Here is a 70,645-nt window from a genome sequence, read left to right on the forward strand (position 1 = left end):
CAGCAGTTTAGCGCCGCCTTCAGCCCAGGGTGTGATCCTGGAGACCGGGGATGGAGTCCCACTTCAGGCTCCCTACATAGAGCCTGCTTCTCCCTCTGCCTGTGTCTCTGCCTCTCTCTCTCTCTCTCTCTGTGTGTGTGTGTGTGTGTGTGTCTGTCATGAATAAATAAATAAAATCTTTAAAAAAAAAATAAAAGATCTTGCTCTTTCATGGAGGTCCTAGGAAGTGCTCCTTCCAGGCACTGTTACGTTAATGCTATGTTAATGCAGAGAAAAATAAAATGGGTTGGTTCTGGAGAGGAGTTCTGAGGTTTTCCCAAAACAAAGAGCAGAGAATGGTTCAAGTCAAAAGAATGTAGATACTTTGTTCAATCAGAAGATGGGTAGCAGGGATCAAAAAGAGTATACCCTAGTGAGATTAAACTGGATAAGCTAGAAAATATGCTCCTTTAGCATGGCTCCCACATGAGAGTTAACTTGTTTCAAGACCCAGTGACCCTGAGGGCATTAGCTGTCATTCCTATTAAGTGTCATATCACTGTTAATGTAGAGCTATCCTTTTTATATTGATTAGCCAGCATACTTACAAGTGGAAAGACCCTAACTTCCCCCAGGTTTCAAGGGAGAGATCAAACTTCCAAGCATAACAATCTTGGAGGGTAACTCAAGCTATGGACACTTGAGCCTGGCTTGACATTATGGCATTTTTAACATAATTTACTGAGTGGTTGATGAATCACTGAATGCGGTGCCATTTTTTGCCTGCTCTCTCCTCCCTTTTATTCCCTGACTACTTACATTCTTTCTGCCACATCATTTCTGCCTAATTATCTACGTTCTTTCCAAATTGTGTTTCCTAAATATCTATGTTTCAGGGAGGAAGCAGAGATAGTTCAGTCAGAGATGAAAGGATCACATTTTACACAAAAAGGAAAAGAAAACCTTAGTTCTCTAAGGTGAGAGAGAGAGAGAACATAATTTTAGATAATGAGTTTCAAATTTTTCTCATCTATTTTATTAATCATCCTTATTTTTAAAAACACTCAATGTTTCTATATAATCACCTTATGACTTGATAATAATTTTAGGTCACTTTAGACTTAAATATATATATATATATATATTTAAGAAGCATTATATATATATAATATATATTTCTCAAATATATATATATTTGAGAAGCATTTCACATAATTGCTGAGTAAGAAGATTATCATACATCTGTATCTAAGTCAAGGAGCAGACGCCCTATGTCTGCTCCTTGAATTTATGATCGACTATTAGTAACAAAAATCTGAAAAATTCACAAAATATATTTCTCTCATGTAAAAGACATCTAAACGCAGATGATTTACAGTTGTTGGTTTATTTCATGGGGTCCTTGGGGATCCAGGTTCTCACATTTTCCCCATCTTCTGCATACATCTTCTCTTCCCATTGCTGCTGAAGCACCACCCATCAATTCTGCATTCCAGGCAGCAGGAAGGGCAAAAAAGGGATTCTGCCAGCTAACAGCATCTTCCATGGAACCTTCCAAGAACACACACATTTCCTCTTACATTTAATTAGCCAGAATTGAGTTACATGACCACACTTGGCTGCTAGAGTAGGTAGGAAAAAGGGCCTGGGTGGCTCAGTCAGTTAAGTGTCTGCTTTTGGCTCAAGTCATGATCATGAGCCCCAAGATGGAGCCCCTACTCCAGCCCCATGTTGGGCTCCCTGCTCAGCCTAAGTCTGCTTCTCCCTCTCCTTCTGCTCCTCTCCCTACTCCTTCTTTCTCTCTCACTCTCAAATAAATAAATAAAATATTTTTTAAAAGTAGCCAGGGAATATAATACCAGATACCAAAGTACACAGATAAAAATTGGAGTTCTGTTACTTAAGAAAACAGAATACTTATTTGGTAGGCAAACAATCTCTGCCAACAGTCTCAAATCTTTTGAGTTCTGAATTGTTAAATAAATGTGTGCTAAAAGACTGATTTACATATGAATGCATGAATGAATGATAAAGGGTGCAAGGCACAAAATTAGAACTAGGAGATACAGTGGTGGATGGATATTAAGAGATTAGGATTAAAAAAAAAGAGAGATTAGGAGAATAGAGCTAGGAGGGACCCCTGGGTGGCTCAGCGGTTGAGCGCCTGCCTCCAGCCCAGAGCATGATCTTAGAGTCCCGAGATGGAGTCCCACATCAGGCTCCCTGCACAGAGCCTGCTGCATGGAGCCTGCTTCTTTTTCTGCCTATGTCTCCGTCTCTCTCATTGTGTCTCTCTGAATAAATAAATAAAATCTTAAAAAAAAAAAAAAAGAAAAAATAGAATAGAGCAAGGAGAAAGAAAAGTGGGAAGCAGGGAGTGGGAATAGGTAAAGCTCATGAATTGGAGATTCTTTAAACTTGCCAGGCTTCTTTTATTTTTTTATTTTTTAAAAGATTTTATTTATTTATTCATGAGAGACAGAGACATAGGCAGAGGGAGAAGCAGGCTCCCTGCAGGAAGCCCGATGTGAGACTCGATCCTGGGACTCCAGGATCACATCCTGGGCCAAAGGCATCCTGAGCCAAAGGCAGAGACTCTACCGCTGATACCACTGAACCACCCAGGCGTCCCTACCAGGCTTCTTTTAATGTTACTAAAAAGATTTGGGGAAAAATACAGCCCAAATCCATTTTAACTTAGTAATAAAGGATATATTTTTTAAGGTTTTTTTTTTTTTTTAATTTGAGAGAGAGAGATTGAACATGAGTGCTTTGGAGGCAGAGGGAGAAACAAGCAGACTCCCTGCTGAGCAGGGAGCCTGAAGGGGACTCGATCCCAGGACCTTGAGATCATGACCTGGGCCCAAGGCAGATGCTTAACTAACTGAGCCACCAGGCACCCCAATAAAGGATATTTTTAAATAAAAAAAATTCCTCTAGATTCCTACCTCCCTAATTTGAGAATTATTTTCATGTATTTACACTATTTGGAGATATATATTTATTTATTTATTCATTTGTTTACACATTTATTTATATATTCATTTGTTTACATATAGTAAACAAATATATCTATATATAGATATATATCTAACAAATATATATATAGAGAGAGAGAACATAATTTTAGATAATGTGTTTCAAATTTTTCTGAACTGTTCTATCCATAACCCCTATTTAAAGAAAACATTCCATATTTCTATATAATCACCTTACAGCTGGTATAATAATTTTAGGTCATTTTAGACTTTATATATCTCCACCTCTACTTGGGAAGCATTTGTGGAATAACTGAGTATGAATATTATCATATATATGTATCTAAGTATTACTAACAATTGTATTTTTGCCTAATGGACACCGTGTTAAACTTGCAACAAAAGTAATGGCCCCTTTAAGACCCATATGCAAAGATTACTAGCTAAAGGATTTTTCAGAGTCAAGGAAGCTACCTTATCAGGAAACCTGGATTTAAGTCCTAGCTGTGCTGACCTCAGCAACATACTTCACTTCTCTGAACGTTGATTTCTTCAACTGTAAAACGGTTTGAATTTAAAACACCCACAGGGGGACCTGGGTGGCTCAGTGGTTGAGCATTTGCCTTTGACTCAGGGCATGATCCTGAGATGAAGTCCTATATCAGCCTCCCCGCAGGGAGCCTGCTTCTGCCTCTGCCTATGTCTCTGCCCTTCTCTGTGAATAGGTAAATAAAATCTTTTTAAAAATAAAATTAAAATAAAAAACACACACAAAGCCTTTTTATTGACATATACCTATATTTGAAAATATAAGTGTACAGGTAAATGAAATTCATAAAATGAAACTACCCACATAGCCACCACCAAAGTCAAGAAAGAGAACATTACCAGTTCCCCAGAAGACCCACTTGTGCTCCATCCCCCCTTCCTGTTATGACTTCTAACACCAGATATTAGCTTTCCCTGTTTGAACTTTATGTAAACAGAGTCATGAAATATGTATCTTTTTGTGTTTGCCTTCTTTCACTATTATTTTTGTGAAAATTATCGCTGTGGCTTATAGTTCATTCCTTTATATTGTTGCATAGTATTCTATTGTATGAATAAACTTAAACTTTTGTATGTATTCTGCTGTTAATGGATGTTTGGGTTGTTTCGATTTTAAAGCTGTTAAAATGCTGCTCAGTCATGCCTTTAGATGCAAATATATATTCATTTCTGGTGGCTATCTCTGAAAGTGAAATTCCTGGGTCATGGACTATGCATGTGTTCAGCTTTAGTGGGTATGCCCAAAAGTTTCCCCCAAATAATAATACTAATGTACACTCTCATCAACAGCATATGAAAGTTCTCATTGCTCCATAATCCTTGCTAACATATGGCATTGTGAATCCATTTTTTCTTATATCCATGGATGGATACTAGGTTGCTTCCATATCTTGGTTATAGTAAATAATGCTGCAATAAACATAGGGTACATATATCTTTTTAAATCAATGTTTTTGTTTTCTTTGGGCAGATATCCAATAGTGCATTTACTGGATCATAAGGTAACTCTATTAATTTTTTGAGGAACTTCCATACAATTTTTTCAAAGGTGGTGACACCAATTTTACATTCCCTCTGACTGTGCATGGAGACCACGTTGCCAACACTTGTTATTTCTTGTCTTCTTGGTCTTGGCCATTCTGACAAGTGTGATGTGATATTGTGGTTTTGATTTGCATTTTCCTGATGATTAGTAATGTTGAGCATCTTTTTGTGTGTCTGTTGGTGATCTGTATGTCTTCTGTGGAAAAATGTCTATTTGTGTCTTCTGCCCATTTTTTAATTGGATTATTTGGGGCTCTTTGGTGCTGAGTTGTATAAATTCTATATTTTGGATATTAACTCCTTATTGAATATGTCACTTGAAAATATCTTTTCCCAATCTCATTCAGTATTTTGCCTTGCTATTTGATCGATATTTTTCTTTGCTGTGCAAAAGTTGTTTATTTTGGTGTAGCCTTAATAGTTTAATTTTGCTTTTGTTTCCCTTGCCTGAGGATATGTATCTAGAAAAATGTTGCTGGGTCAATGTCATGAAATTACTGCCTATGTTTTCTCCTAGGAGTTTTACAGTATCAGGTCTCACATTTAGGTCTTTAATCCATTAGTTTATTTTTGTGTATGGTGTAAGAAAGTGGTCCAGTTTCATTCCTTTGCATGTAGCTGTACAGATTTCCCAGCACCATTCATTGAAGACATTGTCTTTTCCCTGTTGTATATTTTTGTCAAAGATTAATTGACCACATATGTGTGGGTTTATTTCTGGGTTTTTCTTTCTGTTCCATTGATCTATAGGTTTAATTTTATGCCAGTACAATACTGTTTTGATTACTAGAAGTTTGTAGTATACCTTGAAATCATGGATTATGATACCTCCATCTTTGTTCTTTTTCAAGATTGCTTTGGCTATTCAAGGTCTTTTGTGGTTCCATAAAAATTTTAGTATTATTTGTTCTAGTTCGATGAAAAATATTGTTGGTATTTTGACAGAGATTGCATTAAATCAATAGATTGCTTTGGGTAGTATGGACATTTTAACAATATAGGTTTTTCCAATTCATGAGCGTGGGTATCTTCAATTTCTTCCATTAATGTTTTATAGTTTTTGGAGTACCCTATGAATCCATTTTTAACAGGGATTTCAGCATGGGAGTTGTGGTTGCTTAAGAAATACTTAATGAGGGATCCCTGGGTGGCTCAGCCCTTTAGCGCCTGCCTTTGGCCCAGGGTGCGATCCTGGAGCCCCGGGATCGAGTTCCAGATCGAGTCCCACATCCGGTTCCTGGCATAGAGCCTGCTTCTCCCTCCTCCTGTGTCTCTGCCTCTCTCTCTATGTCTATCATGAATAAATAAATCTTTTTAAAAAAATAAATACTTAATGACCTCTATATTGATAAAATTCAAAAGTTTGAAAACATACAGTTGGGGAGGTTATGTGAAAACAGGCACTCTCACACTTTGCTGTTGAGAGTGCAAAATAATACGTTTACAAAGATACTTCCCTTTCTCTCTCCTCTCTCCTCTTTCTTCGTTGTTCACTTAAGCATTATTTATTAAAACAAAATGTTGGAGGGGATCCCTGGGCGGCGCAGTGGTTTGGCGCCTGCCTTTGGCCCAGGGCGCGATCCTGGAGACCCGGGATCGAATCCCACGTCGGGCTCCCGGTGCATGGAGCCTGCTTCTCCCTCTGCCTGTGTCTCTGCCTCTCTCTCTCTCTGTGTGCGTGTGACTATCATAAATAAATTAAAAAATTAAAAAAAAAAAAAAGAAAAGATCCTGGAGACCCGGAATCGAATCCCACGTCGGGCTCCCAGTGCATGGAGCCTGCTTCTCCCTCTGCCTGTGTCTCTGCCTCTCTCTCTCTCTGTGTGCGTGTGACTATCATAAATAAATTAAAAAATTAAAAAAAAAAAAAAAAGAAAAGATCCTGGAGACCCGGAATCGAATCCCACGTCGGGCTCCCGGTGCATGAAGCCTGTTTCTCCCTCTGCCTATGTCTCTGCCTCTCTCTCTCTCTCTGTGTGTGACTATCATAAATAATTTTTTTAAAAAGGAATTAAAAAAAATGTTGGAAACAATCCAAATACCCATCACTCACAGACTGGCTGGAAAAATTATGGTACAGTTACATGATGGAGTACTATGACAGTGTAAAAAAAAAAATCAAAGACGGATATTTCATTGAACAGATAATTTCCAGGTTATTTTAGTAAGTGATAAAGCAAGGTACAAAACAATATGATAGTTTATAGACGGAAAGAAGGTAAGTGCTTATCTTTGTAAGGGAGAGTAGAGAAGAAGGGAAAGAGGAGGGAAAGACAGGATAAGTTAAAACTACTGGAAATGGGGTGTATACAGTTGACCCTTGAACAACGCAGGGGTTGGAGAACTGACCCCAATGCAATAAAAAACGCACATATTGACTCCCTCAAAATTTAACTACTAGTAGCCTACTATTGACTGAAGTCTTATGATAACATAATTAGATTCACACACACTTTGTATGTTATATGTATAATATACTGTATTCTTATAGTACAGTAAACTGAGAAAAATCATTAAGAAAATACATTTATAGAACTCTATTGTATTTATTGAAAAAATCTGTGTATAAGTGAATGCACACAGTTCAAACCCATCTTATTAAAGGGTCCACTGTATATGGAGTAAAGGAGTTAGGGATAGAGGCAAAACTTTGGTTATATCCTTTTATATCATTTAGATTTTGAATTAAGTGTTTTGCATGTTCGGAAAGGAAATGAAAAGGGATGAAAGGAAAATAAACCCTGAAACAGAAAAACAAACAGAAAGAACTTATCCTAACTGTATACCAAGTTTATAACATAACTATAAAAAGAAAGAATTCATTCAAATTAAGTACTCTATGTTTGTTTGTTTGTTTTAATTTTTATTTATGATAGTCACACAGAGAGAGAGAGAGGCAGAGACACAGGCAGAGAGAGAAGCAGGCTCCATGCACCGGGAGCCCAACGTGGGATTCGATCCCGGGTCTCCAGGATCGCGCCCTGGGCCAAAGGCAGGCGCCAAACCGCTGCGCCACCCAGGGATCCCTGTACTCTATGTTTTTGTATTTGAATTGGAAACATTCTATAAAATCCTAAAGAAAATAGGAATTATTGATAGGGCCTACAAGCAAGTAATGCGGGTCAGTTTCCTCTTCTGTTAAATGGGGATTACTGTACCTAACTTACAGGGTTGCTATCTAGAATGAGTGAGTTAACGTGTGCAAAACACTAAGTCGGCCGTTACTACATTTGCCCGCCTGGGGGGCTCCGTGCCACCCAGGCCCTCACTCCACCTGGGGAGGAGACTCAGAGGCGATCACAGAGGCGCGAGGCCTCCGAGCTTGCTAGAGCGAACGCGGCCGGAACTGCTGTCCCTGGGAGGCGGGCCGCGGGAAGCACTTCCGGGCTGCCCCGTTGGCTGCGTGGGCTGCGGTTGTCAAGGACTCGGAGGTGGAGCGGTCTGGCCGACGGCCTCTCCTCCCACGGATGCCCGGTGAGCTTCGAAGTCCGGCTACGCCAGGGCCTTGGGAGGGGCGGGGCTGGGGTGTGAGGCGGGGGCCGAGGGGTCCCGGCGGACGGGGCGGCGGCGGCGGCGCCTGGACCATTATCGCCACACCCTCCCCCCTCCCTCCTCGCCCGGCCCCTCCCCTCTGTCCCTTTCCAGCTCGTCCACCGGTTCGCTGACCTAGTTCGCTCGCTGACCTGGTTCCCGGGCCGCTTCGCGCCCTCCGTGTCCGTGTCGTGGGACAGTGTTTGTGTTTTGCCGCGGCCGGCAGTTCTGCTGGGGACTTGCTTGAAGCAATGAGCAGGGGTCGTTTCAGCCTGTGCCGCAGCCTCTCGTGGTCTGGCTCACAGCCGGCGCAGGCTCTCCCTTCTGTTGGGTTTTGTTTTTTTCCGGCGGCTTTAAATAGCAGTTACTATGTTCCAGGTAGGCATTGTTGAAAGCGCACGTATTAGCATATTTACTTCCCATAACTCTAGGAGGTAGGCACTGCTATGATGTAAGCCCCCTTGCCCCCCTTTTTTAACATCGAGAAAGAAAATCAGGTCAAGTAACTTTGCTAGGGTCAGGGCTGTAGTCAGCTTGCAAATCCAGGCTGTCTGGCACCAGGCTCTGTTTCTTAAACCTTTTGCTCTCTCTGTTGATTCTGCTCTCTTTCTGGATTAGCTTTCCAGCCACAACCCAGGAGGTTACTTCTCTTGTTTGAATCTGATCCTGCACCTTTTGGACCTCAGGAGACCTAGTCTTCTAGCTAGGATTTAAAATTGCAGAAGAGGGATCCCTGGGTGGCGCAGCAGGTTAGCTCCTGCCTTTGGCCCAGGGCGCGATCCTGGAGACCCGGGATCGAATCCCACGTCGGGCTCCCGGTGCATGGAGCCTGCTTCTCCCTCTGCCTGTGTCTCTGCCTCTCTCTCTCTCTCTCTCTCTGTCTCTCTGTTACTATCATAAATAAATAAAAATTAAAAAAAAAAGAAGACTAAAATTGCAGAAGAATAGATCTGAAGACTTGAATGTCTTGCAGAATATGTCTGCAAACTTGATGAAACAGCGATTTCATTTGTGTGTTCACCTGTGTGGTACCCACATTTCGCCACCCACATACCCATGCTGTGCTTTGGGAAGTAGAAAACATTACAGTCTTGGCTGCTAGGGTAGGTAGCAGCTATTTTTTTTTTTTTTTTTTTTTATGATAGTCACAGAGAGAGAGAGAGAGAGAGAGAGAGGCAGAGGCAGAGACATAGGCAGAGGGAGAAGCAGGCTCCATGCACCGGGAGCCTGATGTGGGATTCGATCCCGGGTCTCCAGGATCGCGCCCTGGGCCAAAGGCAGGCGCCAAACCGCTGGTAGCAGCTATTGATTAAGCCACCTTAAACCAAAAATTGTACATTATCTCTTTAGAAGGTAGTTGATTTGAAGCTTATTAAGTGCCAGGTTTTGTGCAAAATCCTTTTATATGCATTATCTCATTTAATACTCTTGCACAACTTTACAAAGTAGTTGTCCTCGTTTTGTAAGAGAGATTGAAGGTCAGAAAAATCCATCAGGAAACTTGCCTGGAATCACATTGTTCATAAGTCAGGATTCATAACTAGATCTGCTACCTCATACTACCTTCTACTTACTTCAGATAAACAGGAAACATAAGAGGTGTGTGTGTGTGTGTGTGTGTACACACACACATTCACGCCTCTGAGATTGAAGATAAAGAGAAAGTCCAAAGGATCCATTCTTATCTATAACAGTATCTACTTCTGGAGAGTAGAGCTTGATGAAGGAATTTATTCTGTACATTCTGGATTTTTTTTAAATATGAGAAATAACTGCAAGATAGTGACTTGAGGGAAAAGAAAAGGTTCATAATAGAAGAGCTGGGAGGAGGAGGGGATGGACTGGAGTGTATGGGGAAGACCTCAGAGGATTTGAGAGTCAGATCAATGTGCTGAGTTTGGATAGGGTTTGAATAAGTACAGAAAGCAAGACCACAGACATGGAACAGGGAAGAGGAAGGCCTGATTAAAGAGCAGTGAGAAGGAAAGCCTAAATGGAGTTGGCAGTTTTTGCATGTGGAATAGAGAAAACAAGAATGTGGCCCAACAATTGAGCTAGAGCTGTGACTGGTCTTAAACCAAGCTTGAGGGTTTGAGGATATGTCCGGTAAGTAGTGGGCGGTCTCAGATGGTGACAGAGAGAGAAGAGTGTGGGGATGAATCCAGTAAGTGGTGGGGACCTTGGATGGTGACATCATGGGGGGAATGTGGGCATGTGTCCAGTAGTTACTGGGCACATTGGCTGGCGACATCAGAGGGGAGTGTGGGATTGCATCTTGTAAGTAGTGGGAGCATTGGATGGTGACATCAGAGGGGAGAGTGTGTGGATGCGTCCAGTAAGTAGTGGGAGCCTTTGAAGGTGACAGAGGCAAGAGTGTAGCATGTGTCCAGTAAGTAGTGGGGGCCTTGGATGGTGACATCAGAGGGAGAAGTGTGGGGATGAGTCCAGTAAGTGGTAGAACCTTGGATGATGACATCAGAAGGGAGAGTGCGGGCATGTGTTCAGTAAGTGGTGGGGGCCTTGGATGGTGACATCAGAGGAGAGAGTGTGGGGAGGCATTATGATAGAGACATTTGTATTGCATGCTGCTTTGTCTTAACCTCTATCCCTGTTGGTAAAGAACATTTCTCTCTGAGAGTCATGGTAGATTTTGAAGTATTGATCTTGCTGAGGCTCTAGGAAAAACTAGCTTTAAAATGCTGATGTTGGGCAGCCTGGGTGGCTCAGCGGTTTAAGCGCCTGCCTTCTGCCCAGGGTGTGATCCTGGAGTCCCAGGATCGAGTCCCACGTCAGACTCCCTGCATGGAGCCTGCTCCTCCCTCTGCCTGTGTCTCTGCCTCTCTCTCTGTGTGTGTCTATCATGAATAAATAAATAAAACCTTTAAAATTTTTTTTAAAAAATAAAAAATAAATAAAATGCTGATGTAAAAATAAAATAAAATGCTGATGTGCTTCTTTTTTAACTGTGAGAGATTATTATGCTAATTATATTCCTGACCTGTTTCCGAGGCCCCAATGATGTAGGATGATTTTTCAACGTAACAATGATGGAAAGTGATAGATGTTCAATGCTACTTCAAATTTTGAGTTTTGATCTTCTCGAGTTGTTTACAAGAAACAATTGATAGACTTAAAACCATTCTGTACCTGTACAACCATTCTGGTTTTCACTTTCAGTACAATATTCAATAAACTACATGAGATTTTCAACATTTAATTACCAAATAGGATATGTGTTAGATGATTTTGCCCAATCGTAGGCTAATGTAAGTGTTCTGAACACATTTACTGTAGGTGACGCTAAGCTATGATGTTTGGTAGGTTAAGTGTATTCAGTGCATTTTCAACTTGTGATATTTTCAACTTTGATGGATTTATGAGGACATAATCCCATTGTAAGTCAAGGAAGACCTGTACAATGGGGTGGTGAACCTAAACAATATTAAAAACTATATGTTTGTGACTGGGAGGCTAGGGTTATAAAACACTTGGGAAGCATTTTAGAGGCACTGGGTTCGAAAAGGAGCTAAGATGTGCTAGGGTCATGACTATCAATGAAGCCAGAAATGTCAGAAATTTGTGGAGGAGGATTATGTTTGCAGATTAAATATAACTAATAATGGCAATATAGATTTAACTTTGTGGTTGTAGTGTGACCTGTATTCAGTTGTAATTTAAATATGCTCCTAGTTTTTTTTTAATTTTTTTTAAAGATTTTTTATTTATTCATAGAGACACAGAGCGAGAGAGAGGCAGAGACACAGGCAGAGGGAGAAGCAGGCTCCATGCAAAGAGCCTGACATGGGATTCGATCCTGGGTCTCCAGGATCATGCTCTGGGCTGCAGGTGGCGCTAAACCCCTGCGCCACCGGGGAGCCCCCCACCCCCTAACCCCCAACCCCCCCACCCCACTCCTAGTTTTTTTATTTTGTGATACATGCCAATGCCTAAGAATAGTGTTGGAATATACACACACACACACACACACACATATATGTATGTATGGATATATATATATATATACACACACACATATATATATATATTTTAAAGATTTGTTTATATGAGAGAGGAGGGGGTTTGGGGGAGCACAGGGAGAGAGAATCTCAAGCAGACTCCCTGCTGAGTTTGAAGCCCAATGCAGGGCCCAATCCCAGGACTCTGAGATCAGGACCTGAGCTGAAACCAACGGTTGGATGCTTAACTGACTGTGTCACCCAGTTGCCCCAGTATTTACAGTGAATTTTAATAATTTTACTTAAATGTGGAAACTTTTTATTTTTATTTTTTTATTTTATTTTTTATTTTTTTTAAATGTGGAAACTTTTTAAAGCTGTATATCATGACTTGTGGATCATGAAATCTATGTGGTCAGCTGTGAGCAGGGTTTTTTGTTTTGGGGTTTCAAAAAAGAATTTAATAGTATATATGATGTAATTCAGGATACATAGTGTTTTGTGAAATTATTATTTTAGCTATTTGTGTGTGTGTGTGGGGGGTACCTCACTCATGTGCAAACATGCATTCCTGTGCATGTATACATACATGCTCTGGGTCTCAATGTAAAAATTTTTTGTTTCGATATAAAATATTTCTGAGAGTCCTGGTCAAAAAAGTTTGAAAGCCTCTGCCAAAACATGATCCTTTGAAATCACTTGGTTTATATAATATTCTTTCAGAAAATTGCTTTCATTAATTACTCTCATGGTTAAGATTTTACCATAAGTTTTACGTGGTCATAGACATTTGTCTCTTTACGTGCTCTAATTTTCTTTTACACACGGTTGCCATTCTCCATCCTCAATATTCAAAGAGAAAACAGTTTTCAGAAAATTAAAGAACAAGAAACAGCTCAAACTCTACCTCTGTTTTAAAATATCAGAACCAGTATTTCTTTCATTTTAATATCTCTGAGTCAAGAACAGTTCAAGAGCATTTTTTTTTTTTTGCCATAATGTTTTGACCGCTAGGATTCATTAAATCTTTCAACAACATTTATAAGGAAAATAATAATATTGGTAATTTATAATACTTGAGAATATCCCAAGCTCCCAGCTTCTTGTGCTCTTTATCCATGGTCTTACTTGATCTCTATATCCACCTACAAAGATAGGTCAGCAGAGGTTGTGCCTGGAGGACCAGGTCTCCATCCGTATTTCTCCCACCCCACACGGACCTCGCTCCTCCACACCCCACCTGACTGCAAGGATGGAGCCTTTCTCCTCATTCTGTCTTTTTATCTTTTTTTGCTTTCTCTCTCTTCTCCATTTTGTTTCCCTTTGCTCCTATTCTTAGTGTCCTCTGTGACCCCTTGGCACCAAAACGTTGGTTTACCTCCAACTGAAAACTTAACTCCGAGTCCAGTATCTTGCCATTCAAATGGAAGCCTAGTATGTTCCCGCTGATTTGTTTGAGCTGATTCATTCATGATGATCAGAATGGTCCCTTCCTTCAATAAAACTCTGTGTGTGTGTGTGTGTGTGTGTGTGTGTCTGTCTGTCTGTCTGTTGGGATAGGGTGGGTGTTCTATTTCCCTTCCCATATCACCTGCATCAGAATTTTTGTAGTCCTTACTGTTACTCATGCATTCAGAGTTTTTCACTAGACAGTGACTGCTTTTGGTACAAGTACTCCCTGTGCCTGCCAGCAGAAAAGATTTTCTATATTTTAATATTTTTTTCTCTGCAATTACTTTATAGATTTTGGGATTTCTAGGAGAAAAGATCAAAAAGGCATCATCGAGCATAGACTCTTTTCCTGAATAGTTAAGCCTAAAATGGCCACAGCCTTGGCCCTTCAGACTCCAGAGATGCAGGAGGGACATCTGGCAGTAAAGGTAGAAGAACAAGAGGGGGATAACCCTCATACAAGAGAGATCTTCCGTAGACGCTTCAGGCAGTTCTGCTACCAGGAGACCCCTGGGCCCCGAGAGGCCCTCACCCGGCTCTGGGAGCTGTGCCGACACTGGCTGCGCCCCGAGACCCACAGCAAGGAGCAGATCCTGGAGCTGCTGGTGCTGGAGCAGTTCCTGACCATCCTGCCTGAGGAGCTCCAGGCCTGGGTGCGGGAGCAGCACCCCGAGAGCGGGGATGAGGTGGTGGCCGTGCTGGAGGACCTGGAGAGGGAGCTGGACGAGCCAGGAGAACAGGTGGAAGATAGGAAAACAGAGGTTTGTACCTACAGGGAGAGTGTGGGTTTCAGTGCAGCAAGAGGAAGAGGAGGATTTCTTTGTTCCTGATGGGGTGTGTTGTGGGTACTCTATCTCTCTGCCTTTTCCTCTTTGCCAGTTTCTTGGTCCTTCCTTTCCTGTGCAGTGGACCTGAGATGGCTCCCTTACAGTGTCTTCTCTGATATTTGATTCCTAACTGTCCTTAATTTCCATCAGGTCCCAACCTATGTCTGTGAACAGGGAGAGTTTGTGAAGGAGAAAGCATCCCGGAGAACAGCCCACGAGGTGTCAGGTGGCCGGCTCCAAACCTTGGAAGAGCTGCATCAGTGCAATTCTCGAGAGATGTGCCTGGTTCAGGAGATCGGTGAGGATTAGAGTTTCCTCAGGAGGCCTTCCTCACTCCCCGAGTGTCTATCAGTTCAGCACCTCTGTTCCATGTCTGCTGTGTGCCAGGCAGTGTGCTTGGTTTTAGGGATACTGTGACAGGCAGGGGAGACATGCTCCTTGCCCTCAGGAAGTCTGCAGCCTGGTGGGAGAGGCAGACAGTCACAGCAGTTATGGTTCCGTGAGTTTTCTCCCTGGGGGCTGGGCATCATTGTTTACCCAGGGACAGTAAACAGAAACCATGGTTATTTGTCTCCTGCCACCTACTCTCCTGGCTGTTTTTTCCCATTTTCCTTTGGAAACATAACATTTATGTGATCTACTTATTATTTCAGGTGACGGGGCTGGGACTTGGAATGTGGAGTTAGCTCCAAAGAGGGAGCTTTCTAAAGAAATGAAATCTCTTGTGGAAGCACCTGAAAAATCGAATGGTGATATTATTCAGACGCCTGAATGTGGAGACACCTGTGACCATGAGGGCAGATTGGAAAGGCAGCGGGTGAGCTCTTCAGTGGAAAGACCCTATATCTGTGGTGAATGTGGGAAGAGCTTCACCCAGAATTCCATCCTTATCGAGCACCAGAGAACACACACAGGCGAGAAGCCCTACGAGTGCGAGGAGTGTGGACGGGCCTTTGGGCAGCGGTCAGGCCTGTTTCAGCACCAGAGACTCCACACTGGGGAGAAGCGCTACCAGTGCAGCATCTGTGGCAAAGCCTTCAGCCAGAATGCGGGGCTTTTCCATCACCTCCGGATCCACACGGGGGAGAAGCCCTTCCAGTGTGGTCAGTGCAGTAAGAGCTTTAGTCGACGCTCTGTCCTCAGTAAGCATCAAAGGATTCACTCTGGGGAGAGGCCTTACGAATGTGAAGAATGTGGCAAGAACTTCATTTATCAATGCAACCTCATTCAGCACCGGAAAGTGCACCCTCTGCTGAGTCCAGCCAGCCCCTTGGAACAGGTAGGGCAACATTTCCTGACATCAGACCACTAGGCAAGGTTGCAGGGGGGGGGGTTCTCACTTTGTCCCTGAGTAAGGTAATAGTAAAAAGTAGTGTAATCCTCTCGAGTAGGAAGCTCCTAGGAGAGCCAGTGAAATTGTATTTTTCTGCTGAGAGAAGTGTTAATATCGTAAGTACCTCTGTCAGGTTTTCTGGGGTCAACAGCATCCACAGTTTGCAGTACTGAACATTGTTGTGTTGACTCAATCAACACAGTCTTCAGTCTCACACACACCTGTGCAAAAAGTTTTCTAGGTGTGCTTCAGGAAGCCTTCTTCATTCTGGTTCTAGGAAACTTTTTAAAAGTTTTTAAAAATTAAATGCTGCCTGAACACAAAATTATGTTAAAAGTAGTTCACTCACTGAGAATTTAAAAACTAATTGAAAAGTAATTGCAGTGAAATATATAATATAAACTATTTGGCTATTTTCTGTTTTCATTAAGGTATGATAAAATTATCATACCTTTCTGACCTGCAGCAGAGGGGCAGATGAATTGTCCCATAGACATACACAAAGCTTTTCCCTATGGAAGCGCTCTGTAGCATTTCAGTAACTCAGCCTCCGGATAGGGTCCAAGGAATTGAACAATCATATGTTACTAGTAGCTCAGTGGCTAGACGTAGCAGACATTGCCTGAGATATTCAATTGGCACAGGCCAAGAAACTTAGCTAAAAATCTGGTTATCTCGTTTCTGATCTTTGTTATGAAAATATAGGCCTCTGTATTTTTCCTGTGACTTACAAGCGTTTTCAGTTTTTGCTTTCTTTAACCCCTAGTTATGGATATTTTCAAATACATAAAAAAGGAGAAAAGTATGATCAGTCTTCCGTGTTGTTGGCTTTTTATAAGCTCCATGCTTCTCAGCACTACCTATTGATTATCACCAAGGTCATGCATTAAAAAAAACTTCTTTCCCCTAAAGTAACTGAGTGTTTACTTTATACTAAGCCCAGAACACAAAGAAATGGAAACTCTCTGGTGATGACAATCTGGATTGAAGTACCAAATACGCCTTAATAATAGAAACACTGTAAGGGCCCTCAGAGATCACTTCTGCGCCCCCTTGTATGATTGATATAGAAATGGAGGTTCTGGGAAGCAACTGAAGATCATACAGATAGCTAATTAATGAAGCTGGAGCTAGAACTCTGTCTCCTAATTCCCAGTGCTCTTTCCATTAAGCCACTGGAAGCATTTTATCTCCAAATAGAAATTACTAGTAAATGGAACTTACAAGATTTAGAAGGCACTGAGGCTTTGCTTTTGTAGCTCAACAAAGCCTCCCATCTGTGTGTTTTAGTAAATGCACAGCTCCTCTATTCAGTTCCAGGAAAGACTCACCACTTATCCCTCACTTGGGGCATTTTATTTTTAAGTAATCTATATACCTCAAATATGGGCCTTGAACTCACAACCCCAAGATCAAGAGTTACACACTCCACTGACTTGAAACAGCAGGCAACCTGATTATTTTTAACTTTTAAATTTTAATTTACTTAGCCAGAGTTTTCAAGAAAAATAACTCATTCTTCATCCAGTTCAAGTATCAGAACAACATTAAAAAGGGAGCCTATCTTTGACCTTATAGATAGCCATTTTCCTAGTATCTTATGTATCCTCAGTGTTTATGTAAATACAAGAAAATGTTAGTATGTATAACCTTATTTCCTTTCTTTACACAGAAAGATGATATACTCTAGACCTTTCTGTGTTCATGAAACAGTAGTCTTTAGAGTAACAGAGCTTCCTCGTTCTGTTTGCTAGTGGGGACAGTATTTGATTTATTGGTGCTCTTGCAGTTTGACACACTCCCGTAGATGCACAATCACTACTTTACAATGTCACAGATTGTTTCATTCTTTTCCCAAATTTGGTTCAAGCCAAACCATTTAAAAGCTAACAACTTCCACATGAGCTAGGAAATAGGGTTTGAGTAAGTAGAGTTGCACTTAATTCTTCTACAGAGAAATGCAGAAGTGATGGGGTGATTTTCAGTCTTGTGTATTTGGCTCTATTATATATCCTTATTTATAATATTTCAAACCATTTCTGTCACCATTTGTGGCTAATTGCAGGTCTTTCCCCAAATCTTAAATTTTCTCAAGAGTGTATTTTACTGTGTCTCGAGCTTAAATGATTTCCAAAAGTGATACATGTGGATTTTAAAGTGAAGGAAAATATAGTAGACTTAAGTTTGAAATAAAATCTACTTCTCAAATAAATATATATTCCATATAGTAATATAATACATATACAATTATAATATGAGTTCATAAATATCTCAAATGCATCTGCATATACTGAAGCAGCATATTTGGATAATTCTGCTATATCAGCTCTTAAAAGATTTAAAATATGAACAGATCAGAATTTTAAAGAATGTATTTCTAATGGATTGTTTTTACACCTGCAGTTGAGGATTGGATGTTTGGTTTGGTTTGTGCTTGTCTTTTTGTTTTTGTTTTTTTTTTCCACAGCTTCTCAAAAATTCTAAATTTTCTCAACAACTGATGAAATACCAAGAAACAAAAGATGTTATATATGCTGTACAGATATGTGCCACTTAGAATGCAGTGATGGTTAACGTGATTAAAATTACTTACAGTTCACTAAACTAACTTTACTTGTTTCTGATACTAATTGTGCTAATTCTCTTATCTGGGATGCATATTTGTCATTCGCTGAAAACTAATGTTTGATGTGGCCTGTAGACAATGGCATGCAGACCCTGGCTATTCTGTGATTATTCCAGCCTTCCTGGCCAGAAGTTCTTGCTTGTGTCCCTTTTACATTCCTAAATTACCCTCGCTTCTCTCTCTTCTTTCTCTACCCTGGCTCTTTTTATTCAACCCACGAAGTCTCTGGCAGTGATCTCCGTTAAGCCAGCAACCATCTATCCGTATGCTTTTGAAAGTCTAATCTGAAAGCGTAGTCAGTTTTACAGCTGAGCAAGGTATAAAAAATACTGACTGAAATCCAATTAAAAAGCCTGTTGGTTCTTGAGGGATAGTCCAGGACCCCTCTGAACACTGCTGGGAGACTGGACACTGTAAGGAAAAAAATGGCTGAGAATTTTGCAACTAACACCTATCTAGAGATGTAGATAAGAGCCCTAAAGATTCTTTCACTGTAATTTTTATTTGAAGGTCAAGACACAAGGAGAACCAAGTCTCTGTCCACATTTTGTATTTGGAAATGACTCCTATTTTCTGTATCTGACAATACTTTTCCTTTAAAAATTATTATTTATAGTGGAAGACTGTTTTATACTTTTCCAGTAAGACAAAGACAAAATCTCTGAGGAGATTTTAAAATAAAAGTATACCTAAAGTCAAGGTAGCTGGGTGGCTCAGTTGGTTAAACGTCTGCCTTTGGCTTGGGTCATCTCAGGGTCCTGGGGTTGAGCCTTGCATCTGGCTCCCTGCTCAGTAAGGAGCCTGTTTCTCCCTCTGCTGCTCCCCCTGCTTGTGCTTGCTCTCTCTCTCAAATAAAATCTTTTTTAAAAAGTTTATCTAAAGTCAAAATTATAAAATATGAAGTATTTTCTCAGGAGCAATTTTGAAATATAAAGTCTGTACCAGTATACATGTGTGTCTGTGGTTCAATGTTAATTTAAGTTAGAAGTTGAGAGAAAAGTAAGGGTGTCTGTGTGGCTTAGTCAGTTAGGCGGCTGCCTTCCACTGGGTCATGATCCCGGGCTCCTATCTTTATAATACCTTTTACTAGAGATCCCTTTGTCTCTGTTAGTCCACTTGTCCTAACAGTGAAAACAGTCCCACTGCTCTTCACTCCTTACTCATTTTGGTGCTTTACATAAAAAAGAAAGAGAAGAGCACAGTGTATAAATTACTGACTTTTTTTTTAGGTCTCTGGACCCACACCCAGTTTTCCATGCCAGCATCTCAGCTCTTTGATGAAGCCACTGTTTTTGAATATATACCTGTGTTAGAACCCCCTGCGCTGTTTGAACTGCAGTTTCCTGGGCACTACCCCAGACTGGCTGAATGTTTCTGAGGGCAGAACCTGGGAGTATTTTAGCTAGTTTATCAGTGGCTCTCAGACATAAGGTAATCATATATATAATTTATTGCCCAATTTGGGACACTTGAGAATGAAAGGGACAGTTACTAATTTCACCCAGATAAGAGGCCTAAATCAGCATGTGTGGTCTTCCCACTTAGGACTTTTCCAGCTGAGGAGATAGAAAATGAGATAGAAGCAGAAAGAAGTCCATGTTCTCATGAGAGCAAAGGTAGAACATCTATGAAGGAAGCGATGGGAGATTTAGATGAAGCCACCTAGACCAGGGTCACCACCAATTGCCTGGTTTGAAATAATCCCTGTTAATGCATCTATTGGATTAGGTAAGAAAGGGTGAGTATGCCTACAAAAAACACCCAAAAAGGATCCCCTCAAAACACAAACAACAAAGCTGTTAATACAGGTAGTCACCTAATGTGAACCTGTTGAGAGAAGGGTTTACCAGACAAGGGTGACATTTCAGAAGCATAAGGGCCGTTCAGTGCATAGGGACTATGGACTAGTATGGGATGTGCACTTTCAAACTGTAGAGGGAAGATGGGACAGTAGGGCACTAGATGGGAACCTTGAAGGAGTAAAGCAGAAGGTAAGCCATTTTAAGAAGTAGCTCGGATGAATGGGGACCAGATCCTGTGCCAAGTAGCTTCCTGAGTTACTATAACTGAGCCACTTACTTCGCTGCGGCCAGCACGGACGCTGCCCCCCTGCCGCAGGCCCGTGTGCCGTTGTGTTCCCGAGGGTAGGGTGGGGTAGGGGTAGGGGTAGGGGGTGGTATCCTCCTAGCTTTCTGCCAGCCCAGTAGTCAGGGATCTGATGCGGTTCCGTTATTCAGAAGGACCCAAGTTGTGTGAACAAGGCCTGCAGACAATGAAGAGCAAGCCAGCCTTGCTCCGGGGGCTGCTGATTACTGCTTCTGGCCCGGGGGGCAGAGTGGACTGTTATCTGGACAGCGGGCATCTTCAGGGACCCTGCGGGCAGGACCTCCAACGACCAGGGGCCCGGTGTCCTCAATGGAGTAGAGAGACCTGGGCCCAGGCACCAGGGCTGCCGGACACCAGGCCAACCCGCCTTCCCGAGCGGTTCCGAGCCCACCGCGCCAGCGAGGCCCCGCTGCGGGTGGGAGCCAACTAACCACTGAGATGACGGGCCCTCTAACTTCCTAGAGAGGCGGCGAGGAGCCGGCGGAGGCGCGCTCGGGGGTCGTGACGCACTTCCGGTCTTGCGGGCGCCGCGGCCCCAGGGCGCCCCTTCCGTCGCGGGTGCGGGCGTGGGCGTGGGCGTGGGCGGGAGGCTGGTTCTCCGCCCGCGGGCGGGATGGCTATAGCCTGGACCCCCAAGACCTGGGCGGCCTTGGCGGACACAGGCGCTGCGCAGCGCTGGTGTGGTCCGCAGGTGGTGGTTTTGCCGGAGGACTAGTGAGAAATCCTGGGGAATGATCGTGGGATTGCATGTAGTGCTGGGGAGGCTCTCGCTGAAATACGGCAGCGTGACCTGCACGATGTCCAGGAGCCCAGGGCAGCGCCTCGTGAGCTCCTATGGCCAAGAACGGGTCCACAGGTAGCACGGCCGTCTGTTGGGCGCCGTGCGTGCCTTAAGCACCGGAACAGACGTTACCGTGTGATGAGGAAACTCTTACAGTATAGTGTAAGTGCCTCAGGGAAGTAAGCTTCATATAGGCCTTGGGAGGCGGGCAGGGGCGAGTTAGAGGTCACCCCCCTGAAGCCATTAGAGCTGCCTCTCAATAGGAGGCAGACGGCGAAGAGGAAAGAAATGGCCCTTAGGGGATTGATTGTGGGTGACAGATGAGAAAATTGAAATGAAAGGCGGGTGTGGTGTAGCTGGGGCCGAGGAAAGTAGTAATAACTGGGTATGCCAAGGGTCCTAAACATTGAAAGGCACTGTGCTGCTCCACGTTTAATGTAACAGCTCATACATTTAACGTACAGCAGTGCAGCCGCCTTGCAGAAGAGTCCAGGCCGAGGGCTGCAGCTGTGCCAGTTATGCTCATCAGTATGCTGGCAGTATCTAGGCACCCGGTGAACTGTGGCATCCACGGTAGATGGGAAGGTCTACTCTACAGACAGCTTAGTAATATAATCCTACTAGGCTACTAGGAATATTCTAGAAGCATTGTGGTAAATGAATTGGAATGGGGCAAGACTAGAAGCTAGAGAAGAGATGCGCTGTTGTCACAGAAAGAACCAATACTATAACTTGGTGAAAGGCCTCCATGTTCAGCTTGGAGTCTGCTTGTCCCTCTCCCTGTTTCTCCCCTGTTCACCCTCTCAAATAAATATAATCTTTAGAAAAAATAATAAAGCAAAATATAGCCAGGGATAATTAGTTTTTTTAATTAGATGATTAGGTGAATGAATATGCCATTTTTTTCTAAATAGGTGCCACACCCAGGATGGAACCCAATGCAGGGCTTGAATTTAAAATGCTGAGATCAAGAGTCCGATGCTTAACTGACTGACCCATCCAGGTGCCCCGTGAATGTGCCATTTTAAAAGAGATGGGGGAAGGAAGGAGTGAGGTAGGTAGGTAATTTTGGAGGAGACATTGATTATGGGGGGAAAATGAGTTAATTTTGGTGGTGCTGAGATGCCTTTTTTTTTTTTTAAGATTTATTTATTCATGAGAGAGACAGAGAGAGGCAGAAACATAGGCAGAGGGAGAAGCAGGCTCCCTACAGGGAGCCCGATGTGGGACTCAATCCCAGGACCCTGGGATCATGAGCTGAAGGCAAACACTCAACCACTGAGCCACCCAGGCATCCCAAGAGATGCTTTTAATACATGCAAGTGGAAGGGTCTGATACACCATTGGACTATAATGGTCTGGAGCTCCAAAGCAAGATTGGGATAAAAAAGAATCAGATTTAGGAGTTCTTAGGTGACAACATCTCACTTCTCAGATGCTACTACTGAATGGACAAGGTTGCCCAGCATGAAAATGGAATGAGAAGACGGCTGGGTCTCAACTTACGGTACCAGACATTTCTTGACAAGCTGAAGAAGAGCCATAAAGTAGACTTAAGAATGAGTTATGACAAGTGTTATATAATATATCCTGGGGATACCTGAGTGGCTCAGTGGTTGAGCGTCTGCCTTCTACTCAGAGTATGATCCCGGGTCTGGGGATGGAATTCCACATTGGGCTCCCCGTGAGGGGCCTGCTTCTCTCATCTGTCTGTGCTCTCATAAGTAAATAAAATCTTAAAAAACAAAACAAAAACTCCCTGAGCACCAGGCATTGGTCTAAGCACTTTACAGAGACCAACTTATGGAAAACAGCCACAAGATTGCAGTTCCTTGTAAGACTGGGAGTGGCTAGCAGTGTTAGGTGCTGTAGGGGCATCTGATAAGTAAAGGACTGAAAAATATTCACTGGGTTTGTGTACAAAGGGGGCTTCAGTTTATTGACTTGGGACTCTTGACTCAAATTTGGGACACCTTGACATGCACACTGTTCTTTTTTAAAACTAAGAACGCCTTGGAACATATCTAGCACAATTCTTGGCAGACAGGTTGATTTGTAAATATAACTGACTAAACCTCTGACATGCAGCTTAAGCGGACAACTGTTTGCATTGTTTTTTCTTCGTTACCTGAATATTTTGTTATCTGAATATGCCACTGAAGTTTCTAGATCTAAAAGTTACTAGTATTGTTCTTTAATCCTAAAGTAATGTGTTTTGCATAATTTTATGACAGTATTCTAATGACAGTTTGTGTTCATTTTATCTTTTACAGAGCATCTCTACCTTCAAATCACTGGCTTGATCACAGCGATTCACTCTGACTAAATATGTTCTTTCTTTGGAGCTGATCTGTTAAGTGTTGTGTTATGTGTTATCATGAGCCTTAAGCTCCCCCTGCTGTTATAATGAGCCAATCTTCTGAGCAGTTTGCCCAGGAATGGATTCAATCCAGCCCTTCTGGGCTGCAGAAGAACAGAAGGAATGTGAGTAGCAGAATCTAACCTGCACAGAAGTGGTCCTTCTGACAGGATTTCTTCAGACGAAACTTAAGGCAGTTCTTCTGGGAGGATTCCTCTGGGCCTCAGAAGGCCAACTCCAGACCCTCTGCTGTCAGTGGCTAAGACCAGAGATGCACAGCAAGGAGCAGGGCTTGGACTTTCTCGAGCCAGGGCAGCTACTGACCACCCTGTGGGAGAGCTCCCGGCCCAGGTGCAGGAGCAGCCCAGGGGATAGGGAGGAGGCTGTTGCTGGACTTGGAAGGCTTGTCCAGGAAGCTGGATCATCCCAGACAAAAGGTGAGATAAGGAAGAAGTGATCTATCATCGGAAGGCAGGTATTCTCTCCAGAGAGAGAGAGATAAGAGATTTGTGATCTCCTCTCACATGTAGGGAGGGAAATTGTCAAGATGTATTGGCCAGGGACACCTGGGTCGCTCAGCGGTTGAGCGTCTGCCTTTGGTTCAAGGTATGATCCCAGTCCCAGGATCTAGTCCTGCATTGGACTCCCGGGGGGGGAGGGGGGGGGCTGCTTCTCCCTCTGTCTGTGTCTCTCATGAATAAATAAAATCTTAAAAAAAAAAAATGTATTGGCCAGAGTTGTGTTCCCCTCCCTGTCCTTTTAATCCCTGCCCTTGGTCAAGGAAACCTCTGTTCTCCTAATCTATGTTCCCCATTGATATTGGGATTGAAGCTCTAGAACTCTCAGCATATAGCTCCCTGGTCAAATTTATCTCATTGTCCCTGGGTCCTAGTCCTCCTGCAGCAACAGGAAGGGACCCAGGGGCAAACAGCTTATGTGGCAGCAGCACAGGACTCACCCCAGAGTTGGCTCCAGCCAGAATGGGTCAGCTCACTTCTGAACCTTGGGAGCTGCACCCTGTTCAGGAGAAAGGTGAGGAGATCCCAACGGGGGAAAAGATAGGAAATGTCTTCTTGTGTTTTTCCAAACAAACCTCATCACTAACATTTTTCCCTACCTTTCACTTGCTCTTTTTTTCCACTTTTAACCTGTTCCTTTAAACACATTGTTTTCACCTTGTGATTCTTCCTTCACTTCTTTGACTAAAATTGTTGAAAATTCACTCCTATTGAATGGTTCAGTTCCTCCATTCTAACTTAATACTACCAACTTCCCTGATCCCTACCAACTTCCTCTTATCCCAGAGGCAGAACATTTTTTTTCATTGAAGCCAATAGAAAATGACTCAAAAGCTATGTGCAATACAAAAATTTCTAAATGTGCATTTTGAAAAAATTAGTACAGGAAACAAACCTAGTATTTTTATGTGCTTGTTAGAGAAGCACACGTATATGCTCAAATATAATCATACTGAACATATCAACTGCCACTACTATTAAATTTAATAATACATTATGGACATATCCATAAGAGTTACATGTTATGCATACATATTGCTAGCATAAATTTTTTTCTTTTTTTGTTTTTAAAGATTTTTTTAAGATTTTTTATTTGTTTATTCACGAGACACACACACACATACACACAGAGGCAGAGACATAGGCAGAGGGAGAAGCAGGCTCCATGCAGGGAGCCTGACGTGGGACTTGATCCTGGGTCTCCAGGATCATGCCCTGGGCTGCAGGCAGCGCTAAACCGCTGGGCCACTGGGGCTGCCCAGATTTTATTTATTCATGAGACACCGAGACATAGGCATAGGGAGAAGCAGCCTCCCCATAGGGAGCCCAATGCAGGATTGGATCCCAGGACTCTGGGATCACGCCCTGAACTGAAGGCAGACACTCAACCACTGAACCACCAGGCATCCCACTAACAGGTTTCATTTTATGGGTATCAAATTATTGTTATTTTTTGCCTTTGATCGGGTCTTTATTCAAAATTAGCTGTCCAAAATGGTTCAACTGTTAGAGAACAAACAAATTTAAGCTTATGCAGCAGGCTTCTTGTCTTCTGTGATGGGTTTCTTCCCTACAAGCTGCTTCTCAGCTACTGGTTTCTTGGTAGCTGTGGCCTTTTCCCACCAAACGTTCCTTCTGCTTCCAACACCAACATCCTTTTTTACTTTCTTCCCTAACACAGGCTTCTTGCCCAGAAACCCCTTCTCATCTGATTTGGCTTTTAAGGCTGCTGCTCTGGATTGTGACTCTTGCCCTAGCGAAGAATGATGTTCTGGCACGTGGTCTTTGTGTGCAGGTCTGGCTTCACTGTGATTCCTAGGTTTTTCAGTGGATTCCAGGCTTTAAGGTTTTTTCTTCTTCTTCTCCTTCCCTTTTTTTTTTTTTTAAGATTTATTTATTTGAAAGAGGGAGAGAAATGGGGGTATGGACAGGCAGAGGGAGAGAATCTTCAAGCAGATTCCCCACTGAGTGCAGAGCCCAACACAGGGCTCCATTCCACAATCCTGAGATCATGACGAGCCAAAATCAAGAGTTGGATGCTTTACCGACTGAGCCACCCAGACATCCGAGGCTTTAAGTTTCTTAAGAAGCAAAAATAGCCTCCTTGGTCTTCTTGTAGCCTTCAACTTTATCTTTAACCAACAAAGGAAGTTCAGGAACTTCCTCAGTACAATGACCTATAGACATGAGCAGTGCTGGAAAGGCTCATGCAGCCAGGGTAGAGCAGATAGCATTGTTGCTTCTGTGTTGTTTGCTTGGTACAAACGTGCAGCTCCCACAGCACATATTCCCAGAAGCACCCTGGCTATAATGGTGAGTCCCATCACCTTGTACCCTGGGAGGCCAGTACCCCAAGATGCTGCACTGGCTAGATGACCTGCTAATTCACATAGGGTCATCTGTTGTTTTTGCACAAGTTGGTGTGAACAGAGTTCACAATATTAGGTTGAATGGGAGCCTTGAGCACAGCAGGCAAGGTAACATTTTTGCCAAATGACCTCTTTTCAGAGTACACAAATATCAGTGGATGAGTACACACCATGAAGAGGAGAGGACTGCACTCCTCTCAACCCAGTGGCTCCTACGGGAAAAGCTCAAATTATTTTTTAACTAGCCATGGAGGGTTTTTAAGTTGCCTCTTTTTTCTTTCTTTTTTTACATACTACCAACTAAAAGCCACAAACTTTTTTTTTCTTTTTATTCTGGAAAAAGTACAAATCTATATAAAAAAATTGCATAATGAATCTCCATGAACCTGCCACCCAGCTTCAACATTATCAAATTATGACCATCTTATCTCATTTATAACTCATTGCCGTATTATTTTTTCCATATAATTTTGAAGTACATCTCAGATATATTTTTTCAAATGTAAATATTTCAATATATAGCTCAAAAGATGGATTCTTAGAGGTATGACTGAAAGACAGGAATTTATTTAACCATAATAGTATTATGACATGTATAAATATTAACAATAATCCTTTGATACCAAATTTCTAGTTGTCTCAATGATGTCATGAATTTTTAAATTTCTTTTGTTTTAGCTTATTTGTTTGAATTAGGATCCCAAGAAGAAAACATACTTTGGTTGATATATCTCTTAAGTTTTTTTTTAATAGTTTCCTCTTCCTTATCTCCCCACTTGCAACTAACTTATTAAAAACATCAGGTTGGGGATCCCTGGGTGGCTCAGCGGTTTGGCGCCTGCCTTTGGCCCAGGGCACAATCCTGGAGTCCTGGGATCGAGTCCCGAGTCAGGCTCCTGGCATGGAGTCTGTGTCTCTACCTCTCTCTCTCTCTCTCTCTCTCTGTGTGTGTCTAATCATAAATAAATAAATAAATCTTTAAAAAAAAAAAAAAAAAACATCAGGTTGGGGGCACCTGGCTGGCTCAGTCAGAGGAACCAGTGACTCCTGATCTTGGTGTCATGAGTTCAAGACTCATGTTGTAGGTAAAGATTACTTAAAATAAATAAACTGGGGATCCCTGGGTGGCTCAGTGGTTTAGCACCTGCCTTTGGCCCAGGGTGTATCTTGGAGTCACAGGATTGAGTCCTACATCGGGCTCCCTGCATAGAGCCTGCTTCTCCCTCTGCCTGTGTCTCTGCCTCTGTCTCTGTGTGTCTCTCATGAATAAATAAAATCTTAAAAAAAATAATAAAACAGCTGGTTGTGGACCTGGGGAACTCAGAAACATTAGGCATTTTACCTTTTAAGTAACATCTTGTAGAACTATTTGTCAATGTATTTGAGGTGCTCAGAGCCAAACCCCTGGGACTTTGTTACAGTCCTCCCTTCCTCTCTCTCAGACTTTCCTTAGAGCTCTCATGGTTTCTGCTGTTGGTTCTATAAACAATCTTTGTCTCCTCTCAGCCTTTGGTGGAGAAGTGAAAGGCAGTCCTGGCTGAGTCCCTCATATCCTGGCAAGGTGGCCACCACAGAGTTTTGTTGCTAACTCATCACTTTCTTGTCCTTTTGGGGAGGTCAAGGCCAGGCCCCAACTTGGCTTGAAGGGACATTTTCAGAATTTTCTTCCTGTCACTGGAGTGTCTTTGCTTCTCATATTTCCCTAATAAACTTCTCAACTTAAAAAAATGTAGCAAAAAAAAAAAAAAAAAAAAAGTAGCATATCTTCCACATCTTTTTCTGGTTAGTAGTTGAGAAATCAATTACAAATTGAAAATTCCCTGTAGACTATACCATTTAACCTAAGGAAATTTAATATTCTCAGGGAATCGTCTAACCAAGCCGTAATAGTAAACATGATCTGGTTATCTGTTGCTGCATAAAAAGCTACCCCAAAACAATGGCTTAGAAAGCCATCCCATGATGTTTTTGGCCAGGAATTTTGGAAGGGCTCAGCTGGGAGAGTCTTCCATTTCATGTGGCATCTTCTACTGGCACTTCATCTGGCAGCTGGGTTTTTCTGGAAAATCCAAGACAGTGCAGTGCCATGTCCAGTGCACTGGGGACAGGGACAGGTAGAAAGATGGTCACAGGGCCTCCTTATTTGATGATTCCAGCAGGGCACTCAGACTTTTTCTGTGATGGCTCAGGTCTCCAAGAGCAGTTGTTCCAATGTTGGAGAGGATGTGGAGAAGGGGGAACCATCTTGCACTGTTGGTAAGAATGCAAACGGGTGCAGCCACTCCTCAAAAAGTTAAAAATAGAGCTACCCTATGACCTAGGAATTACACTTTTCGGTATTTACCCCAAAGATACAGATGTAGTGAAACGCCAGGACACCACCCCCAACATTCATAGCAGCAGTGTCCACAATAGCCAAACTGTGGAAGGAGCCTCGATGTCCTTTGAGAGATGAATGGATATATATACACATACACAATGGGATATTACTCAGCCATCAGAAAGGATGAATACCCACCATTTGCTTCCACGTGGATGGAACTAGAGGGTATTGTGTTGAGTGAAGTAAGTCAATCGGAGGACAATCATCATTATGGTTCCACTCATACAAGGAATATAAGAAATAGTAAAAGGGATGATAAGGGAAAAGAGGGGAACTGAGTGGGAAAAATTAGAGAGGGAGACAAACCATGAGAGACTCCTAATTTTGGGAAACGAACAAAGAGTTGTGGAAGGGGAGGTGGGAAGGGGATTGGGGTAACTGGGTGACGGGCACTGAGGAGGGCACTTGATGGAATGAGCACTGGGTGTTATATGTTAGCAAATTGAACTTCAACAAAAACAAATGGGAAAAAAAAAAAAAAAAAAACAGTTGTTCCAGAAAACAAAAAGTGAAGGCTGCTGTTCTCTAAAAGGCTCAGGCTGGAAAACTTAAACAGCATCACTTTTGCTGTATTTTATTAGAGCAGTCATCAAATCGACTCAGACTTAAGGGAAAATGACATAGACCCCCAAATGACATTACCTCTTAATGGTAAAAGTGCTGACGAATTTGTAGCCATCTTTAATTTTCCAAAACAGCCTTGTCCACCCAGATTTAAAGCTTGGGGCAAAAATAATAAAGTTCCTTTGGGATTCTTTTTCTAAATAATTGTTCAACTTTTTCCTCCTTTTTTGCTTCCTTTCAACTTCCCTAAATACACCCAACATGATTACGAGCTAATCAAATGTATACGTTCATATTTTATACACAAAGTAAAGTGATCTTCTGACATTAGTTTCACCATTTATTTCCTGAGCCCTGGATCTCAAAGTCTGCTTTTTTTTTTCCCCTCTTTTAGTAGTTAGAAGGCTCATCAAATTATCACAAGAAACACTCTCTTATAAATTAGCATTACCTGGTTTATAAAATGGCCAAATGTTAGGAATAAACTTGGACGGAAAGTGATGAATGAGTTTTCTGGAGATCCGTTTCTATACCTTTGGTGTCTGCTCTGCATCCCTACGTGCCTGGGTTTCCTCCCTGTAAACGACGGGGATGCTCTCCGTGCTTGGGGCTCTGCTGTGGCCACACACACCCCCGCGGCCCTCCTCCCCCGTCCACGGCCACCCCGTTCCAGTAGGCGCCGCGGCCACCGTCGCCTCGGCCCGTCCGCGGTGCCGCCTCCTCCAGGTCAGCCTCCTCCAGAAAGCCGCGCGCCATGGGGTCAAGGTCACAGAAGGAAAACCGGCAGTATTTTCCACGAACAGGGATGCAAACCCCCAACAAAACATTGCCAAGTTGACTCGAATAAGTCATAAAAAGCATTATAGGACAAAGTGGCACCTACTCGAGGTGTGCCGGGCCTCGCCCGCCGTGGGGGGCGACGGGGAGAGCTACGGCACCTGCTAGCTCGCCGCTCCCTGCAACCGCCGGGGAGGGCGCACGCGCTCCCACCCGCCCAACTCTCGCGACCTCGCGGGGCCCGCGGGAACTGCGCGGCGAGTCGCCCGCCCACCTGCGGCTGTAGCGGAAGTGCGTGCTCGCGGACCTCGCTCGCTTCCGGCCTTTGTGGGGCGCTGTCGCCTGTTCCCGCTCCGGGCCTATTCTAGGCCGCGGGCCTTCGGGCCGCGGAGGGGTGAGTGCTCTGGCCTCTGCCCGCCGCGCGTGAGCGAGCGTGCGGCCGTCTCCCGCCCTCGGAGGGCCGCGGGGAAGGAGCGGAGGCTGCGCCCGCGGGGGTAAAGTCCCGCGGCCGCTGCCTGCCAACTCCTGGGCTTCCGCCGCACTTCGGCCGTCACAGAACAAAGGAGACCGGAATGATGTCTCCACCTTTTACTACTGCTTATTTGCTCTAAATGTTAGTTGTAGGCGCTTTGCCCTTTGTTCTAGAACAGAATGCAGGTGTTTCTGCCGCGTCGTATTCGTTTGTAAACCCTCAGACCACTTGGCATCTTTTACTTAAGTTCTCAAGTCTCTTGGAATCAGAGCATTTCCCCGAGTATCGTCAATTAACCTGGAGGAGGCTTTCAAAGCACAAAGTGAATTTTTAGAGTTTGCCATTTTTGCCTGTGTGGTGTAGCCTGTGTTAGAAGGGATGGCTTCTCCCTCGGGTCCGCCCAGGACGAACTTGACCAGGGATTCTTGCTAAAAGCGTTGACAAAGCTTTTGAAGACACGATGGCATCTACTTGGGCAGTCCAGGCCCACGAGGACCCGGATGAGCTTTTGGAAGTAAAGACCGAGGAGGAGGAAAAGGCGTGTAAGGATACCCCCACACGGGATCAGAACCTGCAGAAGAACAACACCCACAGCGGAGAAGTCTTCCGGCAGTGCTTTAGGCAGTTCTGCTACCAGAAAACATCTGGGCCCCGCGAGGCCCTGAGCCGGCTCCGCGAGCTCTGCCACCAGTGGCTGCGCCCTGAGACCCACAGCAAGGAGCAGATCCTGGAGCTGCTGGTGCTGGAGCAGTTCCTGACCATCCTGCCCGAGGAGCTCCAGGCCTGGGTGCAGGAGCAGCACCCCGAGAGCGGGGACGAGGTGGTGGCCGTGCTGGAGGACCTGGAGAGGGAGCTGGATGAGCCCAGGGAGCAGGTGAGAAAAAGAGATCTGGTTTATGATTGAGAAAAGGTGGATTATGGATTTCTAGGCCAGAGTGAAGCGCAGCATTGTTTCACAAAATGTGTTCTTGACAGTTTGGTGTATCAGGCTCGACCCTCTTGGAAAGTTGGTTAAAATTATATTTTTTTCTGTGGAAGGATCGCGTATTTCTGTACTAGGCCTACAGAGTTCTAGTTGGTGAAATGTTGGTCAAAAACATTGGAAACAGATTTCTAAGAGGAAATGTTAGAGAGGTCATGGTAATGGGGTGGGCAACAGTCGTTTGAAACAGACATCACTTCTGTTTTGCAGTATAGTGTATCTGCTGCCCTGCCTCCATTAAAGAATTAAAAGATGGCAAAATCAAAGTCTCCACCTTGGAGACGTGTGAGGTTGGAGCAGAGTGGAAGGTTAGGATTGAGGGCCAGGGCAGGAGCCAAGTTACCTGGAGTAGGAGAAAGCCCATTTAGGTTGGACAGGCGAGTTGTAAGTAGAAGGGTTGAGAACAGAGAGTCCAGGACCTTGAATATCATCTCTGGAGTGTAGATTTTATTCTGTAGGATACAAGCTTCTGTTTCTCTTTAAATCTAAATGAGTTTCTCTAACCCCAGGATGTAACCAAAGTTATAGAAGCTTGTTCTGTTCTGTTTTGTTTAAACATTGTTAAAAGACAGTGGTTCCCAACCGGTGTCAATTTTGTGCCCTTGAGGCATCTGACAGCGTCTTGGGACATTTTGGGTTGTCAGATAGGGTGAGGTGCTACTGGCATCTAGTGGCTAACAGGCAGGGACATTGGGGAATGTCTTACAGTGCATAGGACGGCCGCATACCACAAAGAATTATCTGACCCAACTTGTCATAAAGTCAAGACTGGGAAGTCTTGGTAGGAAGAGTGTAAGACAGGTAACTAACCAAACAAGAAGTGCATTCCAGCATTGGGGCAGAAACACGGGAGAGGGATGTGAGTTTGAAATGGAGTTGTGATGGTAAGTCTACAAGGATGAAGCATGTCGTCCATAAGTTAATTGGAAACAATGACAGACTAGTGGATGAAAACTGTCTACCGAGGATTCTGTTCTAGGCTGAGCACTGGGGATTTCCAGCTTAAGATTTTCCAGTGTGATCCAGGTGCTCCTAACAGAGTTCAAGGTATAGGGGAAGGTGGATTAAGGAAAAGTCCATGCATTCAGAAGACATATACTGAATGTTGATTTTTGTACCAGGCACCATTCTAGGCAGAACCAGAAGAAAGAAGCAGAGTTCTCAAGCACAGTAATTTGGTTTTAAACATGTTGAGTTTGTTTACCAACTAGCCCTTTCCCTCAGAGCACGCTGGGGGCAGCTAATGGAATTTAAACTTGATTTTTGAGGCCCTGCCAGAGATCCATGGGTGAAAGGCATAGCTCACTGTACCAGCCTTTTTCTCCTTCCACTTTTGAGGTGGACACATCTTTTTCTGTCCATCTCAGATAGCATCATGCTAATTCTGGCTCTTATTCTGGGGTCAGAGGTTACAAAATGAAACTGAGTCGGAATAGAGGCAGTGTGTGGTGATTTCTTATTTACAAAATTTAGCCACTGTAGGGGATTGGGGAGCAGTTTGAGGGCCTGGTGTGTGCCAGTGCCCCCCCCCCCCCTTGGGTGAGGTGCTTTGGTACACAATCAATGCCATACGGTCCGAGTAACTGGGCCTTGGTCACAGAGCTACTGAACTAAGAAACAGACTAAGCGGTCCCTGGCCCCTGCATTTTGCACCCTGCTGGGGAAACCTATTATTTTCAAATACAAGGGGAATTGTTTTGTCCAGGCATGGAAGCTACAAGGCAGCTTAAACTGATAAATAAATGAGTTAGTTGCAAGAGCAGGGGTAAAGGGTGCAAGAAGGGATGGGGTTGAAGGCAAGGGTGGAAATACAAGCCTCAAACAAGAAAAGGCCTTTTCCTCTAAGTGGGAACCAAAGGAGAAGTGTGTGTGTGGGGGTGGGTGATGAAATGAAGGGTGGGCGGTCCCTGATGTGACTGTGACCTTGACCGTGTACAAGGAGAAATCAAGGTCATCTCCCAGAAGGAAGTGGGGTGGGGGCCTGGGCAGGGCAGAGTCTGTAGGGAGGAGACCTCCTCTCCGTCCTCCTCCCCCTTAGTTTCCTTCTGCCTTCTTCAGCACCTCTGTCCTTCGTTCCTCTCTGCTTATCCCCACCCTGTTTTCCTTCTCCTGTTTTATTCTCCCCCAAGTTCTGTTCTCTTCCTTTCTGCCTCCCTTCCCTTTCTCCACTTCTTTGAGCATAAATGAAGTGAAGGTGGTACAACCAGCATTTTGTAGCTGTGAAGAACGAGAGAAGGGAAGGTTTCCCAGAGGAGGTGCCATGAGTAGGCTTAGGACAGACTGGTCTCTGGAGAGAAGTTCAGGTATCGGGGAGCTGGTGTCACTGCCCTGGACTGTGTATCTTCTTGTTTGCTGTTTGCAGAGTGTCTGAACTGTGTCTTGTCTGCCCCAGGTCTTGGTCCACACTGAGGAACAGGAAAAGCCCTTGCAGGACATGGGCCCTTTGAGGACAGAGCAGGAGCCCAGCACGTCCCTTCCACCCCTGACAGTGCAACTAAAATGTGAGTCTCTGGAATCTGAAGCCCAACCAGAGGAACAAGGTAAAGAAGACAGAACCATCCTGGGAGAAAGGAAAAGGCAGGCTGGCCCATGACATGGGGCCTCTAGTACTTTGTTCTGTGTCTGATCAGTATAGTCAGGAAGGGCTCTCATGCATAGACTCACCCACTTTGGTTTGTCACTCTTCCGTTCTTGTTTTCTCTTTGTATTTAAATTTTTTGTGTGTGAATTCTTGCAATATTTTATTTGAGATCACTTAATTTAGTCCTTCTGATAGTTATTTTCCTGTCCTTATCTCCCTGCTTTCTCTAGCCTTTATCCGATCAGACAGTACTACTGTCTTCACTTTGGCTATCGGTCAGTAGACAGGCCTCTGCCCCACGATGTCTGCAAGTTCCAGATGGTTTGGGAAAAAAAATGTATAAATGTGTATGCTTGTAAAGAGCAGGAACGACAAAGCAAATATAGCAGAGTGTTAAAAGTTGGTGAATGAGGGACGACTGGGTGGCTCAGCGGTTGAGTGTCTGCCTTTGGCTCAGGGCGTGATCCTAAAGTCATTGGATCAAGTCTCACATTGGGTTTCTTGGATGGAGCCTGCTTCTCCCTCTGCTTGTGTCTCTGCTGCCCCCTCTCTCTCTCTCTCTCTCTCTCATGAATAAATAAAATCATTTTAAAAATAAATAAATACAATCTTTTAATAAACAAATAAAAATAAAAGTTGGTGAATGGGTGAAAGAACCCATATTTTCCTATCTCTACTTTGTCTATATTTATTTTTTTAAAATAGGTAAAAATTCATATAGTTCAAAAACAAAAGTTACCCAGTGAAAGGTTTTTCATTCCACTCAATTCCTTTGGCAATCTGGTCTCCTCCCAGCCCTGAAACAGATTGTCACTGTTTTTAAGTTCTTATGTGTTCTTCTTAGAAATTTTTTTACATACATATGTTTTTCAAATTCAAAATATGTATTCGTATTCAAAATAAGTATCTTTTTTTCTTTTTATCACTAAGATAGTAAAATTTGCAGTTTTTATTTCTTAACAGCAGCTTGATATTAAAGTGTATGGACGAGCCACACAATTAACTTACCCATCCCCCAAGCTGTCCTCAGTGTTTTACTTTAACAGGTAGTGGTGGGGAATGTGTGTGAGTACTTCAGTATAGATTCTCATATGTGGAGTTACTTGGCCAAATGTTGAGTACATTTGTAATTTTGATGGATATTGGCAAATTGCTCTCTGTAAAGCCTGGGTCAGTTTACACTCCTACTGGCGATGTGTGACGCCCATTTCATGAACATGGTGTTATACTCATGGGCAGAGATGATGGGTGAAAATTGTATCCTGATACTGTTTAAATTTGTTTTTCCCTTATCTTAAGGTGGAGTATCTTGTGTTTAAGAGTTAATTATTTCCTTTCCTGGAGACAGTCAATTCTTCCTTTGCCCAGTTTGATTTGGGTTTGGTCTTTTCCATAATAGTTTTTGAAGTGCTTTATATATTATGTCAGTCCTGTGTTTTAATGCCATTTCATTGTCCTACAGAAACTCTAGGTTCTTATGTATTTTTCACCTGAATAATTTTATGCTGGAAATTAGCTGACTTGGTGATCGATTGTAGTTTCAGGTGTTGAGACTGGAAAGGAGTACAGGAATTTAAAGCAAGAAGTTTCTGAAGAAATGGAACCATGTGGGAATATGTTTAGGTTTGAAAGTGAAGTATTCTGGTCCACTCGATACAGAAAAGTTAATGAATCTGCAGCAAAAGCAGAGGAGTCTTCTGGACACTCCAGGGAAGGTGAACAATCTACAGGTGATGAAAACAGAGTCAGTTTGGCTGGACAGCAGATGGTCTATCTGGAAGAAAAACCTCACGAGTGTGAGGAATGTGGGAAAGGCTTTAGTCAGCACTTGCACTTCATAGAGCATCAGAGGGTCCATACTGGGGACAGGCCCTACAAATGCGAGGAATGTGGAAAAACTTTCCGTGGGAGAACTGTACTTATTCGGCACAAAATAATACACACTGGAGAGAAACCATACAAATGCAATGAATGTGGCAAAGCCTTTGGCCAGTGGTCAGCTCTTAACCAACATCAGGGGCTCCACACAGGAGAGAAGCACTATCACTGTAATGAATGTGGCAAAGCCTTCAGCCAGAAAGCAGGCCTCTTTCACCATCTCAAAATCCACACAAGAGACAAACCATACCATTGTACTCAGTGTAATAAAAGTTTCAGTCGGCGCTCGATACTTACTCAACATCAAGGAGTTCACACTGGGGCGAAGCCCTATGAGTGCAGCAAGTGTGGAAAGGCCTTTGTTTATAACTCATCCCTCATTTCCCACCAGGAGATCCACCACAAAGAAAAGTGCCATCAGTGTAAGGAATGTGGGAAATCCTTCAGTCAGACTGGCCTTGCTCAGCATCAGAGGATCCACACTGGGGAGAAACCCTACAAGTGTGATGTATGTGGAAAAGCCTTTATTCAGAGGACAAGTCTTAGAGAACATCAGCGAATTCACACTGGGGAGAGACCTTATAAATGTGATAAGTGTGGGAAGGCCTTTACTCAAAGGTCAGTCCTCACAGAACATCAGAGAATCCACACTGGAGAGAGGCCCTACAAGTGCGATGAGTGTGGGAATGCCTTCCGAGGAATAACCAGCCTCATTCAGCATCAGAGAATCCACACTGGGGAGAAACCCTACCAATGTGATGAATGTGGCAAAGCCTTCAGGCAGAGGTCAGATCTTAGTAAACACCAGAGAATCCATAACAGAGATGGTCCCTGTAAATTTAAAGAGTGTAGGGAATCCTTCAGGCAAACTTCAGCTCTAATTCAACATCAGATTATCCACAGAGGAAAAAAATCTGTTTCTGTATGACAACTATAGGGAAGCTGTCTCACAATGGAGGCTGGAGAGAAATACTAGCTTTCAAATCCTTTAGGGCAAAACGTCAGTCACTCGCTAAAAGGAAACCTCAGATATTTTACAAAGAATTCATTGTGTGCTGCCCATTCTCTCAGGTGCTGTGGAGAACAAGAAGCAGAACACCAAATTATCCTTCTCAAAAGTTTTACAATTTAGTTTGGGATTTCTAAGATCCACGTGTGAGGTTAGATCATCAAATGGCAGCAGGGCAGGAGGATTGATGAGTCCTGTATCTTTGAAGTGGCACCTGGCACACAGTAAGTGCTACCAATTCTGGAGGACAGATCACTGATGCCTAAGCAGGTCAAGAAAGATTCTATGGATGATGAGGGTTAGATGGGCAGATTTGGAAGGCAAAATGGGAAACATTTAGGGTAAAGGAGATGTAAGCAGAGGCAAGAGTGCTCATGGTTTGGAAGCATCCATGCCAACCTGAGGTAGACCAGCTTCAGTTGGACAGTTGATGGCAGTAAGCTGGAAACAGAACTTGGGGACAGATTGGGAGGGCGAAAGAGCCTCTTAACCAAAGGCACTTACAGAACACTCTTACTGAATTCCTAAAATATCTCTGTAAATTAAAATTCTTCTCCTTTTTTTTTTTTTTAAGGATTTATTTATTCATGAGAGAGACAGAGAGAGGCAGAGGGAGGGGCAGGCTCCCTGTTGGGAACCCGATGTGAGACTCAATCCTGGGTCCCTGGGATCATGCCTTGAACCAAAGGCAGATGCTCAACTGCTGAGCCACCCAGGCATCCCAACATTCCTCTCCTTCTTAAAAGCAAGGCTACCCTTGCTTATGGAGATGGTGACATAGCTCTAACATCACACAAAGGGAAAGGCCAGCCCCTGAAGCCTGGGTCTCTGACCTCAGGTCCTATCCATTGCTCTAGGGATTCCTCTGAGCATCGGAATCACCCATGGAGCTTGTTGAAATGCCTGTATCCCACTCACAGACATTCTGCTTCATTAAGTCTGGAATGAGGGCAAGAATCTTCATTTGTATAGCTCTGTGGTCACCTGATTATAAATCTGAGAAACATTGCATTGAATCCCAGCTCCCTTCATGGTTGCCTGTGGAGTGATTACGCCTGGACACAGTCTGTGTAAACAGGGACCCATGCAGATTTGAGGCATTAAAGAAAGCCAGGTGCTACCAGTGCTTTAGTGGACAGGGAACTAGACCACTGTCCAGCCCCTAGGGCTTCAGAATGGCCTTCCTACTGTTTCATACTTAAGGCTTTCAAAATAGACTAACCTACATTTGAAGGCTTCCAGGGGTCATCTGAGCACACGTCTGTGTATGTTTAGTTAAGGGAGGGTGCTAGAGTTCTGTTTTACTCCTAACCTCTCTTTTTACCCAACTATACGGTTCTCATGTTCTGAATTCCCTAATAACTGCTCTCTAGAACTAGTTTACAATTTTTTGGTCTATATACCTTCTTGAGCACATGAAAGAGCCAAAGATTGGTGACTTTGTCCCTTGGGACTTGTGAAAACACAGATCAACTGATAACTGGTTAACTTTACTCCTGTATTACTGAGTAAATAGTTATGTCCTAATGAGGGCCGATGATTATTGTTGTGGATAATAGGCAGCCATGTAGAGGCATGTATGGCTCCTGGTCTTTTTATTTTTACCATTTTTTTAAACTTTCTTTTTAAATAAATTTTTAAATTTATTTGACAGCACAAACAGGTCAAGTGGCAGGCAGAGAGACATGGAAAAGCAGACTCCCCACTGAGCAGGGAGCCTGATGTGGGGCTGAGGCTCAGTCCCAGAATTCTGGGATCATGACCCGAGCTGAAGGCAGATGCTTAACTGACTGAGTCACTGAGGCACCCCTGTTTATCTTTCTATTTACAGAGACTATAACCTTCACTGAGCTGTCTCCCCTTATTTCCTTCCCTTTCTACCTTGCCATGGCAGACTGCAATTTCTGGGGCTACCTCCTCACCCCACCTTATCCCATGTGGCTCCAGGATCCTCTCCACCCCTCACCTCTAGCTGGTTAGTGGGCTTGAAGTGGTAAGATAGTGACAAAAGGGGGTGGTAAAAGACAAGGGTAACTATCCTTTGGCTACTCCTAACTCCCATTGCATCCAGCCCTGTGTCTTTATCCCATTTCCTCCCTGCTCCTGTAATGTACTTGGTGTCCTTTCCCAGTGGCCCCTTTCTCTTGCCCCTCTATCCACAGTCCTTTACAGAACATAAGCATATCATCACTGACTTGGAACCAGAAGAGTCTCTGGAGAAATAGATATGTAGCTTCTAAGCTCGTAGGTGTGAGCACATTTTCATATAAAAATAATAATGGTATCACTACTATAATTTAGGCATATTATGTATCACATTTGCTTTTGGGATTGTAATTTACATGACTGGGAAAACATTCTGAGTTCGCAATAGGGGAAAGCAAATGAACATTTGAAAAACAACTCAATCATAAGTTGAAAACTCTTTAGGGTGTTTATCCTACGACCAGCATTGGTGCTGAGCCCATGAGACATTGAAGCCGCCAGGGCTGGACACCTAATTTTTTTACATCCAGAAAGCAGTTTGTTGCCCCGAGTGAGCCTGAGTGTACTCAGTCATATGCTCCTGTTCCCCAGCTCACCCTGCCATGTGTCTCTCACTCTCCTGCAAGTTCTCTGCTACTCAGTGATGAGAACCCACGTGCACCTTTCCTCTATACCAGCTGATGCTATCTGTCCTTGCCATCCGATCTGGTTTCAGACACGGTGTCCAAACTGAAGTTACTCTTCATAGTCCCTTTGAGCCTCTCTCATAATCTTACTGTTCACTGGAACTCAGTTCTTATTTTCTGTTTGCAGTGCTGTTACTTGCAGGTTGTGCAGTTCATCTGCTTAACACGTTCTTTCAACGCAGACACATCCTCCATCTGCCTCTGATGTCCTTAACTGCCTAACATAAAGGAGCTGTAGACAGAGACCCAGAGCAGCAGGATGTACCCCTTCAATAGGATACAGTTCATCACTGGTTTAAAAGTGAAGGTGGGGGCTTTGTTCTGATCACTTCTTATACTTATATATAGTTGCAGAACCAAGAAAGGGTGGGATGGCATGGAATTTCCAAGTAGGCATCAGAGGGGTCAAACTATCCAGGATAAGGAGAAAATAGAGTGGAATAACGCCAGCTAAACTGGCAACACAGAAGGCGAAGGCCCTGAGGGGCAAGTGGGGGACATGACGGGTTAGAGATGAAACTGGGGAATGTGGTGAACAGAGTGCCCCATGACGAAGTCCAGAGTATATCTTTATGGATAAAAGGTAGACATGCTGTAACCGTGACAGCATCTAGAAATTAGGGTCCTTTGGAGTAGCTTACCTTTGTGGATTTTGAAATCATCAACAATAACAGCCGGTAGGATGGAAAAGAAAAATGTGAAATTGAAGCAAGTCCAAGGTAGAAATAAGGTCAGTCGAGAATAGTAACATAACAGCCAGGTTGAAGAACTGGTGTAACATTCAAATGATGAATCATGAAGTGGTGGCTTAGAAATAAGGGAGAGTGAGATTGCCTGGCTTTTCTAATTGATTCAAGGTAAACAAGATATTGAGTGTTTAAGACAAAAAAAGACAAAAAAAAAAAAAAAAAACCTGGAGAAATTGGGGGAGAATCAAAGTACTAAAACAGTGAAAAGGGGGCTTTAAATGAAAAGTAACCTGACAAACAGGGGGTCCAGGATTTAATGGAAAGGGACAAAGGGATGAAAGCTGGGGCCCCCCTCAAAAAAAAACCTCAGTTGTATGAAGAGGTTGCTGGAATTTTAGGTGGGAAATAAAGCTAATGAGGAAGCAGAATGGGATTGAGTAGGACTCTTAATTGAGAATGTCAATTAAGACATTCAATTGTGTGGTGAGGCCAGCTGTAGAGAGCGTGAAGATCCAAGAAGAGCAGCTCTGTACTCCTGTGCTCTGAACAGATGCCTTATTGGCTATCTTTGCAAGTCAAGAAAAGGATTTGTTAATGCCTAACATTAATGGCTTACCAAGGGCCAGGCACTACTAAGTGCTTTATTTTATTTTTAGCTGGGGAAACTGAAATCAAAGCCATCTGAGGTCACAAAATTATTGTGTGGTGGAGCCAAGCTTTGAACCCACGCAGCCCAATTCCAGAGCCCACACTTCCTGTTTACTTCAGTTGAGGGAACCCTGTGTTGCAGTGGTAATCAGTGTCTCTAGTAATTATATGTGGAAACTTTCTTACTCTTGTCATTATTCTGAAAGATATGTTAGAAACCCGAGTCCCAGGTCTAAACACCCAAGGTAATATCACCACCCTCTTTGCACACTAAATCTTGAATGAGGTTTGGTCAGCCTGACATGAACCCCAATTCTTGTTGCCTACCTAAGGAGGGTGTCCAAAGGAGACATTCCACTAAAAGAGGGCTCTCTATATGTTTATAGGAAGGGATCACCCTCCATTCTGACAGAATTCAGGGTATTTGGCAGTTTTCACTAATACAAATGATAAAGATTTAGATGTCCCATTATGGGTCTATCCAATAACCCATATGGATCTACCCTTGATGAGGGTTTTATATTTGTAGCTAACACCACTTCTAAGATTGAAGGAAACATAAGTATATAAAATCGTTTTTTCAGGTGTCTCTCCTGGCGCCACAAGCCCAGAATTTGAGCAACAAGTTGCACTATTCCTCTTAGGGATTATCATTTGATAACCTTTAATTAAATATTCTCAACTTTTGTCCTTTCACACTTAAAAGTTCTCATACCACATTCTCTAGCAGTTCATTTTATTGGAAATTTCTTTGAATTCTCTCTCATTCCAAATGTTTTTGGGGGTAATTGGTAAGGAGTCCTTGCACATTTTTTACTCACGTATAGTTTTTTTGTGTATATATAGAGAGAGGATATATGTATGAATGTATTTTATAAAAATATGTTGTATATAGGCTTTAGACGTAATTCGATTTTGACAAAGCCAAATAAGTAAAGTCAGTTGAGTAACTCCTTAGCTCACATGGTAAGACCATCATTGAAAGCCAGCAGTTTTCATATTGGAAACCACTGACTCCCCGGTCTGAAAACCCATTGGCTCCCAGAGCTTTCAGCCAACAGTTGAAAGTGGTCTTTGGGGGACGCATGTTTGTTCGACCAGTCATCTTACCCGGAATGGCCTGGTCCAGGCTATCCCAAGAAGGACCTCAAGTGGGGGTCATTTGTCCCTTATGATTTATGGTTAGGATTTTATTCATTCCTCTATAAGCTTGATACGTATATTTCACTTTCATCTACTGCGTCAGTTGTGCCTACTTGAAAAATATTTAGGAGTGGGCATCTCACCATCTCATACCCGCTAAAGGACCTGGCAGTGTAGGTACTAGTTTTCCAGGCATACTAAGTGAATTCGGGCAGACCCACGGCTATCCTTGTGTCAGTGTCTCCATAGGGAAAGTGGCGGTACTAGCCGCCACGTGATTGGGCCGGTACATGAGTCGCTGGGTTCTGTAGACCGTGCTGAGAACAGTGCTTGGCGCTCTGCGGTTCTTAACAGCCATCTGCTGCGGCTGCGTCCCCGTGGGCGCTCCAACCGCAGGCACCGGTCGTCTGTGGCCACTGCAGGATTCCCGGGCCAACTGCCTGCTGCGGCTCCTTCAGGACCCATCTCACTCGGGCTGACGACGAGAGGGCTTCCCGCCCTGTCTCCACCCCTGCTCGTTATCTCAGTACAGCCCGGGTTAGCGACCATTGTCCTGGGAGGGTGGGCCCCCTCATCTGCCCGTGCCGCGGGGATGCTTGGCAGGGCGGGGACGGCCAAGGCAATCACCGAGAGGGGGAAGCCTCCAGGTTCCTAGAGGAGAGCCACGGTGCAGCCGGAAGTGCGAGGGCCGGGACCCGGGCGCGCTTGTGCAGGAGGAGAGGAGGCACGCTGGGGTGGGAGAGTGTCCAACAATGGAGAGCTGCGTGGGAGGGTCAAGGATGGCTTCCGAGTTGTGAGCTGTATTAGGGTACGTGGGTTGTTAGGAGGAGGAAAGTCTGGGGCCCGGCTCTTGCGAAAGCGAAATTGGGTTGGTCGGGAGATGATCCGCCTTGTGACTCTCCCTAGAGTATAGGTGACGCTGGAGTGCGAGAAAGGATTAGGATGGTTGTGTGCTGTATTGAGTGATTCAATCTCTACCATGGTGTCTCAACTGTCTGTGGGATTATGATATTATCTACTTAAATGAGTAAATTTGCAGTCACTTTTAAATATTAGCTGCTATTTCATTTCTGATGTTATTTTCTTTACTGTTTATTTGGGATTCTCTGAAAGGGAGAACCCAAGAGAAGAGGGTCATGGTCTTTCAAGCTTTATTAACATTTAGGAAGTAAGATTTTAGTACTTGGTGTTGGTGCTAGCTAATAATTTGCAAAGTCACTCCCACTCTCCTAATTTATTTAGCTTCCTGACAGAGTTCCTTTTTCCTTCAGTGCCTTGTCTCCTAAGTGAGCTCTTGAGGAAGAGAACTTAAAATTGAGAGTTTCTGTTAACAGTGTTACTTTGTTCCCCAGGAAGAAGAAGACTACAAGGAAATACTTCTGAAGAACCAGTGTGAACTCGAGGCTGGAGTGAATCTTCTCCTGAGCGCTCTCCTCCCAGAATGGCGGTCCTCCTGTGCAAAGGTCCCTACTAGTGACTGATGGCAGAGGGAGAGGGCTATGCCTGGGATCGTGCTGGCAGAGAAATCATGGGCATTCCTTCAGACTTGAAGTTGCTACTACCAAGAGGCAGCTACCTGGGCTCCAAGGGCTGTCAGAAGACTCCGAGCTTTGCCTACAGTTGCTGAGATAAGAAACAGACCAAGGAGCAAGTGCTGAAGCAGATCCTGACACCTACTGGCGAGCTGCAGACTCAGGAAGTGATAATATCCAGAAAGTGGAGAAGAGACATCGCTGATGCTGGAGAAGTTGGAGACAGCTTGGAGGAAAAGCCATCAGGTGGGAAGGGTTAGGATAATCACTTATGTTATGGCTTGACTAGTGAAAGTCTTCTGGAATAGTACAGAAAACGGTAAAACTGAACTCTAGGATCCACTACATGTCTTTGAGCCAAACCCAGCACCTACCTCATGGACTTTAATTCCCCCTTGGTATTCGTGTGCACCTCTGGAAACTTTTTTGAAATTGGGTGGTGGTGGTTTGGGCAATTTTACTGAAAGTTTAGCTTCAAATTCAGTTTTGCAAGACCAGCTTCATCCAATTTCCTTTAGGGTCTAGGCTAAAGTATAGAACAAGATATGCTTGTGGCAGAGATAGTACTTTGGAATCCAAAGTGTCAAGTGCAGCCTGTTAAGAACTTGTCTTAGTTTGACTTTGAGCATTATTGCCTTTTGAAATGGAAAGCAGTGTCTTCAGAGAAAGAAGAGATCCTTGAAGAAAGTTTCTTAGAATTCTCATTAGTAATGCCCTTTCCCTTGAAAACTTGGCCTCAAAAAAAAAAAAAAAAAAGAAAACTTGGCCTCTACCCATCTCCTCATTATCTGCCCAATTCTTGAGGTAGGAACTCCAAGCCATATTTGTGAGGGGTTTTGTTTAGTTTGTTTTGACCTATTCAACTCCTTGAACTTCAAAGTGCGGCTTTCTTCTTATGATTTAGTCCTGAACATTGCTGGAAAAGTTATTTTCCCCACTTAAATTTTTCCCTTTCAAAACAGTATGTATTTTGGGGTGTGTTGGTAGTGCAGCTGATTAAGTGACTGACTCATGATTTCGGCTCAGGTCATGATCTCAGGATTGTGAGATCCAGCCCACATCAGCACCCCCATTTAGTGCCGAGTCCGTTTAATATTCCCTCTTCCTTTGCCCCCCTTATGCTTGTATGCACTTTCTCTCTGAAATAAAGAAACAGATCTTTTAAAAAATACTACGTGTTTTGAAACTGTTCTAGCTATTGCTTTGAGTTAACTTTTATCATATCTCACTGTTAATTGGTTCACTCAATAAATATTTGTGGAGCATTTTGTTTTTCTATAATAGTGGCCTAAGTACATCTAACTTGGTATAAATGGTCCTTTTAACTCACACTAACAAAATTTCTCTTGATTGCATAATAACTTCATTTTTCATCTCTGGTTTCAAGCTGATCTCTTAACTTTTTTTATTATACTTACCTGATTCTTTGTCACATTTCATAAGAAAATCCTCCTGACTTTCTGCCCAGTTGTCTCTTCTCACTAAAACTGGAACCTCACATGCCTTTTTCAGCACTTTGCCAAATTGAGATGACAGTTTGGATACATAGAAAAGGGATGCACTTTAGGTAAAACTGGGTTTTATTTTTATCACTGCTCTTCATCTTAAGTCTTATTATCTCAGGAGAAGAGATAACCAACATTTGAACTGTCTGCATTTTTTTTTTAGATGGTGTTACTGAGAATGAAAATAAGGACTTGTCTCCAACAAAAAAATTATGAAGATGCTAAATCATGTGGTAGTTCTATCTCTGTAGAACTGCAACACTTATGCAGTAAGTGTAGTAAAAGATTTAGTAACTGGTGAGTCCTTACTCAACATCAAGGAGTCCAAATGACAAAGAGAAGCTCTTGGAGAACAAGTTTGGAAAGGCTTTTGTTTATGGCGGGTCCCTCTTTTCCCATCAGGAGATACATCACAAGGAAAAATGCTCAGTGTAGGAAATGTGGGAAAGCTTTCAGCTATAGTGGACTTATTTTACATCAGAGAATCCACATAAAGGAGAGACTGCATAGATGTGATGACTGTGAGGAGGCCTTCATATAGCACCGAAACCTTATAGAACCTTACATGGAGGAAATAGGAATGCCTTCACCCACAAGTCAGGACTAACTGTGCACCAGAGAATCTATGCAGGAGAAAAATCTTATAAATGTGATGAATGTGGAAATGTTTTGCATGGAACCATCAGCTTTATTCATCATTGAAGAATTCACACTACAAGGAAACCCAGACAGTGTGAGGAGTATGGAAGTCTTCAAACAGTGGTTGGACCTTGGTTAACGTCAGTGAATCCATACCCCAGGAGTTCTTATAAATGAGAGGATCATGGGATGTTGCATGGACAGAGACCAAGTCTCAACAACAGAATCTCCACATTATTGGAAAATTAAATTAATGTAAAAAGGCAAGTTGTATGGGGAATGGGTATTCTTAATTGCCCAATTTAGCCAGTAAAAACATTCAATGAATGTCTCAGGTCAAGAAAAGAAAATGTCAGCCATTCTTTTTTGCATTCTAGAGGAATCTATAGATGTAAGCAACCAGAACTTTTGAAATAAGGTGCTCATCTGCATCCCAGGATCTGTGTTACTGTCTTCTTGAGGACTGTGTGTACATGTTTCTGCCAGGCCTGCTGTAATCTCATATTTTAATTCATTCAACAACAGTAGATATTGTCTACTGTTATATTTTATTTTTTTTATGAGCTAAATAGGCTTACGTCTGTACCTCAGGACACAAAAATCACATTTATAAAGTTGGACACTTTCCTAAATTTGAGACTGCTTCTGTGTTCTCCAGCATAAGACCATGTCAGTGTCCCTTAGAGAACATGTATTTTCTACCTTGGGTTTGATTGTTTAAGATAGTGAAAGATAGGGATGCCTGGGTGGCTCAGCGGTTGAGTGTCTTCCTTTGGCTCAGGATCACAGGTGTGATCCCAGGATCCAGGATCGAGTCCCACATTGGGCTCCTGCATAAAGCCTGCTTCTCCCTCCGCATAGGTCTCCTCTCTCTTTGTGTCTCTATGAATAAATAAATAAAACTCTAAAAAAAAAAAAAACGATGGTGAAAGATAATTCACAGACAACTTATTGAAAGATAATGATGGAAATACTTTCCCTTACAAATAATGCATAATATAATGTTGTGAAGGCTAATACTTTAACTTAATTATCCTTTTTCATTTGTAAAACAGGCCAAAAGAGGAAAGCATCTTTAGAAGCTCTTCAGCAAGTTGTTAATATGGCCTAATCTCTGTGAGAGAGAATGAGGCTTATGTAATTAATCACTAATATAGGAAACATAGATTTTAAAACTTTGCAGTGATTATTTTAGAACTCTGAGTGTATTTGCTGCGCATTCCTAAATTTTTTTTTTAATTTTTATTTATGATAGGCACACAGTGAGAGAGAGAGGCAGAGACACAGGCAGAGGGAGAAGCAGGCTCCATGCACCGGGAGCCTGATGTGGGATTCGATCCCGGATCTCCAGGATCGCGCCCTGGGCCAAAGGCAGGCGCTAAACTGCTGCGCCACCCAGGGATCCCGCATTCCTAAATTTTTTTGAATACATACTACAGAGGGCATTTGGGTGGCTCAGCCAGTAAAGCATCCAACTCTTTTTTTTTTTTTTTTTAAAGATTTTATTTATTCATGAGAGACCCACAGAGAAAGAGACAGAGACATAGGCAGAGAAAGAAGCAGGCTCCTCGTAGGGAGCCTGATGCAGGACTCGATCGCCTGACCCAGGATCACACCCTGGGCCAAAGGCAGAGGCTCAACCACTGAGCTACCCAGGCGTCCCAAGCATCCGACTCTTGATTTCAGTTCAGGTCATAATCTTGGGGTCATGAGATTGAGCCCTATGTTGGGCTCTCTGCTGGTTGTGGAGCATGTTTACGATTCTCCTTCGAGGCCCTTGGGTAGCTCAGTCTGTTGGGCATCTGCCTTTGGCTCAGGTCATGATCCCAGAGTCCCAGGTTTGAGCCCCACAATGGGCTACCTGCTCAGGGGGCAGTCTGCTTCTCCCTCTGTCCCTCACCCTGCTTGTGCTTTCTCTCAAATAAAATCTTTTATTTTTTTTTTCAAAGATTATTTATTTATTTATTTATTTATTTATTTATTTATTTATTCATGAGAGAGAGACAGAGAGAGAGAGAGTCAGAGACACAGGCAGAGGGAGAAGCAGGCTCCTTGCTAGGAGCCCAACGCAGGACTCGATCCTGGGACTCCAGGATCACGCCCTGGGCCAAAGGCAGGCGCCAAACCACTGAGCCACCCAGGGATCCCCTAAATAAAATCTTTTAAAATAAGATTCTCATCCCTCTGCTCCCCCTCAACAAGTGCTCTCTCTCCCTCTCAAAAAATAAGTATTACAGTCATTACATTTTTTTTTAAGATTTTATTTATTTATTTATTTATGAGAAACACAGGGAGAGGCAGAGATGCGGGCCGAGGGAGAAGCAGGCTCCGTGCAAGGAGCCGGATGTTGGACTCTATTCCAGGATTATGCCCTGGGCCACGGGCAGACACTCAACCACGGAACCACCCAGGCGTCCTCTATTCCAGTCATTATAGAAGATGGACTGCATTCAGGGTGCCTGGGTGGCTCAGTCTGTTAAGCATATGCCTTTGACTTAGGTCATGATCTCGGGGTCCTGGGATCAAGCCCTTTGTTGGGCTTCCTGCTCAGCAGGGAGTCTGCTTCTCCCTCTACCTCTGCCTCTCTACCCCTTCTCCCTCTGCCCCCACCCCCTCCTCATGCTCTCTTGCTCTCTCGCTCTCAAATAAATAAAATCTTTAATAAAAAAAAAAAGAAGACTGCATTCTGCAAAAGGCCTTTTAGAAATTATATAAATCACATTATTTTTTCTTTATTATTATCTTTTGTTATGTGAAAGGATTTTCTAATATTGAATCAATCTTGCATTCTTGCAGTAAATCCTACTTAGTCATGATTATTCTTAATATGTGTGACTTCTAATATTTTATTTAGTACTTTATTCTTCAATGTTTATATGAAATTGGCCTGTAATTTATTTTTTTTTTGTACTACATTTTCCAGGTTTAGGTTTCAACATTTTAATTGCATCATAAAAGCAATTCCTTTTTTGTTCATTTTTAATACTCTAGGACAATTTATAGAGCACTGGAATTAGCTGGTCTTTGAAGCTTGAATTCTAATGTAAAACCATCTGAGTACTTTTCCTGTGTGATAGTTCTTTGGTAACTTGTTCTGTTTCTTCTACAAAAAATGGTCTATTTAGGCTATTTATAATGGGAATCAATTTTAGTAATGTATTACTTTGCCTAGAAAACTATCCATTTCATCTAGATTTTTAAATTTATTTACCTCGAATCTGCAATATAATCAGTTATAGTATTTTTAAACAGCTTTACTGGAGCGCCTGGGTGGCTCAGTTGTTTAAGGGTCTGCCTTTGGCTGAGATCATCATTTCATGGTCCTGTTATCAAGCCCTGGGTCTGGCTTCCTGCTCAGTAGGGAGCCTGCTTCTTCTTCTGCCTGTCCTCCCACTTGTGCAGTATTTCCCAAATAAACAAAATCTTTAAAAAAATAAATAAACAGCTTTACTGAGGAAAATTGATGTATAGTAAACTGCAGAAGTGTACAGTTGAACATAATTTTTAACATGTGCACATCTGTGAAACAATTACCACAATCAATATAATGAACATATCTATCACCCAAAAAAGTTAACATGTGTGCCTTGATAATTCCTCCCTCCCTTCCCTGCATCCTGCCCTCATCTCCAAGCAAACTCTGCTCAGCTTTCTGTTGCTATAAATTTAGTTTGCATTTTTTAGAATTGGATATGAATGTATAAAACAGTACATTAACTGTTTTGGTCCAGCTTCTCTTATTCAGCATATTTATTTTGAGATTCATCTGTGTTGTTGCATATATCAACAATCCTTTCTTTATATTGTTGAGTATTCCATTGTATGGATACACCACAGTTTGTACATTTACCTGTTGATAGACATTTGGGTTATTCCCATTTGAGGGCTCTTAAAAATGAAGTTTTGAAGTATGAACATTTGTGTATAAACAAGTCTTTGTATAGACATGTTTTCGTTTCTCTTCAGTAAATACCTAGGAGTGGGATAGTTGAAATTACTTGCTAAGAATATTTTTAACTTTTAAAGAAACTCAAATTGTTTTCTAATATTTATTCTCTTTCACATTCCTACCAACATTCTATGGGCTTTCCTTAACTGCACATTCTTGCTAATGCTTGGTGAGGTCAGTCTTTGATTTTAGACAACCTAATAGATATGTACCTTATTGTAATTTTAATTTGTAATTCTAAGGACTAATGATTGAGCATCTTTTCATGGGATTATCGGTCATTCCTATAAAGCCTTTTCTGAAGTATCTGTTCAAGATTTTGCCCATTTTTTTCCTTGGGCTGTTTGTTTTCTAAACTTATATATTCTGGATACCAGTCCTTTATCAGTGCAATGATGTATGACTATTTCTTCCAGTTTATGGGCTATCTTCACTCTAATAGTGTGTTTTGAAGAGCAGAATTTTTAAATGTTCATGAAGTACAATTTATCTTTTTTTTTTAAGATGGGTCATGTTGGCGATATGACTAAGAAATCTTTGCCTAACCCAAAGTCACACACACACACACAAAAAATTGTAATTCTTTTAGGTGCTTTGTAATTTTTAGTTTTTTCCTCCACTGAATTGCCTTCAAATGATTGCTGAAATGTTGTTCATATTCATGCGAGTCTATTTCTGGACTTCCTATTCTGTTCAAATGATCTATTTGTTTACCTTTACACTACTAATACCATTCTCTTTTGATTACTAATATCTTTATAATAATTCTTGAAATCAGTTGCATTAGTCCTCCAACCTTTTCAAAGTTGTCTTGGGAATTGTAGGTCATTTCCATTTCCATATGAGTTTTGGAAACAGCTTGTCAATTTCTTCCAAAACATCTGGGATTTTACTTTGCATTGCATTGAATCTATAAAAAAAAATTGGGGAGAATTGACATCCTAAGAGTACTGAGTAGTCTAACATATGAACATTGTATATTTCTCCATTTATTTACATCTTTTTGAATTTATCTCAGCAACATTCAGTGCATAGGGTACATGTATAACCAGGTCTTAATTTGTAGCTTGAATGAAAAATCTTTCTTTTTTTTATAGATTTTATTTATTTGAAAGAGAGAGCATGAGCAGGGGGAGGGACAGTGGGAGAAACAGACTCCTCACTGAGCAGAGAGCTTGATGTGGAGCTCAATCCCAGGACCCTGAGATCATAACCTGAGCCCAAATCAGACACTTAACTGACTGAGCCATCCACATGCCCCCCCCCCCAATCTTTCTTTTATCAGGTAAGTTAGGTTTCACTTCTATTTATTGATATGATTGGATATATTTGGTACCAACTATCAATTTATTTTTTAAAATTTTTTAATACTGTTGTGTTTGCTATATTTATTTCTTGTGTATATTTTGCTCTTTTACTTTAGAAATATTCTTCATATTTAGAAGAAAATATAGTTTTATTACAATGGTAACATTTATATTTATATTTTTAATGCCCTTAGTCACCTATTTTCATATCCAGCTTTTACTATTGACTTGTCAGTTTTGTTTCCTTCACCTACAATCAGTGAGCTTCTCCTTTCTCCCATTTTTTTTAAAGTTTACTTATTTTTTTCTAAAAATCTATACACCTAACATGGGGCTCAAACTCACTACCCCAAGATTAAGAGTCTCACGCTCTTCTGAGCCAGCTGGGTGCTCCTCCTTTCTCCCATTTTGAAGTTGTATTAATTCTACTTGTCACAATAAATGATGTTTACATGTTTATCTTCTATCCTTGTTGCTGCTTCTATTTTAATTTTAGGCCTACAATAAAATATATTAAAATATTATTGATAATTTTGAGTTTTCCAAGTCATATGGTTGAATAAAGCCTGTTTCCAGGTGTCTCCTCCAGAAAGACTCATGGATTTAGAAATCCCTAAGTTCTTCTAGATCTCAAACTATTTTTGTAATCTTGATACTTGAAGGACAGCTGAGCTGAATATTAAATTCTTTGGTCACACTTCACAAAAAAATTTTTTTAAGTCGGCTTCATGCCAAGCATGGAGCCCAGTGTGGGGCTTGAACTCATGACCCTAAGACCAAGACCTGAGCTGAGATGAAGAGTCAGACGCTTAACAGACTGAGCTACCCAGGTGCCCCATGGGTCACACTTTTCTTTATTGAATTTTTAAAAAATATTCCACTATAGTTTCATTTTGTGTGGTGTTTTTGAGAAAGCTAATATCAGTCTAATTATTTAGCCCTTTTAAGTTCTTTAATGTTTTCCCCTGGAGGCCTAGAGGACATTTTTCTTTATCTTTGAAGCCAAATATATGGACTAGCACACATCTCTAGTTTCCTGTTCCAGGACAATCTTCCCAGGTATCCAGTGAGCCTTTGTACATTTAGGTCTTGTTTTCAGTGTTTTGTTTTTGTTTTCTTTTTAAATTTTTATTTATTTATTTATTCATTCATTCATTCATTCATTCATTCATGACAGAGAGAGAGAGAGTCAGGCAGAGGGAGAAGCTGGCTCCGTGCTGGGAGCCCAACACAGGACTCGATTCCGGGTCTCCAGGATCACACCCCCAGCTGGAGGCGGTGCCAAACTGCTGGGCCACCAAGGCTGCCCTGTTTTCAGTGTTTAACAATGTAAAGTTTGGGATGCCTGGGTGGCTCAGTGATTGAGTGTCTGCCTCTGGTTCGAGGTATGATCCCAGGGTCCTGGGATTGAGCCCTGCGTCAGACTTCCTACAGGGAGCCTGCTTCTCCCTCTGCTTATGTCTCTGCCTCTCTCTGTGTGTCTCTCATGAATAAATAAATGAAATCTTTGGGGGGAAAAAAAAAAAACATGTAAAGTTTTCTTGGATTAGGACTTTCAATACTAATTTTGTTTTGTTGTTTTATTTTTCAGGGACTTCATTGGCCCAGCTTCCATTCAATCACTCCTCTAATATCTTCCACTTTCTTCTTCTTTCCTTTCGCTTTCATTCTCTTTGTTTTCCTGCCTTTCCTGCCTCAGTGCTCCTTTTATTTTTTACATTTAGGATTTTCTACCCTAGGTATCTTTCAATGTAGTGTTTGTTTTTCAGGTAACTTTCTTCCATTTTTTCCAGGTTCAATCAGCTCTCTTTTCATTTCCTCCTAGTTTTTTTATCTATCTTTGTTTTTAATTTTTGAGTTTCTTTTTTTTTATTTTTTAAAAGATTTTATTTATTTATTCATGAGAGACAGAGAGGGGCAGAGACACAGGCAGAGGGAGAAGCAGGCTCCATGCAGGGAGCCCGACGTGGGACTCGATCCCAGGTCTCCAGGATCACACCCTGGACTGAAGGCAGCGCCTAAACCGTTGAGCCACGTGGGATGCGCCTTGAGTTTCTGATTCAAGGTGTTTTTCATATCCCCGATGCTTGTTTGAGATGTTCAGTTTACTTTGCAGTATTTGTTTCATTTTTCTTTTTCTTCAAGGATTTTTGGGGGAGTGGGCTAGTTGATTTGTATTAGCTGAGGTGTGTTGGTTCTGATTTTTTGTTTCCATGTAGTACCTTTTTCTAGATTTTTTTTCACATTTTCCCCTGTTCATAAACTTAGGGTGTGTACTAGATTCTTTATTCAGTGGTTCCTTCTGTCAGTGTAACAAAATCCAGTTTCTTTAGTAGATGTTTTTATGCAGACTGTGTGATTACTGGTTTTGAGATTTCTTTGTGTGTATATATATATCTTGCAGGAATCTTAAAAGTTTCCTCTTTCACTCTTTATCCCTTTCACTACAAATTTACCAAAAACTGTTTTTTTCTTCTTTACTCCTCTCCCTTTCAAAGTATGTCTTTTGAAGACTGCCACCCTGAGTTACATACTCTCTTAAACCCCTTGCTGTAGTCAGTGTTCTCATACCCGGTATATTTTCCCCAATCTTCACACATAGGATAGACTCCCTCTTTCTGATGGTGATTTTAGAGTAACTTTTAGGGCCACTACTAGCTCCCCTCTTCTCTTTTCTAGGACTTTCTCAGACTGCCCGTTTCTCACCACAGAGCCTTGCCATGGGGGTGGGGAGGGTAGGATTCTGGTGTTTTCTCACTTTGTATTCTAGGTAATTTAAAGTTTAGGCATTTTCTGTCTTCTGGTAGTTTGAAGACATAGTTTTTGTGTAGTTTTGTTTTTCTTGTTCCACATGGTTTTTGGAGGATATTTGGCAACACAGATCGAAGCAGTTGTCATTATCCATCAGTAGGTTTTCCAAAAAAATGAAATGGAAGCATTTAGAACAGAAAATATCAGAATTCATTAATAATAAGAGTACTGTTTTATGATACTTTTGTTTCAGTATTCTGTATTTGTATGTGTAACTGTCATTTGTAAAGTTATCATTTTTATAGGTCACATTCAAAATAGAGAATGTTGTACCAGGTCATCTCCTAGGCCCCTCTGAACTTGTACCATCAATGGTTCTGAACTCTCAGTCTTTACAGACATTTTATTGCTGAGCTTCCTTCTGGCAAATCCATTTCAAAGGAACACTGTTTTGTCAGTCAACTTTGATAGATGCATTGTGCTGGGTCAGGCATTTGTTAAATGCAAAAGCCAAGTAGAAAAACATGACCTTCTAACCTCTAGGACACTTACTAATTGGGAAGAGAGAACTTTATACCTCAAGAATACCTATGGAGTTACTGCCCTCATATAGAAATGACCAACTAGCCCTCACTCCATACATCCCTTCGTGATATAATTTTCTTCACTGGTCTATAGGTATGAAGGAAATCCATGACTTGGAGCTCTGACATTTTATTCAATAGTTTCACTCTACTGTTTTTACCCTACAAAATAGAATAGTGATGTCTCATCATAATAGCTTTGCCTTGTTTGGAGGAAAGGACAGTAATGCATGGGCAATGCTGTCAGCCATAAGAGAAGAGGTAGAGTGGTGATACATCATGATTAGACTTCATGCTAAAAACGAGGTAACTTAGATTTCTTTTTCTAAAGGTCTAGTTTTTTCTTAGAAGATTTTATTTATTTGAAAGAGAGAGAGAAAAAGAGCGCACAAGCAGAGAGGAGGGTTGGAAGGAGAGGAAGAAGCAGATTCCCTGGTGAGCAGGGAGCATGATGAAGGGCTCTATCTCAAGATCATGACTGAATCCAAGGCAGATGCTTAACCCCCCAGGCACTTCAAAGTCTTTTTAATTCTTAAAGATTATTTATATTATTTATTTGTTTGAGAGAGTACACACATGCACCAAGGGGGGACGCACAGAGGCAGGGCAGGTTAGAGGGACAAGCTGACTCCAGGCTCAGTCCATTGACCTAGAGATCATGACCCCAGCCGAAACCAAGAGTTGGATGTTCAACTGACTGAGCCACCCAGGCGCTCTTGTAACTTAGATTTCATATGGACTACTAGATTTTGAAAGGTCAGGAAAAAAGGGCTCCTTGGACTGGCTGGGTGCTAGGAGTTGCCATGAGATGCAAATGGGAAAAGACTATATGAAGAAGGTCTTTCGAAGTGTTTTCAAATATCTCAAATAGGCTTATTTTAAAACAGTACTTCTCACCCACGATGATTTTGTCCCCCAGGAGACATTTGACCATGAAAAGAGACTTGTGGTTTCACAGCCGGCAGCCAGGTGGGGGGGTCAGTGGGGAGGGACAGGTCAGTGTCTGGGAGGGGAGAAGAAGGAGTTAGTGGAATCTAGTGGGTAGAGTTCAGGAATGCTTCTAATCCCAGAATGCACAGAACAGTCTCTCACAACAAAATGATTCAGCCCCAAATGTCAATAGTGCTCAAGTTGAGATTCTTGATGAAATGAAGGAAACTGGCAAGAAATGGAAATAGGAAATACAAGTTTTCTTGGTTGAAATTCTAGTACCTTCCTAGCTTTTTATTTTATTTTTTTCCTTCCTAGCTTTTTAAATGTACTATCTGATTCCTAGGCTGTATTCTCTAGGCCAGGAAATAAAGGGCTGAAACTGTCATCCTTTGACTCATGTCCCATCCATTATTGAACTTAATACCCCACAAAGTTTTTATGTGGGAAGTCTATTTTCTCATTAGGGTTTATTATCAACAACAGAAAGGCAGAGGAGAAAGGAGAAGATGCAGGAGAAGGAAGAGGAGGAAGAAGAATCAACAATTCTGCTCACTCTTATTTCCTACAAGCAAGACACTTCCTTTGGATTTTGGATATTCACTGGTAGCAGAGATAGCCCCTTGTCTTCCCATTGCACCTGCTGCCTGTGTGGCTTACTGCCAACCCAATAGGTGCATCTGGAAGTACCTATTATTTCACAGATTCTCAAACTACCTTTGTATTGCTGGGGGAGGGCACAGTGTTTCTCTGAACACACCGTGGGACACTGATCATTTGGGAGTCCTGGATGCCTGACAATACGGGTTAGTTTCTTTAGACACCCCCTGCCCTGGTGGCTCGTTCTGAGGTCATGCACTAACTCTGTACTCAGAATACTTTCACTAATGCGTAAGGGAAACCAGTCTTCCTCTCACGCTTACCACGTAGCTTTCCTCCTTCAACTTCATCCCGGGCCTGAGATTAGAAACAGAGACCACCAGTTTCGTCTGTGGTCAAAGACAGGACAGATGAGCAGCATATCAGGCTAGTAGGGGTAATGCACTATTTTTATCTAGCAAATACAAAAGATATTACTTGTGCCAGGCCGATATATAACAAGTCTAGTCAAGTCAGCAAAAAACCCCTAAAAGTAAAGTGTCTGAATTTTACAGGCAAAGGGAGGTGAGTCCACGTGCATAACCCGCTCGGCAGGTGGGCCCGCGGGCGGAAGGGGAGCGGAGCGCCAGCTTCCGCAGGGGAGGGGAAGGCGGCCAGGAGAACGCGACCTCGAGGCGCTGGGCCTGGCCGGCCGGCCGCGCCCTACACCCGGCTCAGAGCAACCACTGAGTTTGGGAACCTTCCTGCGATCCTAGAGCGATCCCGGAAGTGCCTGCGGACGACGGAAGTCCCGGCAGCCGCCTCAGGAGCCGGGGCCGCTCTGCGGGAGCGCCTCGGTGGCCCCGGACGGCGGGCTGGACCGGGAATGATGGGGGCGCGGGGAGGCCTCCGTGGCGTCTTTTCCGACGGCCCGGGGCGACACCGCGCGTGGTGGATGGGGCCTTCCGGGGCCGGGGAGCTGCGGCACAAGCCCTTAGGGAGGCGTGCACGTGGACCAGGGCGGAGAGTCCGAGTCCCCGTCAGTGGCCTACGTGACCCGCTTCTCCCACCGCACTCGGGTCGGCTCCGGGAGGCCGATCCGCTCTCTCTACAGCTCTTACCGCCTCAAGTGCTGACAGGTCCACTTTTCTTCGTCTGGCGTTTGTCTGTACTCCCAGCCTACGTCTACCCTGACGCTGGTGTGAGCTCCTCCAGGGCCGAAGTCTGTGTGTGTTCCGCTGTAATGAGGAGTAAGAGTTGCCCACTGCCCGGAAGTCCGCCTGGTGGGAGTATTGGCTCTTACTGTTGTGTTCACTGAGCACCTGAGGGGCTTGAAACAGGCCTGCACACGGTAGGAACTCATGAATGAACGAATGAAGTTCTTCCCAGAACATTACGATAAAGGAAGGAAACATTTTTTTTCTCATGAGCTAAGCTGTGTTAGTAAATTCTTCGTAGTAGGGAGCTGAGCTGGGCCCTGGAGATAGAGATCCCCAGCATAGAGGCTTCTAGGGCAACAGGGGGAAAAGGATAGCTTCCCCCCCCCCTTTTTTTAGTATTATATAAGTAACAAATAACCACCTGTCTAGCAGTGACAGGAAGTGCTGATGTCATCATTCTGGATCTCCCCAGTAGGCACCTCCGGGTTATTTTATAATGCTAATCAATACCCAGCATCCAGTTTCAGCACCACAAACATCAGTGGCCAAATGACTGTTGGATTTCTCAGTGAATACAGAGCTAAAACAACAACAACAACAACAAAAAACAAACCACAGCACTTTGTTCCCAGGAAATAAGGCAGGTAGAAATTAAACTGTGGAGTGAAAAGAAAATGAAGTGTTTGTGAGCTCGTTGAGAACCCTGTGGCATACATGCTTCACTCTTAGGTTGTCTTTGTTGTGTATTCTTGCTGCTTGGTTGTTTTTGGTTTTGTAGGAGTCATTGCGACTTTCTTGGATATAAGCTACAAGATATTTGCTGTTACACATGGAATGAGACAAATGGGATTAACAATTTCTATTTTCCGACATTTTAGCAACTCAGTTTTCATGCTCTTCACACTGTTATAGTGTTATACCAAAGAATTTTACGTACTTATAGTCCTTAATCACTTAAAAGAACGCATCTTTTAGACATGGAAGAAAGTATTGATTATACAGGATTATTGCTAGGACTTAACCTTTTCTATACACGGGAATAAAATCCAGTTACTCTGAGGCATCCACTAAGTAACTTGAAGGTCTAAAAAAGTACATACCAACTGAATTGAACACATTCAAATAAAGAAATATAATTTAGTCCAAGACTCAGTCAATTGTGAGTATCATTTAAAATTTACTGTCTCCAAAATTGTGATTATTTGGGGGCCTGGATATCAGTGTTTTTACTTTTTATCTCTGTATGGATAAAACCTCCCCTAACAGATGGCTTTTAGGGCAGAAGACATATCCTTGGTAGTGCCCCTTGTGGTCTTGTTTATTCACTGTGTAAGTCTGATTATACATGCGTATATATCTCATACTTTGGAGCACCCCGTATGGATTTTCTTTTTAGCTTCATTTGTTGCCTTTCAGTTTTATGGTGATAAAACTTTGTATGCATAACTATTTTTTTAAAAATTCTATTTCCCTTAAGATACATGCATATAATATGTATAGGAGGCCAGTACTCACAGTGACCACCTTTTAACTGTTGCCCTGCTTTTACCCATTGAAGGGTAGCTATCTTGTTCATTTAGTATCTATCTGCCTTTTTCCACCGCCTTTTCCTCTTTACTCCCTCCTCTATCTAGTTACTCCTAAATGATAGTCCTCACTGTAGACCACAACTGTGGGAGAGCAGGACCTCAACAGGTAGAAGAAACAATAAGAACAGGGACACACATAAATGGCAACAGCTCTATGCATGTGGCAAAAGTCAATTATTCCTGCCATTGGTCTGTGCTGAAAATAGTAATGGTAATGGATAAGATAGCTGGGCCTGCTGAGGTCAGTTCTCTGTTTCCTTGCAGCACCCTAGTTAACGCTTCACTAAGACCCGTGCAGGTAGTCACATATGCAGTTCCTTGCTGCCCCTCATGTTATGCTTTCTTGGGTTATTTATCCTTCCTTGTTTCCACATACTTTACATTCTGATAAAACCAAGACTCAGCCCGGACTCACAGCTTCACCTCGGCTCCTGCACTTCTTGGTGGTGCAGCCCCTTCGGGCCTGTCTTTATTCCAAAGTATTGGACTCTGAGTAATCATTTCATCTTTTGTCAGAATATGCAATGCGGTACACAACTGCTTTCTTACTTTCAGTTAATTGGTGTAAAGTTGTGAAGGCATAGAATTTTGGAGTTAGAGACCCATGTTTAAATTAAAAACTTTAGTTTCATCTTTTTTTCTTACATATGTCACTGAATTATTCTGAACTTGAGTGTACCCATTTGTAAACATTATAATTTGAAAATTGCTCACTTGTAGGAATTAAATAATCAATATAAGCACCATAAATATAAGCCCAGCATAATTCCTGGCACATAGAGGATGTTCAATAAATATTACTTCTTGTCTCTTCATCTACTTGGCTTTCTATTAAATGTTTAGCAGCACCCACCTTTACCAATGGCCATTTCTTTACGTTTACCTAAAGGCCATCTAAGTCAAATCCGGCTTTGGCTCACTACTCTAAAGTAACCCAAACTTTTCAAATTCACCCTTTAAGTAGGTTGGATTATAACCCCTTTTAGTGCTAATTTAGGAACTAGAAACTCCTCCCATGTAATAGAACATATCCTGTGGTCCTTGAACTATCAGTGGCAGGTGGAGATGTTTCTTAAAAAACATTGGCATATCCCAGTGCAGTCTCTATCAAAATACCAACAGCATTTTTCACAGAGTTAGAACAAACCTAAAATTTGTATGGAATCACAAAAGACCCCAAATAGCCATAGCAACCTTGAAAAAGAAAAACAAAGCTGAAGGCATCATAATTATGGACTTCAAGTTCTATTACAAAGCTGTAGTAATCAAAATAGTATAGTACTGGCACAAAAAATAGACACATAGATCAATAGAACAGAATAGAAAACACAGAAATGAAGCAGAACTATATGGTAAATTAATCTTCCACAAAGCAGGAAAGAATATCCAACAGGAAAAAGAGTCTCTTCAACAAATGCTATTGGGAAAACTGGACAGCAATGTGCAAAAGAATGAAACTGGACCACTTTCTAATACCATACACAAAAATAAATTCAAATGGATTAAGAACCTAAATGTGGGACCTAAAACCATAAAAATCCTAGAAGATCGCACAAGCAGTAACCTCTTTAACATTGGCTGTAGCAACTTCTTTTTATATATGTCTCCCAAGGCAGGGGAAACAAAAGCAGAAATAAACTATGGGGACTTCATCAAAATTAAAAACTTCTACACAGCAAAGGAAACAATCTATAAAACTAAAAGGCAACCTGTGGAATGGGAGAAAATATTTGCAAATGATATATCTGATAAAGAGTTAATATCCAGAATATATGAAGAATTTATACAATTCAACACCCAAAAAACAAATAACCCAGCTAAAAAAATGGGCAGGAAAAATGAACATTTTTTCCAAGGAAGACATCCTGTTAATGGACATCAAAAGATGCTCATCATAACTTACACCAGGGAAATGCAAATCAAAACTACAATGAGATATCACCTTCCACCAGTCAGAATGGCTAAAATCAACAACACAAGAAACAGCATATGTTGGTAAGGATGTGGAGAAAGTAGAACCCTCTTGCACTGCTGGTAGGAATGAAAATTGGTTCAGTCACTCTGGAAAACAATATGGTGGTTCCTCAAAAAATTAAAAATAGAACGACTCTATGATCCAGCAATTGTACTAATAGGTATTTATCCAAAGAATATTAAAATACTAATTCAGGGGGTCCCTGGGTGGCTCAGCGGTTTGGCACCTGCCTTTGGCTCAGGACCTAATCCTGGAGACCTGGGATCGAGTCCCATGTTGGGCTCCCGGCATGAAGCCTGTTTCTCCGTATGCCTGTGTCTCTGCCTCTCTCTCTCTCTCTGTCTATCATGAATAAATAAATAAAATATTTTAAAAAAATACTAATTCAAAGGGATACATGCACCCTGATGTAAGCAGCTTTATCTACAATAGCCAAATTATGAAAATAGCCCAAGTGTCCATCAAAGAACAGATAAAGAAGATATAGTGTATATACACAATGAAATATTACTCAGCCATCAAAACAAATGAAATCTTGTCATTTGCAACAACAGGAATGGAGCTAGAGAGTATTATGCTAAGCAAAAAGTTAGTCAAAGAGAAATGTCATATGATTTCACTTATGTGGAATTTAAGAAACAAAACAAAAGAGCAAAGGAGCAAAAAGAGAGAAGAAAACAAAACAAAAAAACAGACTCAACTATAGAAAACAAACTGATGGTTACCAGAGGAGGTGGGTGGGAGGATGGAGAAACAGATGATGGGAGCTAAGAAGGGCATTTGTGATGAGCACCTAGTGTTGCATGGAAGTGTTGAATCACCACATTGTATACCTGAAACTAACAGTACACTGTGTTAACTAACTGGAACTTAAGTTAAAACTTAAAAAAAAAATTAGAACATTAGCAGATCCCTATAGGTTAATCATAGAACAGACCCTTAGGATTTTGAAGCAGAGCCATTCTCTTCAAATAACTACTCTCCTTTTGAGAAACAGCTTTTGGCTTGCTACTGGACCTTAATAGAGAATAAATACTTGGCCATGGACCACTAAGTTACCATGTGACCTGATCTGCTTGTCATGAGTTGGATGTTGTCTGATATACCAAGCCATAAAATTGGGAATACACAGCAGCTTCATTATTAAATGGAAGTTGTATATATACATGGTCAGGCTTGAGCAGGCTTGCAGACAAATAAGTTGCATGAGGAAGTGACTGAAATACTCCAGACCTTTACTCCTGCTACATTACTTCCTATTTGCTTGAAACTATGGCCTCATGGGGGAGTTTTCTATGAATAGTTGAATGAAAAAGAAAAAAACATGATTCTGCATGACATCTACAAAAGTTGACTTGCAGCACTGTAGGCCTATTCTGGGACAGTCCTGAAAGACAGTGATAAAATGAAATCCTCCCAGGAGACAGAACTTCAAGAATTGTACCTGGTTGTTCATTTTGTTTAGGAGAGAGAGGTGGCCAGAAGTATGAATCTATTAACAATTTATGGGCTGTAGCTCTTGGTTTGGCTGAATGGTTAAGGTACCATTGGAAAATTGAAACAAGGAAGTCTGGGTAAAAATATGTGAATAGATTTCTCCAAATAAGCAAAAATCTGAAGTTACATGTGTGCCATTTATTGCTTACCAATGGGTGATCTCAGCAGAGGAGGATTTTTTTTTTTTTTTTAATAATTGCATGGATAGGATGACCTGTTCTGGGGCTATCAGTCAGCCTCTTTCCCTGGGATCCTGAACAAAGGGGCCATGGATGCAGGGATTCAGGCTCACTTCCACTTACCAAGGCCAACCTAGTTAGAGCCACTGCTGAGTACCCAATCTGTCAACAGCAGAAACCAACACTAAACTCCCAATATGCATCATTTCTTGATGCAATCAGCCAGCTGCTTGACTGAAGTACAATGACCATGAAGTACAATGGACCATGTCCACCATTTTGTACACACTAGAATACACACTTTGGATATGGATTACCTTCCTGGCCTATAGTGCTTCTGCCAAAACTGCCTTCTGTGGGCTTACAGAATGCCTCATCCACTTTCATAGTATTCCACACAGCTTCACTTCTGACCAAGGAACTATTTCAAAGCAAATGAAGTGGGTATTGGGGCTGTGTTCATGGAGTTCACTAATCTTACCATAGTCCTCATCATCTGGAAGCAGTTGAGTTGATAAAACAGTAAAATTACCTTTTATTTATTTATTTTTTTAAATTTTTATTTATTTATGATAGTCACAGAGAGAGAGAGAGAGAGAGAGAGAGGCAGAGACATAGGCAGAGGGAGAAGCAGGCTCCCAGCTAGGGGCCCGATGCAGGACTTGATCCCGGACCCCAAGATCACGCCCTGGCCAAAGGCAGATGCTCAACCGCTGAGCCACCCAAGCGTCCCGGTTAAGGGGTTTCAAAATGAGTGTGAATCAGGTAAGAGAGGAATGAACACCAGCTAAGACATTTTTTTTAATGGGGAAGGAGAGGGAGAAGATGTTGTATCCTCTCCTGAGAAAAGAGTTAGTGTAGTCATGGTTTTATGGGGATTCTGGTATCATGTAGATGGAAGTACAGCTTTGTAATGTCGATATTAGGCAATTAAGTATGGTTAAGAAGATGTGTATTGGTACCAAGATTGACAAGGGATGATGGATTGTGATGGCTTGTGATGTGCCAACTTGGCCAAGCTAAATTACATTCCCCAGAATTCTCTTTCTTAGTATGTTGCTGTTAGAGGGGGGCACTGCAGGAAGACTGTCTCCTCAGAATTATAGGCAGGAGGGAGGTAACAGCCATTATGTAGCCTACATACATTGTTGCTAATCACCTGGCTCACTTGGTTGGTGTGAGGCAGCACCTGGGCTTATAGTTGTTCTCTCTTCCCCTGGATCCTCCTTGTGCTTCTTTGACTCCTTGTGCTTTGACTTCTGATCCAACTGCATTTAACTCCACAATGAAGGGCCCCGTTTTCACAGGATAACTTTATCACAAAAATCAGAGGCAATAGGAATGGACACAGGTACTAGATGGCTTGTTATCTTCCCTTTCTGACTACATGCTTGTGGGCCCTGGAGCCTCACAGAGACTGTTTAGCCAGACCCCCGAATGCATAAGTCTATTGACAGACAGACAGATGGGTACATAGATGATAGGTTGGTAGGTAGATATCATGTCTTTTCTGGTTGAACTCTTACTGATACAATGGAAAATATGACTCTCTGAACGCAGAATCTTTGGCCCACACCCCTTCTGTGGTGGTCTTTTTCTTTCTTTCTTCTGGTCATTAAAATTTGTGGCTTTGTCTTTATTTGAAATACATGCAAACTTGGGTTCTTTTTCAATTTCTTTGTTCCACTTCCACAGCAGGCATAGTATTACCAGTGATTTTCAAAAATGAGTGTAAGCAAATCAACCACCTGGGGATCTTGTTAAATGTAGGTTCAGATTCTGTAGGTCTGAATCTTAATTTTTAATAATTTCCCAAGTGATGCTTGTAATATTACTTGTATTAATTTTCTGTTGCCACCTTAACAGATTACCACAAACTTGGTGGTTTAAAACAACATAAATTTATTATTTCCTCCTTCTTTAAGTCAGAAATCCCAGTTAACTCAGCTGGCTTCTCTACTCCAGTTCCACAAGGCCAGAATCAAGGTGTCAGCCATTTGCATTCTTCCTGGTAGGCACTTGGAAAGAATCTGATTCCAAGATCATTCAATGGTTGTTGGTGAAATTCAGGTCAGAACTGAGTTCTCTATATCCTGATGAAAGAAAGCAAAGAAGAGCTGATCAATGGAGGAACACTGTGTTTATGGATTTAAAGACAGAACACAATAAAGATATCAGTTCTCCCTATACTGATTTATAGGTTTAATACAGATCTTATCAAAATCTCACCAGGGATTTTTTGTAGATATAAATAAGCTTACTCTAAAATATATACGGGGGGCACCTGGGTGGCTCAGTGGTTGAGCATCTGCCTTTGGCATGATCTTGGGGTCTGGGAGGACAGATGTGGACAGAATATCTTAGAAGAGAATTTTGTTTTCATCTTCCTCCAAGGAAGAGGCAACCATTCATCTTGGATTCCTTAGTGCATGACCTAACCTAATTCAGGTTTGCTGAATGAATGGCTATAAACAGAGTTTGTTAGAAATAGGAAAGAAAAATTTATTTCTGGAAATAGGAATGTGAACACTGGTCTCCACCAATAGGGATTTTATGTTAATATGAGAGAGCAAGTAGAATCAATCAATCTTCAGAACTATTCATTCATCAAGTCTGCCAGGTGCTGAGGATACAAGAGCCAGTCATTGATCTCTGTGTTCAGCTTTATACTTTCTCTATCCTGATCTGAAGCAGGGGAGGGAGGCACAATCATTATTTCCTAGATTCTTATTGTCAGTTGCAGTAACTAGAGAACAAAAGGTGGGGGAGAGGGGAGGAGCATGGTTCAAAGTTTCAGTATCTTCTATTCAGCAAATACCCCAAACTACAGTACCATAACTGTCAGCTCTATGGGTCAACATGACCAGGCCACAGGGTACCCAGACATGTGGTCAGATGTTATTCTGGGTGTGACTTGGCTATGAGGATGTTTTGGGAGGAGACCAGCATCTGAACTGATATCAGTTCATGTCAGTGCTGAACTGATATCAGTGCATAAAGAAGAATCTCTTCCATAATGTGGGTGGCCCTCATCCAGTCAGTTCAAGGTCTGAACAGCACAAAACGCTGACGCTCCCTTGATGAGGGGAGCTCCTCTTGCCCGACTGCCTTAAACTGGGACATCAATCATTTCCTGCCTCAAATTCACATGGGTTCTGGTTTTGAACTGGAACTTACACCATTGGCTCTCCTGGGTCTCCAGCTTGCCAACTGCAGATCTTGAGACTTCTCAGCCTCCATAATCATGGGAGTAAATTCCTTATAATCAATATATCTCTTTTTTTCAGATTTTATTTATTTATTCATGAGAGACACAGAGAGAGGCGGAGACAGAGGCAGAGGGAGGAGCAGGCTCCATGCAGGGAGCTGGGTGTGGGACTCTATCCCAGGACACTGGGGTGACACCCTGAGCCAAAGGCAGACGCTCAACCACTGAGTCACCCAGGTGTCCCAAACAATCTCTTTCTATATATTTATATCCTATTAAGTATGTTTCTCTGGAGAACCCTAATACATGTATATACAGAAATTCTGGAAATCATGCAATGCATTTTTATTGGTTTAAGAATTCACTCAAAATAACCCTATGGTTTTTACTGTAATATAAATAATTTACATTAGGATTTGTTAGATTTGTGATCCCTAAAAATTCTGGAGTACCAGGCCTTGGAAACTGGCATAAAAGTGGGGACTTGGACAATCTGCAAAGGATTTTGGATAAGCAGGGGACAATATATCACAATGACAAAACCATTAACTATGCAAAGTAACCAGAAAACCTTGCTATATTCAAATTCCAGACTGATGTTGTAAACAGGGAAGAAGCTGTGGGTGCCAGGAACCATGTGAGAAGTGTGGATTCAAACACAAAAGCATATTTCTCCAGTAAGTTTGCAGGACAGCGTCATTCTAGGAAATGCTTTTGTAGAAGCAACTCCACTTGAAATATAAATAATCAATACTACAGTTCATCCTTGAACAACAGGGGGCTGGGGTGGCAGTCTCCTGCCCAGTTGAAAAATCCATATATAATTTTTTACTCCCCCAAAACTTAATTACTAATAGTCTACTGTTGATCAGAAACCTTACCAATAAAGTTAACATGTATTTTTTGTTGTACGTATTATATACTGTATACTTACAATAAAGTAAACTAGAGGAAAAATGTTATTAATAAGCTATACATATAGTATTGATTTATTGAAAAAATCTGCATATAAGTGGACCTGTGCAGTTCAAACTAGTGTTGTTCAAGGGTCACTGTTCTTCTAATAATGGCAACTTGAAAAAAGTTTTCTCACAAAACTGCAACTTTGACTATCATGAAGAAAAATAAAGATGGTCTACAAAGTATGCTTAAGAAAAGTTGATAGCAGAGAGGCGCCTGGGTGGCTTAGTTGGGTAAGTGTCTGACTCTTGATTTCGGCTCGGGTCATTATCTCGGGGTCCTGGGACTGAGCCCCAAGTGGGTTCTGCACTCAGCAGGGAGTCGGCTTAATATTCTCTCTCTCCCTCTGCCTGTCCACTCTCTCACATGCACACTTTTTCTAAAACAAATAAATACATTTAAAATTTTTTTAAGATTTTATTTATTTATTCATGAGAGACACAGAGAGAGAGAGGCAGAGACACAGGCAGAGGGAGAGGCAGGCTCCATGCAGGGAGCCGGACGGCGGACTCGATCTCGTCTCCAGGATTACGCCCTAGGCTGCAGGCAGCGCTAAACCGCTGTGCCACCAGGGCTGCCCGATACATTTTTTTAAAGGAAAGAAAAGTAGATAGGCTGAGGAATTAACTTAACGGCTAAGATTGTCATCATGACAATTGAGGAGATGATACCCCACCGGTGACTTAGAAGTTAACACGTAAGAAGACCAAGAAGGCTACACACTAATAATGGAGTGTTGAAACCATAAGATATAACTTGCTTTAAATATTTGGTATGAGTCTACCGACCTGAAGTAGTCTGAACTTAGCAGGCATGAGTCGTGAATCACAGTCTACTATACTTTCCGGTGTAGTGGGTGGTGGGCAGGATAGTGTCTTCAGCTTTACAGAGCATGTGCTTAGGCCTAAGAGGGCTGAAAGCTCAGAACCAAGATGCTGAGCATTAGTAAATATATCTTTTTACTCTGATTTGATTAATTTTCACACTATCTGCATAGGAATATCTTCTCTGCAAAGAATAGCAATATTAAAGAATGGCATTCCATGACTGGCGTTCATTCACAGTGATTTACTGATGAGGAACCTGTCTGAGGTATTCACATTGGAATGCCCCATCTGGTCAAGAAATTTGGATTCCTTCTATAACAGTAGTCTCACTCTCACCCCACCCCCCCAAAAAATGCACTAGATTAACTCAGAATTAGACACAAGCTCAAATGACTGTAGTGAGAAGTTCCTCAGAAATCTACATATCATATCCAGAGCTGTAGGGTATCTCACAGTTATATTTAATGTATGTTTATGAGCACCTGTGTTCAAGGCACAAGGGGGAGTAGATGTCATGGATCTGACCGACTGATGGAGGATTCTTTATAAGCAAAACGGTCAGAGCAGCAGCTCCCAACAGAGCCTTCTGCCCAGGAGACATCCTAAGGTGCCAGCTGGAGGGGGTTAGCCAGTCTGGAAGCCCACTTCAGTCCAGTAGGTAAGAATAAACATTTCAGGTCCTACCCCTTCCAGACAACTCTCCCGTAGCCTCCTATCAAACAAGCTGCTCCCCACCCACCTTCTAGAATGCAGAAGACAATACATCTCAGCCAGACTCTGTCTTCTGACATAAGATGATGGGAAGTGGTAAACAAAGTCCCAGCCCAGTTTCTGTGGTCAGAAAGGGTTCCCAGTGGCTTCAGGCCAATGAGCAATGAGCACCAGCTCTCACATGTACGACGGGGGTCACTGTGATGGAACTTTTTTCCCAACGTGGCTTCTCTGATGTTGAACAAGGTAGGAAGTTCGTGTGAAGCCTTTTCCACACGTGTCACACTGAAAGGGTTTCTCACCAGTGTGGATTTTGTGGTGTTCGAGAAGGCTTCTATTCTGAGTGAAACTTCTCTCACACTCGGTACACTTATAAGACACGGGAGCCTCGTTATTTTCCCACTGGCCCTCCCCCCTCCCCTGATACTCCCAGGTCTCTCCACGTTCAGGATCCTGCACGTTTTTGTCAGCATGGATCCTCCGGTGTCTCAGGAGGTGTGAGTTCCGCCTAAAAGCCTTGCCACACAGGCTACACTGGTATGGCTTCTCCCCCGTGTGGATTTTGTGATGTTCAAGGAGGCTGCAGCTCTGGCTGAACGTCTTGCCACAGTCCTCACACTCATAGGGCTTTTCCCCAGTGTGGGTTCTCTGGTGTTTGATGAGGTTTGAGCTGTGACTAAAGACCTTGCCACATTCCTCACACTCATACGGTTTCTCCCCAGTGTGGACCCTCTGATGGATGACAAGGGCAGAGCTCCCAATGAAGGTCTTGCCACAGTCTTCACATTCGTAGGGTTTCTCCCCAGTGTGGATTCTCCTATGTTTGGTCAGGCCTGAACTCTGAGCAAAACTCTTTCCACATTCATGACAATAGTGCCGCCTATTTCCTGTGGCATTTTTCTGCTTTCTTGGTAACCGGCCCTCCTGTTCACCAGCTTCTGCACAGGCAGGAATGCGGGAGACGTCTTCACCCAGGTGGCAGGGTATTTCCCCAGGCTCTTGTCCTGGACGTTCCTCCCCCGGGAGCAGGTCCGTGATCTCAGCCTGTGTGTCCCCACCTGAAATAACAAGTGGCCAGACAATTCAGTTATGCCCTGCCACAGCCTTCCAGGTGCTGGGATGAGGACGACGGGTGCTGGGGAGGAAGGAGACCTGAGCATAGGCATGGGGCCGTCAGGAGCAGGGTTCACCCCGGGCGTGGAGGAAGGTGGGGAGGACTGGGCGCTGGGGACACATGCAGAGGCTCTCAGTCCCAAGGACAAAGGCAGACCCTGCACTGGGGCTGATTCTGGGAGGGCGGGGCAGAAGACAGCAGTGAGCAGGCCAGGGCAGCTTGTGAGACGTCCAACTTGTGAGACGTTTCTGTAAGAAGTGGCGCAAGCAGGAACTTAGACACTGATCCCTCACAAGGAATACCAGCAGGGATTCTGCTCCCAGACAAGGGCAGGTCTCCAGCAGAACTGGCTTGGGTGAGGAAAGATCTGAGCTGGAGCTCCTGCCAAACTGTCATGGAGCTGTGGCAGCTCAGACGAGGTAGGTTGTCACCCTGTGTGTCCTGTGCCCCCATCTCCAGGTCAGTTCTGCCGTCGGTTCCAAGTCACCTGTCGCTCTCAGGCTCTGTGGTCCCAGGGCCCATTTCCTGAGGAGGACCCAGCTGGCCTCTGTTGAGGCCAGCAGCAGGGAGGGGTGAACACTCCCCGTACACCTCCTGTGAGCCGGCCCGTGCTGGGAGTTGCACCTGCTGCATCCCACTTAACCAGAACACCGGCAGCACAGGAGAAGCAAGGTCACGAGGGTGAGGGTGAAAGAGCCAGTCACACATGTGCTTAGCAGCTGGGGTTCAGAAATGGTGGCTCTGAATGCAAACACAGTCCCAACAGCTTCTCGCAGCCCAGGAGGTTTGAACCGACAAAGGATGCCAAGAAGCCCTAGGAAACCAGCCCCCAACACTCTTACCCAGGGGAGTCGGGCCGCCACAGTTCTCCTGCCTCTCATCTCTGTGGAAGCTGCCCCGAGATGAATCCAGCTGTGTCCACACAGAGCAGAAAGCCAGGGCCATATCTTCAGTTTTCAGCAAGCCCTGAAACAGGACATGAGCCCACCTCGTTCTTCTTCTCCAAAGTCACACCCACAGCTGGGCACAGGCAGTGAACATCCCTTCTAAAGGGGCTCTCTTTAAAAAGATCAAGTGTGGCCCACTATGCCTCCTTCACCCGGTCTCTGAGAATGTCTTTGTAAATATATACACATATATGTGACCATTAAGAAAAGAAATATCACACACATTAGGAAAAATACTTTCGTATTTGGATCTAAATAGTTCAGAACGTAAAAGGGTTTGGGACACAAGGACCAGGACAGTGAAAGGAGGGGAAGCATACACAAAGCTTTCAAAATATTTGTGCTGTGCTTTGGCAGAGTGCTAGCGGGGGCTTATTTATAGTAGCGATTTTTTAAAATACAAGGAGACCTCAGTCTGAAGTGAAGAAAACCAGGGAAAACATTATAGGGCCTCAAATGCTGAAGAGGACGTGAAAGACCGGGTAAGGTATTAAAG

At 42.7% G+C, this 70,645-nt stretch overlaps 3 protein-coding genes and 1 pseudogene across 21 annotated transcripts in view; 2 read left to right on the forward strand and 2 right to left on the reverse strand.

The window, feature by feature from the left end:
• The first annotated feature begins 7,913 nt into the window (after nucleotides 1-7,913).
• Nucleotides 7,914-29,680, forward strand: ZSCAN23 (zinc finger and SCAN domain containing 23). 11 transcript variants are annotated; one of them, XR_013373602.1, is made up of 7 exons: nucleotides 7,914-8,024; nucleotides 13,781-14,250; nucleotides 14,467-14,614; nucleotides 14,970-15,595; nucleotides 19,505-19,706; nucleotides 19,821-20,013; nucleotides 22,077-22,210. XR_013373602.1 is itself a non-coding variant. In XM_077885927.1 (5 exons), exons 2-5 carry the CDS (start codon nucleotides 13,858-13,860, stop codon nucleotides 23,463-23,465), a joined length of 1,197 nt encoding a protein of 398 aa, XP_077742053.1. In that variant the 5' UTR covers nucleotides 7,914-8,024; nucleotides 13,781-13,857; the 3' UTR covers nucleotides 23,466-29,680. The 11 variants fall into 11 exon arrangements, 6 of the variants coding, with proteins under 6 accessions (XP_077742053.1, XP_077742050.1, XP_077742047.1 ...); XR_013373603.1 differs by having other exon boundaries at nucleotides 19,821-20,003; XR_013373605.1 differs by lacking the exons at nucleotides 19,505-19,706; nucleotides 19,821-20,013 and adding an exon at nucleotides 23,436-29,680 and having other exon boundaries at nucleotides 22,077-22,220.
• Nucleotides 26,049-30,329, reverse strand: LOC144306451 (large ribosomal subunit protein uL4 pseudogene; annotated as a pseudogene).
• A 115-nt stretch (nucleotides 30,330-30,444) lies between these two features.
• Nucleotides 30,445-54,735, forward strand: ZSCAN12 (zinc finger and SCAN domain containing 12). Of its 9 annotated transcripts, XR_013373601.1 has the most exons (7): nucleotides 30,446-31,478; nucleotides 33,979-34,126; nucleotides 35,706-36,831; nucleotides 43,559-43,984; nucleotides 45,407-46,145; nucleotides 50,929-51,116; nucleotides 52,730-54,735. XR_013373601.1 is itself a non-coding variant. In XM_077885908.1 (4 exons), the coding sequence occupies exons 1-4, from the start codon at nucleotides 31,065-31,067 to the stop codon at nucleotides 39,888-39,890; spliced, it is 1,725 nt and encodes a 574-aa protein (XP_077742034.1). In that variant the 5' UTR covers nucleotides 30,445-31,064; the 3' UTR covers nucleotides 39,891-40,027. The 9 variants fall into 9 exon arrangements, 4 of the variants coding, with proteins under 4 accessions (XP_077742034.1, XP_077742033.1, XP_077742035.1 ...); XR_013373600.1 differs by lacking the exon at nucleotides 52,730-54,735 and having other exon boundaries at nucleotides 50,929-51,604; XR_013373599.1 differs by lacking the exons at nucleotides 50,929-51,116; nucleotides 52,730-54,735 and having other exon boundaries at nucleotides 45,407-46,514.
• Nucleotides 54,736-64,267: 9,532 nt separating this feature from the next.
• LOC144306514 (zinc finger protein with KRAB and SCAN domains 4-like) overlaps nucleotides 64,268-70,645 on the reverse strand; it is a 10,218-nt gene continuing 3,840 nt past the window's right edge. Inside the window, 3 exon segments of the mRNA XM_077885912.1 lie at nucleotides 64,268-64,475; nucleotides 67,339-69,146; nucleotides 70,045-70,168. Coding sequence (XP_077742038.1) covers nucleotides 68,284-69,146; nucleotides 70,045-70,168 — 987 coding nt within the window. The 3' untranslated portion in view covers nucleotides 64,268-64,475; nucleotides 67,339-68,283.

This window comes from Canis aureus, chromosome 37, assembly GCF_053574225.1.
Source record: "Canis aureus isolate CA01 chromosome 37, VMU_Caureus_v.1.0, whole genome shotgun sequence".
Lineage (NCBI taxonomy): Eukaryota > Metazoa > Chordata > Mammalia > Carnivora > Canidae > Canis > Canis aureus.

Excerpts from the sequence above, each read along its gene's own strand:
- ZSCAN23 (XM_077885921.1), top strand. The coding sequence starts at position 13,858 with ATGGCCACAGCCTTGGCCCTTCAGACTCCAGAGATGCAGGAGGGACAT. Across the intron at positions 14,251-14,466 it reads TGGAAGATAGGAAAACAGAG|GTCCCAACCTATGTCTGTGA; the intron begins GTTTGTACCTAC and ends AATTTCCATCAG. Across the intron at positions 14,615-14,969 it reads GTGCCTGGTTCAGGAGATCG|GTGACGGGGCTGGGACTTGG; the intron begins GTGAGGATTAGA and ends TTATTATTTCAG.
- ZSCAN12 (XM_077885906.1), top strand. The coding sequence starts at position 31,065 with ATGGCATCTACTTGGGCAGTCCAGGCCCACGAGGACCCGGATGAGCTT. Across the intron at positions 31,479-33,978 it reads TGGATGAGCCCAGGGAGCAG|GTCTTGGTCCACACTGAGGA; the intron begins GTGAGAAAAAGA and ends TGTCTGCCCCAG. Across the intron at positions 34,127-35,705 it reads AGCCCAACCAGAGGAACAAG|TTTCAGGTGTTGAGACTGGA; the intron begins GTAAAGAAGACA and ends GATCGATTGTAG.